This window comes from Brassica napus, chromosome C1 (assembly GCF_020379485.1).
Source record: "Brassica napus cultivar Da-Ae chromosome C1, Da-Ae, whole genome shotgun sequence".
Lineage (NCBI taxonomy): Eukaryota > Viridiplantae > Streptophyta > Magnoliopsida > Brassicales > Brassicaceae > Brassica > Brassica napus.
Window position 1 is genome coordinate 36293254 of NC_063444.1, and position 71613 is coordinate 36364866.

The 71613-nt window shown below is 38.9% G+C and overlaps 6 protein-coding genes, 1 long non-coding RNA gene and 2 other non-coding genes across 9 annotated transcripts; 3 read left to right on the plus strand and 6 right to left on the minus strand.

Moving 5' to 3' along the window:
• Positions 1-10550: 10550 nt before the first annotated feature.
• LOC111211157 (protein OXIDATIVE STRESS 3 LIKE 2-like) lies at positions 10551-11408 on the minus strand. Its single transcript, XM_022712073.2, has 2 exons — positions 11046-11408; positions 10551-10955 (listed from the first exon to the last, which is right to left on the minus strand). Exons 1-2 carry the CDS (start codon positions 11189-11191, stop codon positions 10706-10708), a joined length of 396 nt encoding a protein of 131 aa, XP_022567794.2. The 5' UTR covers positions 11192-11408; the 3' UTR covers positions 10551-10705.
• Positions 11409-18894: 7486 nt separating this feature from the next.
• Positions 18895-20493, minus strand: LOC125579971. Its single transcript, XM_048743894.1, has one exon. The coding sequence runs from the start codon at positions 20491-20493 to the stop codon at positions 18895-18897; it is 1599 nt and encodes a 532-aa protein (XP_048599851.1).
• A 2766-nt stretch (positions 20494-23259) lies between these two features.
• On the minus strand, positions 23260-25385 carry LOC125579972. The gene is made up of 10 exons (XM_048743895.1): positions 25239-25385; positions 24874-25157; positions 24705-24800; positions 24508-24533; positions 24352-24436; positions 24150-24267; positions 23907-24056; positions 23666-23755; positions 23387-23597; positions 23260-23291 (listed from the first exon to the last, which is right to left on the minus strand). Exons 1-10 carry the CDS (start codon positions 25383-25385, stop codon positions 23260-23262), a joined length of 1239 nt encoding a protein of 412 aa, XP_048599852.1.
• A 938-nt stretch (positions 25386-26323) lies between these two features.
• On the plus strand, positions 26324-27473 carry LOC111211159 (putative FBD-associated F-box protein At5g56430). The gene is made up of 3 exons (XM_048743896.1): positions 26324-26341; positions 26568-26864; positions 27084-27473. The coding sequence occupies exons 1-3, from the start codon at positions 26324-26326 to the stop codon at positions 27471-27473; spliced, it is 705 nt and encodes a 234-aa protein (XP_048599853.1).
• A 2220-nt stretch (positions 27474-29693) lies between these two features.
• LOC125581013 lies at positions 29694-29800 on the minus strand. Its single transcript, XR_007318724.1, has one exon. It is a non-coding gene; the product is annotated as a small nucleolar RNA R71 (small nucleolar RNA).
• A 1218-nt stretch (positions 29801-31018) lies between these two features.
• Positions 31019-32830, plus strand: LOC125580969 (the record flags this gene model as incomplete). Its single annotated transcript, XM_048746302.1, has 1 exon — positions 31019-32830. A coding segment is annotated over exon 1 (1797 nt), but the record flags the coding sequence as incomplete, so codon positions are not given.
• Positions 32831-42528: 9698 nt separating this feature from the next.
• On the plus strand, positions 42529-43906 carry LOC106446246 (F-box/kelch-repeat protein At5g51250-like). Its single transcript, XM_013887944.3, has one exon. The coding sequence runs from the start codon at positions 42621-42623 to the stop codon at positions 43776-43778; it is 1158 nt and encodes a 385-aa protein (XP_013743398.2). The 5' UTR covers positions 42529-42620; the 3' UTR covers positions 43779-43906.
• A 13328-nt stretch (positions 43907-57234) lies between these two features.
• LOC106446245 lies at positions 57235-58826 on the minus strand. The gene is made up of 2 exons (XR_001288675.3): positions 57897-58826; positions 57235-57517 (listed from the first exon to the last, which is right to left on the minus strand). It is a non-coding gene; the product is annotated as an uncharacterized LOC106446245 (long non-coding RNA).
• Positions 58827-60526: 1700 nt separating this feature from the next.
• LOC125581026 lies at positions 60527-60633 on the minus strand. Its single transcript, XR_007318737.1, has one exon. It is a non-coding gene; the product is annotated as a small nucleolar RNA R71 (small nucleolar RNA).
• Between the last annotated feature and the right edge of the window lie 10980 nt (positions 60634-71613).

Genomic DNA, 71613 nt, shown 5'->3' on the forward strand with positions numbered 1-71613 from the left:
TTGTAATTTGCCCGCATCTTTACCGAAAAGATCCCGTTTGGCTCCGCCTTCGTGAAAGTCAACTCTTCGAACACCCTCACACTCATCGAGATATCCATCTCCGCAGCCATGACCATCAGCATGACCGCAATACGCAGTGACCCGTTCAGCAACTGAGAAATAGCAATATCCCGACGAAACGCGTACGACGTGATCAGCCGAGGGATTGGGAACCAGAGCTTGGTCTGGTCCTGGAAATAGGATTCATATACACATTGATATCCGACCGGAGGCGACCACGGGCGCTGCTCGGCAGATGGAATAAGAAAAGTGACACCGGCGCCGCCCCTCTCCCTTAATAACCTCTTCACGGTCTCGCTAGAGGAACAAGAACTGAATACGTTCCCCCACGATTGAACCTGCGGGTCGCGTAACACCTCTCGAGGAAGCGGAGGAAGCTCCTCAAAGATTCCACCAGGATGATATACTATGGGGCGGCAGTCTAACTCGTCAAAAGGAACACTCCTCGGCGATGGACAAGAAGCTGACTGATCAAACTGACCTCTCCGCTGAGTCCGCCTCCGAGATCTCGCGACTTGACTAGGTGCTTCTGAGCCACTTGTTTCTCTACCCTCATCCTCAACGTTCTCCTCGGCCTCTTCACGAAATTGCCTATGAGCATCAGCGACTAGAAGGCGTTGAGAGAGGCTCATATTCTCCGTGTCTCTCAGGGCATCGCGATGAATTACGTCAAACTCATCCGGCGGACCGCCGTCCGCGTCCCTAGCGGGGCTTGATGGGGCAGCAGTGCTTTTCCCCTTCTCTTCACGCGACAATCGACCCTTCGAAGCCATCTTTCTACTCGGGGGGAACGACTAAACCGATAAAGTTCTAAGCGTATTCTACGGGAGACTTATCTAGAGAGAGAAAACAAAAGTAGAGAGAAGGGAGAGAAAGTAGGATACCTGAGTCTGCAGAGAAGAATGACGAAAGTGAAGAGGAGAAGCCTATTTATAGCAAAAACGAGGCGCATTCTTCGAAGCATCATCATTAGGTCTACAAAGGCCTAAATGGGCTTCGAAGGCCGCCTAAATGCCCAAAAACTTACTCGCGACGGTTTGGCTTCTCGCTCAAACCGGTTTTCAATCAGGAATTCGAGCTGAAATTAATCTCCGGTTCTGGTCTAAACCGACTCAACAGAACTAACCATCCAAAGACCGCCCGGGCTCTAAAACCGGAGAATTTTACCCCCCGAGTAAAACACAATGCATCATGAAAAGACGCAGCTCGGCGCGACTAGATCCAACAGGCGACTAAAATCATACACAGGCAAAGCGAGTTGTTTACCCCCCGAGTAAAACACAACGCATAATCAAAAGACGCAGCTCGGAGCGACTAGATGCAACAGGCGACTAAAATCATACACTGGCAAAGCGAGTTGTCGCTGGCATTACGTCCTGTTATATGAACGAACCTGACCCACAAATTCACTGAGACCGACAAGCCGCTCACAAGTGAACTGGGGGGGGACTTATTGTAGGAGATGGATTGCATCCCTCCACAAGGCCCATCAAATAATAGGCCGTAGCCCGACAATTTCGGTTGAGTTTAGTCGGCTTAGCGGCTAAAGACGTCGGCTCGACCCTAGAGTACTTTAAGCCAATCGGCTAAGATGATCAGTCGTACTCGGCTTAGACGAAATAATACCAAGGCCCGCATACTCGGCCTTTGGTGACAGGGCCCATAGGATAAGTGCGATTAGGGCATCATGAACAGAGGCGCTATAAGAGTGGAGGAGGAGGCAACGAGCAGTGGACTTTTTGGACAACCTACACACTAAGCGGCTAGATCTAGGGTTTCTAAACGATCATTCTGATCTTGTTGCTCAGACCTCACATCTTGTCTCCTTATTTCCCATCAATCTTGTAACCCTTTGTCGGATTCTAATAAAAACGTCTTTAGTCACCCATCTTGAAGTTCATCATTCCGATCAACTGAATCTCGTACAAACAAATCCCTTCATATCTTTATGCTCTTAGTTTATGTTGACACGAGAATCAACCGTCAATATCTTCTCCGCTAGCTGTATCTGCTAGCTCAAGATTTTTATGAACGCTAAAGTAGACCAAACGCTACCCGTAGGTTCAGCACGCTCTCCGCTTGCGCAAAGATATACGTGGCGGGGATCCATGGAGAGTCGTTGAAGAACGCATCCAAGGTGTTGGACGCAAGAACACGACCCAGAGTGCCCATCCCTTGTTCTTGCGGCGTTTTGAACATGAGAAGCATGTTTATCGACGGGAAGCCGCACGTGGCGACTGAGGATGGTGTGGTTTGTTATAACTATGAGGAAGGTAAGTGGGAACTGGGCGAAGCAAAGATGGGTTCTTTTTGGTTTACGGATTCTTACTGCGAGGTTAAGAATGTTTTTGTAACGACCCGGTTTTTAATCTTAACCTTAACCGGTTTGGTTTGTCGAATTATTTTTATTATCCTCCTATACATTAAAAGAGAAGTCACTTTAGTGATTTTTGCTGAGGTGGCACTCATATAGAGCTTCTCAGGAAAAACGTTATAACTCTATTGGCTGGTTTTTTTTGAATTTTTCTTTTTCATTTATTTTAATCAATCGCTTATGTAGACAAGCCCAAAACTATTGTCAATTTCGTTAAGCTCATATATAGCTAGGGGATAATAATTATCGATTTAGTTTAGCCTTGGGTACCGGTTCGGGTTCGGATCGGGTATTTCAGATTTTCGGGTATTTCAGTATAGAGGTATAGAACCCGTTCGAGTATTTCTATACTTCGGGTCGGGTTCGAGTATTTTTAGTTCGGATTCGGTTATTTCGGATCTGGTTCGGATATTTAGATTTTGAAAAAAAAAATTAAAATTTTCATTTCTCAATTTTCTTATATTTAAAAATATAACTTTCAGTTAACTAATTTTTTTTTTTTAATAGATTGAATAGTTAATAGATTTGGACATAACATTTTAAAACTAAAAAGGCATTAATTTAGTTATTTTTTTTTAAATTTCGGATGTAACTTTTTGTTAATTTTTTAAATAAAAAACTTGACATGCATTTTAAGTGAGTAGCAAATCATTTTTTTCGTAATTGTATGTATATCATATGAACTTAAAGTATGTGTAGTATCAATATAAATATTTTATATAAAATGAGAGATGTAAACTAAAAATATAAGGTTAATTATACATATGTTCGGTTATCTTCGGATATCCATTCGGGTTCGGGTATTATCCGTTCGGGTTTGGGTATCCAATCTCTCCTTATTCAATACCCGTTCTGGGTATTTTGCTACTTCGGTTCGGATTTCAGTTCGGGTTTTTCGGATCGGGTTCGGGTGCCACTTCGGATATCGGGTAAAGTGCCCACCCGTACTAATTAGGTTGTTTGTTTTTAATAACTTACCTTTCTAATATGGATTACTTGCGCAAGTTGAAATCATTAAATATGCAAATAACTTATTGACAAAATTTGTTTTTAATAACTTACCTTTCTAATATAGATTACTTGCGCAAGTTGAAATCATTAAATATGCAAATCATTTATTCACAATATGGATTACTTGCGCAAGTTGAAATCGCTAAATTTTATCGATTTAGTTTACCCTTGGGCAAGATTTAGAATTAAGACAAATATTAAAAACTTTCCTTATTATTCAAACGGTAAACTTGTGCATGTTGATATCATATTTATTATATTGCTTACAAAATATTTTAATGTTTCTAATTAGGTTGTTTGTTTTTAATAACTTACCTTTCTAATATGGATTACTTGCGCAAGTTAAAATCATATCATATGCAAATAATTTTTTGACAATACACATTTAATATCTTTCTTTAAACGATTTTATTATTTATTGTGCAAAATATTAAAATCATTAATATGAGAATAAATCGACTGTATATATATAGGAGATACCCAAGGTCTTAAAATACAAATATTCTCTTTTCATTCTTTAAAGTATTATTCACAAATCTCTCCTCTCATACTATTAAGGTATTACGACAATGCTGCTTGTGTGCTAAGAAAAATATGTTTAGACGCAAAGGCTCCTCATCTTTAGAACCCTGAACTCAACTCTTTGTGTCTTGTCTCCAAAAAGCATGTCTGGTCTATCTTTTCCATGTGTTGAATACTGGTAACGACAATATGGTCTTCCTTTTTTTATATGTAGACCAGGTCGTGAGAGTGATAGTGATCCAGAAAACCTTGATTGAACATGCTGAGAAGCTTCGCGAAGTTAAAGCAGTTCTTGAAGAGGTTCTTTAGTACTTTCTCTCTCTTTGTTGAATATTGTCCGGGAAAATATTACATAGTATCATTTAGTAATACTATCATATATCATATTTTTTTGTTGAATATACTATCTTATAAGTATGCTAGCATTATGCATTTTTTATTTAATTCATGAGATCATTTTCTCGCAGCAGAGAACCTTTTGGAATGGTGCAGGGAGGAAATTTCTCAGGGATATACAGGAAGGTTCAACTGAAGCCGCTGAAGTGGGATGGTGAAGGCGAAGAATAAAGACCTGTAGAGGCTCTTATGATTCTTAAATACAGCGGTGTTCTAACTCACGCTGGTAGAAAACAGGTGTTTACATACTCAACCATTTAACTTGTCATTGTTTATATATATATATATATATATATATATGTTTTCCAAATATGGAAGAATTGTTTAACTTATTGACGTTTAACATCACTTGCCATATAATCTAACGAATATTACAAATAACAATTTATGGAAACTATTCTCGAAATTATTGAAAGACTAATAATGTTTTATTTATTACTTTTAATATTTATAACCTATAAAATAAATTGAACGAAATTTTATATAACATAATTATAATAGTGTTATCCTTTACTTGATGAACTGTGTTCGAATATAATTATATAATAACTATTTTAAATATTACAAAATCCAAAAATGCTTATTAATATTATTTTTAAATTATTTATAGTTGTTTAAAGAATAAATTTATCATAATTTTAAAATAATTTATAAAATGCTTACAAAATGCAAGGCAAAGTTGCACTTTCAAGAGTTAAGTCGAGATCTGGATTAAAAATCCTAATAACTGGTAAAGAAGGGAAGCCGAAGACAAAAACATTGAATGTTGTCTACAAACAAATTTTTCAGAATATTCAGTAGTCACGGTACGTAATTTTAATCTACTTTTTTCAAATACAATATGGATTACTTGCGCAAGTTGAAATCATTAAATATTATCGATTTAGTTTACCCTTGAGCAAGATTTAGAATTAAGATAAATATTAAAAACTTTCCTTATTATTCAAACGGTAAACTTGCGCATGTTGATATCATATTTATTACATTGCTTACAAAATATTTTAATGTTTCTATTTAGGTTGTTTGTTTTTAATAACTTACCCTTCTAATATGGATTACTTGCACAAGTTAAAATCATATCATATGCAAATCATTTTTTGACAATACACATTTAATATCTTTATTTAAACGATTTCATTATTTATTGTGCAAAATATTGTGCGTCATTAATATGAGAAATAAATCGACTGTATATATATATGAGACACCCTAGGTCTTAAAATACAAACATTCTCTTTTCATTCTTTAAAGTATTATTCACAAATCTCTCCTCTCATACTATTAAAGTATTACGACGATGCTGCTTGTGTGCTAAGAAAAATGTGTTTAGACGCAAAGGCTCCTCATCTTTCATCGACTCCGCCACCCACTTTGCTTTGGAAGTATTATATGCTACTTGATGAATTGACTCTGCCACCCACTTTCATCGACTCTGCCACCCACTTTACCTTGGAAGTATTATAGAAAGATTAATAATGTTTTATTTATTACTTTTAATATTTATAAACTATAAAATACAATGAACGAAATTTTATATAAGATAATTATAATAGTTTTATACTCTACTTGATGAATTATGTTCGAATATAATTATATAATAACTATTTTAAATATTACAAAATCCAAAAATGTTTATTAATATTATTTTTAAATTATTTATCGTTGTTTAAAGAATAAATTTATCATAATTTTAAAATAATTTATCAAAAGCTTACAAAATGCAAGGCAAACTTTCACTTTCAAGAGTTAAGTCGAGATCTGGATTAAAAAATCCTAATAACTGGTAAAGAAGGGAAGCCGCAGACAAAAATATTGAATGTTGTCTACAAACAAGTTTTTCAGAATATTTCGTAGTCACGGTACGTAATTTTAATCTACTTTTTTCAAATACAAATTTTAAAATGAATAAACTGTTGCAATTATTTACTTTTTGTATTTGCTAGATGGGTTGTGATGAGTTAGGAGACCGATGACAATATGTCAATTTAATATTATTTCATGTTCAATAAAATTTAAAAATTTAAAAATCTATCAAATAATGTTAACCCGTCAAATTGCTTACAAAATTTATTTAATTTTTTGCAAGTTTCTAATTGAATTTGTTTTCTTTATCAAAAAATGTACTTCATAATTTATATTATTTATGGATAATATTTTGATTTTTATTATATTTTCTTTTAATATGTCTACATAAATGTTTGTTTATTATTTATGGAAAAATAATATTATTCACCTAAAATAAAGAATTACGAAACATATACAATACAATTCTAATTAATGATAATATAAAATCTGTTACTTCTAAAACTATACACTATTTATTCCATTTTTTGAATGAAAGTATCTTCGTAAACACACAAAATATTTTGTGACGTTGCAATTATACATACACACAATATCTGCCTCTTCATACTGACGTTACTGTGTTCCCTCTCGTGAGGTACGGACCGAGAGAGAACACAGGATGCAGACCGATCATGTTCTTATGTCCGCACAGGGTGCGGGCCGGTCACCTAGTTATTATTAAACCAAAGCCCATTTTTCAAGTTGTGCGTGTGTGTATTTAAAATGAATCAAAACCCTATCCTTTTTCATTGGGTTGAGAGTAGATACGCCGTTATCATATGATCATCTCTTCCTTCTTTCTTTGGCATCTTCTTCTCCATGCACCATTTCTCATCCCTCCCCAGCTCTCCTTCCCTGTTAGTCTCTTCTGCTCCTTCCTTGTTTGTTTATTATTATTATTGATTGTTAAACCGGCAATAAGATATTAGAGAATTCAACGGATGAATGAACTGAGTGATTTTTTTTTCGAATTGGTGCTTTTGGACGTTTTTTTTCCAGACTTGCAGTTTTTATACTTTTATTGATATTTTCAGGACTTATGGGTATTTATTGGATTTATGGTGTTTGGAGATGATTTATGAAAAATAATAAATGGAGATTTCAGGATTATTATTTATTATTTTATTTTGGAGAATACGGGCTTTACAGTTTTGTACTCTGTTTGTGATGGAATGTTGAGATGGTACAGACGGTGGGGTGTACATGGGCCAATGAGTTCTTGTCTGATGACACAGTGAAGAATGTGGTACCCGAGATTGATAAAGTTGTCATATTTATAAGAGAGTTTGGAGCTGAAACTCAAACCAGGGCTTCAAGATCTTAAGATCATCTTAGAGATGTATTTGCAGCGAAAGTGTTATGTAAGAAGAAAATAAGGTGAAGTTTGAAGTGTTGTGTGATACTTGCTACGTGTATGGTAGGATTTTCATATATATATATATATATACTTTCATGATATTGGAACACCCGTTTCATCTTGTCTACCGTATTTCTTAATAAATTCTCATATCATCCAAATCCAACACTTCATTAGTCCTTAAATAATGGCTCCAATAACCAAACATTCAATAACCAAAATATAACTGAAATAAAACCATAATAAAGGTCGATAGAATCATAAAACAAAACTCGGAAAATAAAGTGACATACTTATTTATTATCGACGTCTTTTTGTGGAGATTGTAAAGCCACAAAGAAGTTTGTACTTTTGATGTCTTATGTGTCTTATGTGGAGACTGAGGGAATTGAAAGATAATTATTCTATCGAGGATGATATTGGGGGGGGGGGGGGGGGGGGGGGGGGGGGGGGGGGGGGGGGAATGGGTTGCACATAGATGAACTTCTATAATATCAACCCCTAGATGAGTCAGGTGAGTTAGATAAATATATTTTTATGTGAAAAAATATGGGTGTTTGTATAGTCAAATTATTCCTAATGAGCTATTCTGCAAAGTCAAATGTGTAGTAATAGTAAGTGTCAAATCCGCAAAGATTCAAAAACACATATATTCATAACAAAGTCTTACTTTTTAAGTCTTACTTTTTATTATGGTATGTCAAAATTTTATTTATGAAGTTTTACTTTTCTGATAAGATTCTTAAATTATAAAAATAACATACATGTCACCATTAGTGAAAATTTAAACTAATAACATAATTATAAATATATAAAATCTTCACATTAGCTTAGAGATGAACAACGCCTAGAGGCAGGTAAGTTAGATAAATATATTTTATGTGAAAATATGGTGATCGTATGCTCAAATATTCCTAATGAGCTATTCCACAAAGTCAAAGGTGCAGTCATAGTAGGTGTCGAATCCACAAAGATCCAAGAGCACATATATTCATAACAATGTCTTGATTTTTATTATAACATGTCAAAATTTTATTTATGAAGTTTTATTTTTCTGATAAGATTCTTAAAATATAAAAATAACATACATGTCACCATTAATGAAAAATTTAAACTAATAAAATAATTATAAATATATAAAATCTTCACATTAGCTTAGAGATGAACTTCTATAATAGAAACGCCTAGAGTTAGGTAAGTTAGATAAATATATTTTTATGTGAAAATATGGTGCTCGTATGCTCAAATATTCCTAATGAGCTATTCCGCAAAGTCAAAGCTCAAAGGTGTTGTCATAGTAGGTGTCGAATCCACAAAGATTCAAGAGCACATATATTCATAACAATGTCTTGATTTTTATTATGACATGTCAAAATTTTATTTATGAAGTTTTATTTTTCTGATAAGATTCTTAAAATATAAAAATAACATACATGTCACCATTAATGAAAATTTAAACCAATAAAATAATTATAAATATATAAAATCTTCACATAGATGAACTTCTATAATATCAACGCCTAGAGTCAGGTAAGTTAGATAAATATATTTTTATGTGAAAATATGGTGCTTGTATGCTCAAATTATTCCTAATGAGCTATTATGCAAAGTCAAAGGTGCAGTCATAGCAGATGCACAGAGATGAACTTCTATAATATCAACGCTAGAGTCAGGTAAGTTAGATAAATATATTTTATGTGAAAAATAGGGTGCTCGTATTCTCAAATTATTCCTAATGAGCTATTCTGCAAAGTCAAAGGTGTAGTCATAGTAGGTGTCGAATCCGCAAAGATTCAAGAGCACATATATTCATAACAACGTCTTACATTTTATTATGATATGTCAAAAGTCTTACTTTTCTGATAAGATTCTTAAAATATAAAATAAACATACATGTCACCATTAATGAAAATTTAAACTAATAACATAATTATAAATATATAAAATCTTCACATTAGCGTAAATATGAACTTCTATAACATGAACGCCTAGAGTCAGGTAAGTTAGATAAATATATTTTTATGTGAAAATATGGTGATCGTATGCTCAAATTATTCCTAATGAGCTATTCTGCAAAAGTCAAAGGTGCAGTCATAGTAGTTGTCGAATCCATAAAGATTCAAGAGCACATATATATATTCATAACAGTGTCTTGCTTTTTATTATGACATGTCAAATTTTTATTTATGAAGTTTTGTTTTTCTGATAAGATTCTTAAAATATAAAAATAACATACATGTCACCATTAATGAAAATTTAAACTAATAACATAATTATAAATATATAAAATCTTCACATTAGCTTAGAAGTGAAAAAAGAAAAAAATTTATATGTAAAATTTATATTTTCAAAATTTATATTTTCAAATTAAATGTTTGAATTATTTTTTAATTTATTAATCGGTACAAAAATAACTAATCAATCACGAAATTATTATATTAATTTGTGTATAAACTGCCAGTCGAGTCATTAAATTAGTTAATAGGAAAACTTCCTAGTTTGACTATATGCCGCATGTATACCACAACCTCAAATATTAAACTCCATAGTTACTAAATCTTAAATTCAAATATTATAATATTTTTTATTCGTGTAGTTTTGAAAAGTGATAGCCCGATTAAAGTATCTCAAGTAATTTATCTAAATCCTAAACCCAAATGTTAGAGTATTTTGGATTGAGTGTATTTTTTAAAATGATATTCTATTAATGACATTTCAAACAATTTTTCTTTATAATTCTTCATTTATGGACAAAAGAATATCATTTTATAATTTGTTAATAAAATAAACTTCCATACAAAACAGTAGTAGTATGCAGATTGTGTAGCATGCCTTGTAAAAAATCGAAACCGTTAGCACACCGATTCATGAAAGACAGTTTCAACTTTTTCATTACGCAAAGAATAAGGGCGGTACAGCCAGTGCTCATGGGCAGTGTGTTATTAGAATTAAAATAATCAAAAATTAAGAGAAAAGAGAGTGACAAATCTTTAGAATCGTTTATTTGCGAAGAGACTCCAAAAAGAAACTGAGGTATCTCTCAGTGTGTGTCATCTTCTTATTAAAACAGCCATTTTTTTATTTTAAAATTTTAATTCTCAAAAAAACATTTCCGCTAGATACTCTATCAGTGGTATCAGTCAATGCTGATGTTTTAAATGAGAGGCTGAAGACGAATCATCGCCGCAGGAAGAGACCACCGTGAAGTTGCCCTTGAGCGGTTTCTTCGAGATCCCACCTTGACTATAAAGCCGGTGACGGAGAAGATTTCTCCGATGGCGACTGTAAAGGTTATCTGGCCTCCCTAAATCTTTAATCGACAAGGATTCAGTATTGTTTAAGCTGGCGAAAGACTTGGACTTCCCATTGTAGAACTTGGATATCCCTCTCCTGTTTTGTTGTATTCACAAGTTAGAGATATTCAATATCCAGACAACAAGAATCAGACAGAATATTTAATTTAAAAATAAAAAATCAAACCTGATGGGTAAAACTTCTTCGAGAGATTCCATCGTATCAAGGGGACCCTTGTAAGGAGATTCAGCTTCATTTTCTCTTCCTTCGTCATCACTATTCTTGCCGATCGGAGAAGAAGACGAGAAGGACCAACCAAACTTATCCATCATAATCAGTATTTTCTCATAGAAGAGAGAGTGGGATCTTTATATTTGAGTTTCTGTTTCTGTGTGTAACTTTTTTTTTTTGTGGCTCAACTGCTACTTTTCGTTCATTAACCAAACTGGCACAATAGAATATAGTTTAGAGACATGATTCTGTAAAGAAAAAGCCTCCTTTGCTATCTTATCTGCTGTTTTATTACTGTTTCTCGGATAATACTCGAGCCTGTAGCCAGCGTTTCCGTGTGTGTAACTTTGTTCGTTTGTTTTACATTAGGAAATAATACAAAGAAAAATAACTAATCAAATCTTTTTTTTTTTGACATAACAAATCAAATCTTGATTATTATTACAAAGGAGAAGAAGATAAGAATTGAAAGAAAAATGTATTGTTAGCCCTTATCATGAGCCAGCTCACTCCTTCCTTATATGCATTTCCCATTAAATGTTATGCCACCCATTTACGGTGCTATTAAAATAGTGGTAACGTTTTTTTTTTTTTTTGACAACGAACGGCCATTCTATAACTCAAAGAACTTGAGATGGTCTGGGTAACCAGACCGGAATAGAACAACCAATGTAACAAAGCTTCCTATAAAAGGATCTAGCAGATTTAGCGAACGAATCAGATATTCCATTTTGTGCTCGTGGGATGTGAGAGATCTTGAATTCTGGAAAACATAGCTGGAGCGTCTTTATTGCCTCCAATTCAGTCGCGAAACTTGGCCAAGCTTGAGGTTCTCGTATCATTGCTATTAGGTCTTTGCAATCTGTTCCAAAGCTCTGACACGAAGAATGTAGAAGCATGCTCTCCATTGCCCACCTTAGTGCCTCCACTTCCGAATGCAAAGAAGTCTCTCTCCTACTTAAGTTGCGCATTTCCATAAGCTGTGTCTGTCCCAGACTATCCTTCCAGACCCATCCGCAGCCACTAAACTGTGCCATGGAAGTCCATGATCCATCCACCATACATATATTATCCAAGCTTATGGCTTGGAGTTCCTCATTGTGCAGCTCACGTGGGTTATCCGGCATCATCTCATTGGCATTAAACCAAGCCTGGCATTCACTTTCAGCATATCTAACTAGTTCCATAGGGTCTTTGTCTATTCCTCTAAACAGTTTATCATTTCGGGCCTTCCAGATATACCAGATTATCCAAGGATAAGGGTCTCTGTCAAGCTCTGGTGCATCAATGTTGTTCTTCCTCCAGAAGAGATAATCCATGTTGGCGTAAATACTTGTTAGAGGAAAGATGTCAGGAGTAGATGGTGTTGATGCTAGGGACCACACTTGCAGAGCTGGAGGGCATTCAAATATGGCATGAGTTACTGTTTCTTCTGATTCTCCACACCTTGGACAATAGTTATCACATCTCATGTTTTGTCGTACTAGATTCTTTATAACAGCAACTTGTCCAGTTATCAATTGCCACATAAGGTGACACATCTTCTGGGGTGCTTTTACCTTCCAAACAAAGGCTTGGAGTTTGGTGATGCTCGGTTCCAGGATCTCCTTATCTTCATCATTCCTCATTAGGGTCCGTGCTACCCAATATCCCGATTTAACTGTGTATTGGCCATTTTTGGTATAATTCCAGCAGAAATAGTGGTAACGGTAAGAGATAAGATAACACTGTTTTAAATTTATTTATCTGATTGCTAATTTGTTATTCTCTTATGATTAATATTTAACGAAATATGTATCATTTTGTGATAGAAAGTATGTTAACACTGTTTTAAATTTAGTTAACACTGTTTTAAAATAGTGGTAACGTTAAGAGATAAGATAACACTGTTTTAAATTTATTTATCTGATTGCTAATTTGTTATTCTCTTATGATTAATATTTAACGAAATATGTATCATTTTGTGATAGAAAGTATGTTAACGGGTTTTAGGATCCGCGAATAATACCAACTAGAGAGTTACCCGCACGCCAGTGTTAATTTTTAGTTTTTATAAATTAATATTTTATTTTTTCATGAATAGTGATATACATTATATTTGCCATTGTACAATTAATTATGTAAATATTTACATATTTTTAGGTTTAGGTAATAAGGTTACTTTTGGTTATTTGATTATTTTTAGTTTGAATTCAAAATATCCTAACTGAATCGGTTAATATGATTACTTTTGGTACAAATATTCAAACCTGTTCCAGATACATTAGTTTTTAGATATTTTTAGATTTCTATACATCAATACCGAATCCATCGGACTTGGAAGACTCGGCTGGAAACCTAGATGAAATTTTTTGATATCTGAAGCCAAATTTCAAAACCTAAAAAATCTGATACCCGAAAGAAACAACTCTAGCTGAAAAGGTACCCGAAAGTCTATGTCTATCTGATTATACATACAAATAAAAATATATTTATCAACCATTTTAAATTCTTGTCACAAATAGAGAAATTTCAGTCAAATATGTCGAGTTATTACAATTAATATGTAAAATAAATTTTGTCAAAATATTCTAGTAAATATAATTAATAAAGTAGTTAAAAGAGTGAGAAAAAATGTAAAAGATATAATAAAACAATTAAAAATATGTAAGTTCTGTTTTGTACTTTTGTAATATATTAAGTCGATTTATTTAGAAAATATTATCAATGAAATGGTTAGAATTAATTATAAATGAATTGAAAATCTGTAAAAAATCACTTATAATAGGTAATTATTATTTTATACTTAGAATAGGTAATTATTATTTTATACTTAATAGAATATATATACTTTCTTTAAAAGAATTCTAATTTATTTTCCATTTATGTGATAGTATATAGGAAATGAATATTATGATTGTTAATGTAGATTATATGTTAAAGATCAAAATCTTTTTGTTTTATGTGATAGCCAAAAATTAGGGTGTTGTTAAGCTAAGTTAGAGGTGAAGTGTTTAATCTTTGCAATATTTTGTGGATCTGATTAAGATTTCATATATCTTCAATTGAATAAATTACTAACATTCCGCATATATCTATCTAACGATTTATTTTAAGTTAATTTGTTAGTATTTTGTTAGACAAAATGATTTTTTTGTTGAGCTAATTAAGACAGTGTGTATATTTTTTATTTTCCCAAACGATTGTTTGGTTTGGTTAGTATATAACATTTGACTTGGTTTGGTTAATAATTATATGTAAATACTATTACTATACACAAAAACGAATTCAAATTAATTATTTGACATGGTTAGTTCTATAGTACATTAGAATATAATGTAATCACAAATGAATCCGGTGTGGTTTAGATTTCATGTTTTTACATTTCGTTTGATTACATATACACAACTGGTGAAATTAATCATTATTACCTTTTAAATTTTTATGTAGATGAAGAAAATTATGGCCGAATCAGAATGTTAAACCGAGTAAACAAATTTATTATTGAGTCTGTTTAAGGAATATGATGGTTTAAAGATTGACCAAATAATTATTAAGATCATCATATATGGAATGGGCTTTTTATTCTGATGGTAAATTACGGAAAGGACTTTAATGATCGATTGAAAGAGCATTGTTTTTTTTTGTCATTATAGAGTTTTGAAAGAACATAGCACTATGAAAGGATGGGAGGAGGATCAATGTAGCTAATCAAAATAGATAAAACCAAAAAAACAACACTCCAGTAGGAGCAAAGAAAACCAGAGATAAGGAGACCCGAAGAAAGCGTAAGCTCTACGTAAAAGAGCCCTTTATGCTGATGCTTCCTGGCCAATCTGGGTAGCTAACCATGCAGGACCATTCCTAGCGACGTACGATTGATACTTTTGATCTCTTGTCACACTTACTGCAATTAAATTGGCAATGAGGTTACACGAGCTTGTGACATAGCTGATCTTGGCATCTCTGATGGAATAGATCGCCGATAGGACATGAGAGACAGGCTGGAAATGTCCAAAACAGAGAAGTGGATGGTCCATTGCCTTTTTAACCTCAAGAGCTGAGAATTCAAAAACCACTTTCTTAAGTTTCAGATCACTCATGGCTTTAGCTGCCCAATGTAGAGCCATAACGTTGGCTTGATGCAGCGAGCTTACATTAGCAAAGGCTCTTCTACTGTGAAGTAAAACAACTCCTCTTGCATCTCGCACCACCCAAGCAGCTCCCGCTATTGTAGAACCTCCATCCAGTGAGGAGCCCACGTTACATTTCAAGAAAGAGGCTGGCGGCTTCTGCCATTTCTCTGGAACAGAACCCATGAACATTGCCGAATACTCTTCTGTAGGGAGATTATCATGCAGATTAAGCCACACCGCCGTATCCTCCATAGCTCTACGGAGAATGATTGCAGGGTCTGGGGTCACACGTTCATAGCAAAAGCCATTCCTTGCTTTCTACAGGTGCCAAAGGATCCATGGAAAGGAAAGGCGCAGACAAGGTCCAATTGCCGTGTTTTTACTGCACCTAATAAGATAATGCAGGTTGAGGAAGACAGAGTTCTGAGACCAGCCAGCAGGAGGCAGAGGAAACCTTGACTTGTCCCATACTTCTTTCGCAGTTTTACAGTGAAAGAGAACATGACATATAGTTTCAGAACCTTGGCCACACACAGAGCAGACTGGATTCACTTGGATACCACATGTTTGAAGACGAGACTTAACTGCTAGAGCCCCCGAATTCACTCTCCATAAGAAATGCTTTAACTTGGGAGGAGCTTTTGTTTTCCAGAGGTTACTCCATAGTTGTCTCTCCAAAGGGGGCTGAGCATTGATTTGCTGGTTATCAAGTTCAAGCAGAGAATCAATAAGCTTATACCCGCTCTTAACATCATATTTACCGTTCTTAGAAAGACCCCATATTAGCTTATCAGCACGAGAGAGATTGATCTTCGTATTTAACACCAAGTTAACGTCTTCTTCATCAATAAGTTGACGTACTAGGTTATGATCCCAAGTCCCTGTCTGACCATCAATCAAATCCGATACTCGCAAGGTAAGATCAACAATGGCATTCTGATGATAACGGGGAGGACGAGGAACTGAAGGAAGTAACCAATTGTCCAGCCAAACTCTGGATTCTTCACCATTGCCAATCTCTTGAAGCAAACCTTGTTTCATCAGATCTCTCCCATGAAGCATACTACGCCAAGCAAAAGAAGGTCTCACGCCCACGCCACAGTCAAGGAAGGATGAACGACTAAAGTAGTGTTGTCTGAGCAACCGAGACAATAACGAGTTAGGCTCCGACCACACTCTCCATGCCTGTTTGGCTAGTAAGGACTGATTAAACTTCTCAATATCTTTGAAACCCAACCCTCCCAGTTCTTTCTCTTTACATAGCTTCTGCCACGCCACCCAAGGAATCTTTTTTCTGTTATTTCCGCTACTCCACCAAAACTCAATCATTACACTGGTAAGCTTCATACAAACGTCCTTAGGAAGCTTGAAACAGGACATCGCGTACACTGGAAGGGCTAAGCACACTGATTTCAACAAAATCTCCTTTCCACCTTGCGAGAGGGCCTTAGAAAACCAACCTCGAAGACGACCTTGCAGCTTCTCCCGAATGAAACTTAAGAGTCTAATCTTAGAACCACTGAAACACTCTGGAAGACCCAGATAGGAACCTTCTCCACCTTCCTGATCAATCCCAAGAATTCCTTTCACCTCAGCTTTAGTCACATCAGGTACCTTGGCGCCAAAGATAACTGAGGATTTAAGATGATTGACTACTTGACCCGACGCATCACCATAGAGCTTAAGACACGCCAAAATCTCCGCAGCTTCCCCTGAATTCGCTTTACAAAGCAGTAGACTGTCATCCGCAAACAGAAGGTGATGTATCGAAGGACAAGACTCAGTAAGACGAACACCATGAATACGACCAGCTTCTTCTGAGGAATTGAGACAGCTCACCAAAGCTTCTGCGCAAAGAATAAACAGAAAAGGAGATAACGGGTCTCCTTGGCGAAGACCTCGTTCCAGTTTGATGTAGCCATGTGATTCCCCGTTCAGTAAAACCTAGAAAGAGACTGAGCTAATACAAGCCATTACCCAGCGAATCCATATATGATCGAACCCCATTTGCTCTAACAAAGTCTCAACAAAATTCCACTCGACTCTATCATACGCTTTTGACATGTCCATCTTTATAGCCATCCAGCCTTCAGCGACTTTCTCCACTGTACGGAGTCCGTGGACCATCTCGTGGGCAATGATAATATTGTCGGAGATCTGCCGACCAGATACAAAAGCACCCTGGGTTTCCGAAATTATCTCAGGCAGGATCGATTTCAATCTGTTGCAGAGAATTTTTGAGATAATTTTGTACTGGACCGAGCATAAGCTTATTGGCCTCATATCCTGCATCCTGGAAGGATTTAAGATTTTCGGCAGCAAACTGATTTGTGTATGATTCCATCCAGAAGGCATCACTGCAGAACGGAAGAAACCCTGAATCTCTGAAGTAAGATCTAGACCGACAATGTGCCAGAAGCGCTGATAAAATAGCCCTGTTAGCCCATCTTCTCCAGGGGCGCTGCTTCCTTTGACGCTGAAAGCCGCAAGCCTTATTTCCTCTGAAGTGATCTGCCTTGTGAGATGCGAGTTCATAGAGTCAGTAACTCTTCTTTGAAATCCCAAGAACAAAGATTCGAGATCAGCTGGGTTAGAGCTCATAAAGAGCTCTCTAAAAAACTCCACTGCAATGTTTCCTTTCTCCCCTTCAGAGAATTGCTCTTGACCGGCCTCATCTAGCAACATCAAGATCCTGTTCTGGATCCTTCTGCCCCTCACACAGTTATGAAAATACTTAGTGTTCCGATCACCAGCACGTAGCCATTCTTCTCTGCATTTCTGCCTCCAAAAAAGTTCCTCCTCTCTAAGAGCTTCAGCTAGCTCCTGTTTAATCTTCCCCATATTAGCAAAAGATAGATTGACTTTCGAAACTTCTGTTTCCAGGGCTGCCTTGAGATGAACAATCTTGTTCCTGGAATTCAGATCAGCATTCTTCTTCCAACTCATAATTTTCCTCCGACACCGACCAATGCGCTCCATTGTGCTACTACGGTCACCTGACTTCCCTTCCCAACTCCGTCTTACTATATCTTCAAACCCATCTCTGGACAGCATACGTTTGTCAAAGAAGAAACGACCCTTCCTCGAGGTATCATTTTCCAGAGCGAAACTAATTCTGATCGGTCGGTGATCGCTGGCCCACATTTCCAGATACTCCATGTTAACCTTAGGAAATAAGGAGAACCATTCACAATTACCGAAGCTTCTATCCAATCGACATTGCACCCAAACATCCTCACGCTTACCTCCCCATGAGAGACAATTACCAGTGTACCTTATCTCCCACAGCTTACAATCATGAACCATATTTCTGAAATCCCAGAAACTTGAATCACTTCGAATGGCTCCACCACTTTTTTCATCATTCGATAACAATTCATTAAAATCTCCAGCTAGTATCCACGCCTCATCTCTACTTATCCCCAGCGAGACCAGATGATCCCACACCTCACGACACTTAGCTTAGACGGGATCACCGTAAACGCAGGTTAAAAAGAAAGAGATCGAACCCAACTTGACTTTCAGATCGATAATTCTTTTATCACTCGAAATAACATCCACTTGATAGCTATCTTTCCACAACAAAGCTAAACCCCCACTCAATTCCTTTGGCTCTACTGTAATTAAATGATCATAACCCATAGCCTTCTTCAAACCCAACATAAAATCAAACTTCTGCTTAGTCTCCATTAAGAACATAAAATCCGGGAAAAATTTCCTACGAAAAGCCCGGATTTGCTGAACTGTCTCCTTGCTACCAGCACCTTGACAGTTCCAAGAGAAAATGCTGATTGGGGAAGCAGCGGCTTCAATACGGAAGCCACCGTAGAGTATGAAACTTTGTGGGATTTGTTTTCTGGAAGAGCCAGAGAAGAGGGTTTGCGCTTTGCATTGCCATCTTTGGAGATGAGAGCAGGAGGAGAAACAATGGCGGGAACACTGGACTTTGAAAAAGCTTTCCTTTTCCATGAAGAAGGACGTCTCCTTGCCGCCTTGCTCATCCCCTGGATCCCGGAGACTCGCCCTCCCGAAGAAGGGCCAAGCCGAAAACCCGTAGGAAGAACCGGTTCAGAGTTGGCAGAGAAATGCGATGTCGAAGATTCAGTATCATCCTCCTCCTTATCTCGTAGGGAAAGCTTCGGATGAGAAATCTGAGTAGACCCCGAACTATGAAACTTGTCTGGAGTAGGATCTTGGTAAGAGAAGACATGCCCCTTCCCTTTGTCAAGTTCCTTAGTTATTTTTGTCAAGCGGATAGAGGACTCTGTTCTGTTCTCTTCGATGCCTTGCTGCACACGCAGGATCCGAGCTTTTCTTTCTGTCTCGTCTGAATGAGAGATGTAGAGCAAAGCCATCTTCCTGTCCTCCTTAGATAATTCTGGAAATAACTGAGGAAAACCCGGAGGACCTTCGAGGAGTTTTGTGGCCACAGGAGCTTCATTGACGATGCGTGAAGTATGTGGCATAGGATTGCCCTTTTGGGCACCTTTCCGCAACAAAGGGCACCGAAGTTTCTCATGAGTAAGACGGAGACAATGGAAACACCGCTTATGGATCTTTTCATATTCAAATTCAATGGTAACCGTAGCATCCTTAGAGACCTCCAGTCTCCTGAAAGCCTTAGCTGGGTTATCGACATTGAAAAGGATTTTGGCTCTGATGTAATCTTTGGTATGAGACACCTTGGGATCATAAGCTATCTCTTTAACCTTGCCCACCTCTTTAGCCAGCGCATACATAGTGTTGGTAGTAAAGAGATTCACTGGAATATGACGGATACGGATCCACAGCTCCATGTGTTGAAGAAAGTCATCAGGAGGATTGGCCGTCCAACGATCGATGACCATCGCCCAGTGGGTGTAAGACCATGGTCTATCATTCAACACAGTCTGAAGGTCCTCTTCACGCTGAAACACAAACTGAAAACGGTCACGAGACAGAGCGATACCGCGAACCCTATCATAAACCCTCCATGCCGTTGGCATGTACTCGATCATTCTAGCCATCGATTGACACTCAGGGTTCAACAGACGACCAAGCAAACTGCAAGCGTTCTCGTCAAAAACACGGAAACGAGGACTGTCTGGGAGAACCAGTGGAGCTTCCTCTTCCAGCGACATAGATTGAATAGCCTTATGCAACATGTCTGCCATTTGCTGAGAATTCTGGAGCTTCACAACGGTGAGGGAGAGGCTGAGCAGAGACTTTTGTGGCAACAGATCTAGCGTGATTGTTGCGAACTTCCCTATAATAACACAAAATTCTGCTACTCTCTTTTGAGAATCCATCAGAAAAGGAAAGACTTGAGAAAGAAAAAATACGAGTAGGGATAAAAGGAAAGAGGATCTTTGTCGTAAGGAAAGAAACAAAGTGGAAAAGGAAATTCAAAAATTTAGAGAGACAAAATTTAGAAAATTTCCTTAAAAGGAACGAGAGGAACCGTGGCTGACTTGCCGGTAAAAAGAGTCCACTCAACCGAGGGAAGATTTAAAAAAGGAAATAGGAGATTTTCGGTGGAGAGCCCATAAAAGATGAGAGCATTGTTATTGTCGGTGGCATGAGACTGTAAATATTAAGAATGATTAATTTATACTTTTGTTTGTACTTTTGTTTTAGTAGTTTAGATAAACTTCTTGGTGGTGTCGACACCTAAAGATGGTGTCAACACCAAAAGAATGGTCAGCTTTCTCTATATACATGGAAGAGTTCAGACGCAGTAAGATTTTCTTTTCTTATTTCTGAATCAGACATATTCCAAGAGCGCAAAATACTTTAGCGGACAAGCTTGCACGTAGTGTAGAAATTCTCCTTCATCTATGCTTTATGTCGATTCCACACCACCGGATTGGCTCTCTGAACCGGTTAGATTAGTTACTTAGTTTAATTATTGTTGTAAAAAAAACTTCATTATAAGGTAGCTTTGAACATGGACTATATGCCGTGATTTTGAAAATAGCAATAAATGCTGTTAAAGTTATATAGGCGGTGATTTTGAAAATAGCAAATACAAACCCGACAATATACTATTTTCATTAAAAAAATAATAATTAAAAACATAAGGGGGTTAGCTCCTTAAAAATAAACTACACCTTGACCCGCGCGCCCGCGCGGGTGTTCGTTTCGGTTTGATATTTTATGATATTTGTTATCATTTATGTAATCGAGATATTATATATATTATATGGTGATCTAAAATGTTTTAATGATGAATTAGATTAGTTATTTATATCTAAATTATTGGAATAATGTTTGTTAATCATATAGTTTCTAAGTGTTTTTTTGTTAATTTTATATTCAATAAAAAAAATATTTGATATGTTTTTTTCACTCATCCACTGGATTATTTTGTTAAATATGCAGAAGTGAGTAAGTTCATATTAATTATTAACCATATTTAGTTATTGAATGAAATATAGTTGGACAGATTTTATGTATATTAGAAAATTTGAATTATAGTTTTTTAAAATATGCTTTTTTTAATAATATAGAGTAAATAATTTATATATTGAAAGCAATTTATATTGTTGACAAAAAAAAGTAATTTATATTATTTATAAATGGGCTTTGTAAATGCTGGTGATAAATCTTTAAACATAAAATAGATTTCCTAGCCCAAATTCCCCTGGAAAATTAACAAAGGCCCAAAAAACATTATTAAGAACTTTACGCAGGAAAAAAAACTGTTATGCGATGAAAAAAACATACCTCGAGAATTGAAAGAAGAATCTAGGGTCGGATGAGGTATTCGGCGAATTCCAGGGATCACTTCAGACGATTTTCGATTATCATCTGGATTTAGAAGATGTAATGAACGGATTAATAGACACAAGCAAGGTACCAATTACTCTGTATTTTCTGTTTAACATCTTCGTGTATACTCTGTTTGATATTAGCAAAACGTTTTTTTGTTTAGAATAGGTTAACTGTTTGCTTGATTGTCCATTAAATCAATACATAGAAGAAGAAAAAGTAAACATGGATACATAAATGGAAGAAGCGCCTCATGCGTCAGTGGTGATGGGTTGATCATCGTTCAGTTTTAATCGAGTTCAGGAGAGAGATAAGAGCAGATCCATAAAAAGAAAGGGGAAGAAGCTAACATGATAAAAAAGAAGATAAATACTCTTTTCATCATATTTGAAATTCCCTGTGAGTAACTTATACATTGAAATATGTATTATAGAAACTTGTATTGATAATAAGAGTTAGATTGCTTAATGTTATTATAAAAAGGTTAAGATTGGTGAAGTTTGTTTTGTTAACTTTAGTAGATTGCAGTTGTTCAAAACAATTAGTAAAATATACATAGAAGGTGATAATTTTTTATTTACTTAAACATAATATATGGTGTGCATGTAACAGAAATCAGGTTTTTGATTCTCGAACTGAGCAAAGAAGAGGACAACAGATCAGTTCAAACACCACAAGGTTAGTAAATTGCTGATGAAGCTTATTTTCTTAGACACGTTAACATATAGGATGATCATAACATTTAATTAATGTAGGACACATAATATTTTTATTGTGCTAGGTCAATAGTTATGGTTATTTGTTTTCTTTTAACTTGATCTCACGATTCATAAATTGTATGTTGTTTAGATGATTGTGTTATCACCAACTAAATCATAATTATTGAATAATAAAAAACAATTGAAACTGTTTGTTTATTGTTCTGCAAAACCCGAAAATAAGTAGAAAGAGTGCTTAGTTTTGATGATGACTCGAGAAACAGAAAATATGCATGTCTTGTTTGTAAAGCTCTGAAACCTGTATTCGAAAAGAAGTTGACAAAATTACTGATGAATATATATTTAAATCACAAAATAAGTAGATGACAACTCTTTCAGAAAAAAATACCTAGTCACTGATACTATTCCAGGTCAGGAAATAAGTACTTGTTTCTAATGAGTTTTTTCTCATTAGAAGACACATTTCTAATGAGTTTTTTTTCTAATGAGTTATGTACTTATCAATTTCTTAAAGTACACAACCAAGCTGGGAGATCAGCATCTTCCTCTCTGCGTTTTGCAAAAGGTGTTTTGCATTATTCTGAATCATTCTGGCTGTTTTCTTCCAGCATGAGCACCTAATATACAACACTATACAGTTAGCAAAACTATAATATGCGAAACTTTAATTTATTACAATGTATGTATAATCTAGATAACAAACTCAAATCACCAGAAGACAGGGTAGAAGATGATGTGCCAGTCATTGAGGTTGGCTCAGATTGAGATTCCACTTTAAGAATGTGATCTCCAGACCAGACCTCAAGAACTTTAAATGTTCCTGCCCCATCCATCGCATTGTCAGAGTTCACAGAAATGCCAAAACAAAAAGATTTTCCTTCTAAAGCTCTGATAGGTTCTGGTAGGAGCTCTGGATCTTCAATCTGTAAACATGTAAAATTAGGATTTGCGCATATTAAATCAAATGCTTAAGAGCAGAAACCAAACATACCTCATCATAGGAGCCATCCCACAGATCAACAGCTTCATGTCCAACAATGATCTTAGCAACAGTGTTCAGCAACATCAAACTTACATGTTTCTGTGTCATCCCTCACAATCAAATGAAGCTTGAACCTATTAAAGTTCACGAAATTAATTTAGAGTGGTGTGAAAATATATTGAAAAATCGAATAAAGAACTAAAGACTTGAAAATATGCTCTTACACAGGTATCACTTCTGTGATTTTAACTTGGCATTTCTCACAACGCCAAAGTTGGTTGTTGTCATGGTTTGATGCAAGTTTTATGGCACGATGTTTGCAACCTTTATGCCCAAAGTAGAACCATGCCCAATCAGTGTCAACAGCTTCAGTTGAACAAATGATTTTGCAGTTCTCCACCTAGGAATATATGATCACGTTTATATTACAATAAGATTAGTAGCACTTTACTAAATAAAAACTCTTCTATAGGAATATAACCTGATTTTAAACAAAGAGTTCCAAAATCATCTTGATCTCAAGCTTGTTCCAGTCATCTTCTTGTAAAACAATTTCTTTCTTACCATTTTTCTTCTCAATAACAGCAAGAGGAAGCTCGTCTTCCACCAGCCTATACATATATGTAGGAAATATTTACTGTCTAAGGAAATTACCAAGATATAACAAAAAAAAAAATAAGTCTATCAAAACTTACTTCTCCTTGAACTGTAATGCTTCCTCCATAGTTGGATCAAGATAAACAATGGATGCATCAAAAGCATTTGTGATTTTCACCTCACCTATTAACACCCAGATAGAATTAGGCACATAAAAAGAATACAATAATATGAAAATGCATTTAAAAACATACCTTTGTAAAAACTGATTTTGGCGAACCTGATCAAACAGATCAGTGGTTGTTCACATTCAACATAAGCCTCCAATTGCTCTACATATTTTCCCCATAAACAACATGCAAGGTCCTTACCACTAAAAAACCACACTATTAGCACAAGTAAATCAGAAAGTCGTGTACGCTAGCCGGAAAAAAAATATAAAAAAACTTACTTTGCATCAACTAAACGAAATTGAACTTTTTTCCGGTCCTGTCCTTTAACTTGGACGGTTTGAACTGGTTCAAGGCTTACGATTTTCCCATAACATCTGTAAGATGAAAAAACACATTAGTATACAAAAGAACATTCAAAACCAGAAAGTGAAACTAAATATCGGAAACATTGACAAAGAGGTATTACCAATAAGGAAGTTGGTCTTTAAGTTCCCATCAATGATGTCTTCGTATCTGGCAAGAGACAGGAAGATGCTATCTTGAATTAGGTCAGAATTTGTTATCACAGTTTCGTCACTGATCGTTATCTTGTATGGATGGCTTGTTGGCCGATATTGGCCCGATGCTTGCGAAACGGAAAATGTTGTGAGAACACACCATTTTCCCTGGGGTAGTTTTCGCTGGACACTCAAAATGTGATTCCTTTTGCACGTAGCACTAATCTTCTCACCCTACAAAAGAATCACAACATAATGTAAGTTATGCATATTAAGGAACTCTAAAGTAATGATTGATTGCGTTTTGAAACTTACTTGTTCATCGGTCAGAACCATTTGAAGAGTCTCCCCACCAGAACCAGTGTTTTGCAGCCATGAATGTAGCACTTTCACTTGAGATCGCCATTTAGTCTTAAATGGTTTCAAGTCTTTGACAGGCTTGAGACTTGCGTTGTTTGCCATTTTATGTGTTTTGGTTTAGATCGCAAAATGAATGTTGTTATTGAAAGTAGAATGAAGGATATATATAGATATATAGGTGATATATTGATGATAGGTAAATCTAAACTAATTATTATAAAACTTGATGAGCAAGTCGTTCAAGATAAGATATACTTAATATTCAAATATTTTTTCAAAGATTTTTGTGGTTACACTTTTGATCACGTAATCACGTAATTAGGGAGGTTAAAATTTTGATATTTAAAATTGGTTGTAATCAATTGGACCTATATTATCGTGATTAGCAAGTATTTATTTTCATTATTATAAATGTGAGACCTTAAATGTAGAGGATTGTTATGTTAAGCATTTAAGATATTTTAAGATTTAAAGGATAGTTAGTTGATTTGTTAAGATTTTGAATTGATATCTTCGGATATATTGTTTTAATGACATGTGGAAGGAAGATATTCGAAAATCTTGATCTTATTTTTGTAAAAAAAAAGTTCTCAAGTAATATTGATCTATAATGTAATTATTTAATAAATAAGAAAACCGAATACTTTCTACTCTAATGTGAATTTGCCAAACCAACTGGTTTTTCATCGGAATATATTATGTAATAAACAAAGTTCGGTATAGGAATATTTTTAGAAACTACTTGTTACAATGTCCTTTTAAAAATATCTTTAGAAAACAGTTGTTATAAGTTTGTGCTTATGTGAAATATGATTATGAGTCAAATTTTATGGTTAGATATTATAGCTGGTTAAATATGGTTAGATAGAATACCGGAAAATATGATCTGTGGTATGATTATGAGTCAAATTGCTCATGTGAAGTACAAATAAAGAACTTTTTAATGGGATACGTTAAAAACATTAAACAGGACTAATTTTTTTCCATGCAAGTCCGTATATCTACATAACGTAGCCCATTAAAAAGTAGAAAAAAACGAAATGGGCTTGGTTAATGAGGTTTAGCGTGAAATGGTAGATGGATAAATAAGTAAAAGCTCTTTAATTAAAACCAGTGGCAGTCTGTTGTAAATAATGAGAAGAAGTGAGGGTGAATTCCCATTTGTACTTCACTTTTAATAGGATACATTTAGAATTTAGTGTTCTTTTCAAAGGGCGAACTAGTAACCGAGTGTGGACTCTGCTTTTTTGAAGTTGTTAAAGGTATTTCTCTGCTTAATTCTAGCAAGTGAAAGTTGAAAGGGCAAAAGAAACAAGCTTTGAGAGAGTTCTTATGGATAGGTTAAGTCAGTTTCCAGATGATATACTCATCAAGATACTCTCCTTTGTCCGCACCAAAGATGATGTGGCTATGAGCATTTTGTCAAAAGGATGGCTGTCTCTTTGGACATTGGTGCCAAGAGTTATCTTCGATGATTTCTCAGAGGAAGATAACGATGAAGACGAAGAGGGTAATGAAAATCACGCCATAAGATCTCTGTCGCAGTTTGTGTCTGGAACTTTGCTATTACACAAGGCAGCGGTTCTAAAATTCTTTCACCTCAACATCGTCTTGTAATGCAGCCCTTCCCAGATCGGTCTATGGGTTAGAATCGCATTTGATCGCTTCGTGCGCGACTTGAAAATAATTTTTTATCACGATCACGGTCTTGTTATGTTGCCGAGTAGGTTGTTTAGATGCAAAACGCTCGAGACTTTGGAGTTCTATAGGGTGATTCTTTTGGATATTCCTTCTTATTAGTTTAGCTTCCACTCCCTCGTGAAGCTGCACCTTTTATCCGTTGTTTACTCAGATGGCGAATCTTTCTGTAGGCTTATATCGAATTGCCCCGTTCTCCAAGAGTTAGTTGTGGAGATTTGTCACCAACAAAATGTGGTGACTTTCACCGTTGACTTGCCTTCCCTGAAGAATTTTTCCGTTGGGAATACGATCCAAGAGAACCCGCCTGATGATCATTTGTTCGTGATACGTTCCCAGTCTTTGAAGCGGTTGAGGATTGTTGACTATTTTGGCCAACTTGATTTGATTGGTATTCTTCCCAAACTTTTCGACGCGAATTTCAATCTATTTCCTACCATGCCAATGTTCTGCAGTATTTTACCTTCGTCATGCATCTTAAAGTATGCTTAGCTGGTGATGTAAGATCTATATTCATTAGCTAGTTTTTTTAACTATTAATACATTGTTTCCATTTTGCTTATATCGTGTATACAGGTTCGGTATTGATATCTTGCATATTCTCATTGTCTTATCCATTCACCCATGTGCATTTTGATCATATAGACTAGAATTTAGCCATGTTTAGGTTGCATTTTGCATACATGAGTCCTTAAATGGTATTGGAATACCACATGGAGTTCTTGGAGACATTTGGGTGCATTTGGAGCTCAAAAGAGGTGATAAAGGTGATCATTGGACAAGCAGTGCATGGGAGCGACCTCACCGGAGTGACACCGTGAAGTCGCTGTGACACCCTTTCAGAGCGACTTGACCAGAGCGACAAAGCGAGGTCGCTCGCGTCTCCATCACCTGGAGCGACGTGACCGGAGCGACACAGCGAGGTCGCTCGCGTCTCCATCACCCGGAGCGACGTGACCGGAGCGACACAGCGAGGTCGCTCGCGAAGAGCGACCCAAAGCGACGTCTCGCAGCGACCCCTCCAGGTCGCTCCCGAAGCCTGGAGCGACCTCTCGGAGCGACTACTGGAGGTCACTGCGCGCCTTCTGATTGCTCGAATTCATTTCTATTCAAGGGCCTTTTGGTCATTTCATTATGCACGTTTTTACTTCTGAAAACCTATGTTTTAAGTACTTTTTGGCAGCCACCAGACAAATTATCTTTTGTTCTAAGAAAAACCTTTGGAAAGTTCATCTCTTGAATCATCTTTGTTCATCTAGTTATTGCAATTCTGTGTTTTCCAATTCGTTGTGTATCCCTCTGTATGATTAATCTGAAATCCAAAATGGGTTTAAGAGGAATCATGAAGAGTAGTGAGTAATCACCATTTAAATTCATGGGTTAGGAAGATTAAGGGTGATTAGGTTAGAGCTAGGATGTTTTAGAGTAGATCATTCCAAAACCTTGCTAGTAGAGTAATCATAATGCATCTTCAGAGTTAGCTTCTCAAAAGTTGATCTTTAGGCATTTCCCACCCAAAAGGTGTTCGATGAAATGTCTGAAACAACTCTTCTAAGCTTTTAGCATATTTTGCCAAAGACATTTGTTGTTAGAAATGCTAAGATAGCCTTAGACCTGTTAGTAATGATTGCGTCCATATTATTCAACCGAAGACATTTGTTGTTTGAAATGTGTTAGTAAATGAACATTCATCTAGACATAGAGTTTGTTTAGAATCGTGTCTAAGCTTAAGGTTGATAGTTTGATTGTTCGTTTGCCATCCTTAGTTTGAAACTTGAACACCCAAGGTCTAATTCCTATGCCCATGAGTTCTCATTTCCTTAGTTAAGAAAGTCAACTCATTTACCGTTTTTATTATTCTGAAATTGCATTAGTAATAATCATTAGTTTAGAAAACCTTTAAAATCATCGGTTGCACTTAGATTAAGTAAATACTTGCATTCTCAGTGCTTGAAATCCCTTGGAATTGGTTCGACAATCATTTATACTACAACATTTGTCTTAGGAGCCTTGAAAACTCCTAACATCAAATTGGCGCCGTTGCCAAATTCTAAGTAGATTTGAACATTGAGATTAGTCATTTGCTTGAGACTAAGTCATTTTTATTTTCTTTAGTTACTGATTTTCTTTCTTCACCTCCCTTTAATTTACAGGTGTATGAACTTGAGGAGCAGGGGTCCATCAAACCTAGTTCCAAGAGCCGCAGACATCAGAGCTTTAGAGAGAGAATGTGCTAGAAAGAGAAGAGAAGAAGAGCAACAGTCTCACTTGCAGAGATTGGATACTGATATGGGAGACATACCTCGAAATGATGCCAACAACGTTCCACAAAACCAACAGCGAGCAGCTCGACCCATTGGCAGTTATGACCGCTCCAACATTCATGGTCATAGATTGGGAATCCGAGCACCAGCTGTAACAGCCAACAACTTTGAGATCAAATCAGGACTCCTCAACGTGATCGAGAACAACAAGTATCATGGCTTGGCTCTAGAGGACTCATTTGATCACTTGGACAGGTTCGACAGCTACTGTGGGTTGTCAAAAACCAATGGTGTATCTGAGGATGCCTTAAAGCTGAAGTTATTCCCTTTCTCTCTGGGGGATAAGGCACGACAGTGGGAGAAGTCTTTACCAAGTGACTCAATCACCACTTGGGATGACTGCAAGAAAGCTTTCTTGGAGAAGTTCTTCTCTACTTCAAGAACTGCTAAGCTGAGAAATGAGATCTCCAGTTTTCAACAGAAAGGTTTGGAAGGATTCAGTGAAGCCTGGGAGAGATTCAAGGGCTACCAAGCTCAATGCCCACACCATGGTTTCTCTAAGGAGAGCTTGCTGAGCACATTCTACCGTGGTGCTCTTCCTAAGTACAGGGCCAGACTGGATACAGCTAGCAATGGGTTCTTCTTGGGGAGAACTGAGGAAGATGCAGAAGAGCTGGTTGACAACATGGTAAAGAGTGATGCAGTCTACAATGGAGACCACGACAGAGGCAGTCGAACAAATGACAAGCAGACGAGGAGGGAGTTAAAGGCTCTCCAAGATAAGATTGACATTCTCATTGCTGATAAGGCCACCCAGGAGCAGCTGCACTTTGTTGGTAACCCAAACAAAGAAGCTACACCTGTTGTCCAGGAAGTTGATGGTTTGGAAGGGCAAGAAGAGCTGTGCTTCATCAACAACAATGGTAGCTGGTACAAGAAAGAGCCAAACTTTCAATACAACAACTACCAACAGAGATCTTACCCCAACAACCAACAGAGTGGTTATCAGCCTCGGAACAACCAACAAGGCAGCTATCAGCCTCAACAAAACCCTCCTCCCGGTTTCAACAACAAAGGACAACAACCTGCCCAACAACAACCTACTACTTCTACCTCTACTCCTCGAGTCAGCAGCACTGATTCCTTACTAAAACAAATCTTGGAGTCTCAGACAAGAAGTGAGAAGCATGTTGGTTATGAGTTGAAAAACCTACACGCAAAGATTGATGGAAGCTGTAATGAGCTCAACAACAAGTTCAGAACCTTGGAGAACCAGTTTGCTGCCATGAACACTCAACAAAATCGCCAACAAGGTTCTTTACCTGGAAAATCTGAGCAAAACCCCAAGGAGACCATGAAAGCTATCACCCCCAGGAGTGGTAAGGAGTTACCTCAGAAAGCTCTCACCAAGGATGCTAAGAAACAAGGTGAGAGGGTTTCCATCAACATAGATGATGAAGTGGTGATTGTTGATGAGAAAATCAATGATGAAATCTTGGAGAAGATTGTTGAAGCAAAAGGTAAAGGAAAGGTTGGGGAAGAGAAGAAAACAGTGAAAGATGGTGAAGTTGTTGCTCCAGCAAGTGAGAATTATTTTGTTCCTCCTCCCTATGAACCCAAACTACCATTCCATGGTAGATTCAAGAGGCAGCTGCTAGAGAAGTACAAAGCTCTATTTGAGAAGCAAATAAGTGAAGTTCAAGTCACAATGCCATCATTGATGCTTTCATGCTAATTCCTCAATATAGCAAGTTCCTGAAAGATGTTGTAGCTGCAAAGAAGAAGGAGATGGAGGGCATGATGATTCTCACTCATGAGTGCAGTGCCATCATCCAGAGGCTTGTTGTTCCAAAGAAGCTAGAAGATCCAGGATGCTTCACATTACCTTGTGCTCTTGGACCTATGGTATTTGATAGATGTCTCTGCGATTTGGGAGCTAGTGTCAGCTTGATGCCTTTATCTGTTGCTAAGAAGCTCGGTTTCACTCAGTATAAGAAGTGTAGACTGTCTCTGGTATTGGCTGATCGTTCAGTGAAGTACCCGGTGGGTATCTTGGAGGACCTCCCCGTTATGGTTGGAAAATATGAGATCCCTACAGACTTTGTGGTGCTTGAGATGGGTGAGGAAGCTGCAGATCCTTTAATCCTTGGAAGGCCTTTCTTAGCTACAGCAGGAGCAATTGTTAATGTGAAAGAGGGCAAGATTGATCTCCACTTGGGTAAAGGGCATGTTCTTCACTTTGACATCAAGGAGGTAATGAAGAAACCAACAGTTCAAGGGCAAGTTTTCTACATTGAAGAGATGGATGCCCTTGCTGATGAGCTCCTTGAAGAATTGTCAATAGAAGACCCTCTACAGCATGCTTTGACGATAGAGAGGCCAGCTGAAGTGATTCAGAACCTGGAGAGTGCTGCCTATGGGATGATGTTGGATTCACACAGAGGATTTGGTAGTAAGGATCAGTATGAGGAGCTGCCTCAAATTGTCCATCAGGAAGCCTCGGTCATTCAACAAGGGGACACCCAGCAAAACGACTGGAGCGAGCTTAAGGCGCCTAAGGTGGAGCTTAAACCTCTCCCCAATGGTGTAAGGTATGCATTTCTTGGTCCTAATGGAACTTATCCAGTCATTGTGAGTAGTGAACTTACTGAAACTGAGCTATCTGAACTTTTGAAAACACTTAAAAGATTTAGAAAAGCAATAGGTTACTCACTTGATGACATCAAGGGAATATCACCCTCTTTGTGTATGCATAGGATACATCTTGAGGATGAATCAATGACTTCTATCGAGCATCAAAGAAGGTTAAATCCTAACCTGAAGGATGTTGTAAAGAAAGAGATTCTTAAACTCTTAGATGCTGGTGTTATCTACCCTATCTCAGATTCTAAATGGGTATCTCCTGTGCATGTTGTGCCAAAAAAGGGTGGTATAACTGTGATTAAAAATGACAAGGATGAATTGATACCAACAAGAACAGTCACTGGGCATAGGATGTGTATTGATTACCGCAAACTGAACTCTGCATCTAGAAAGGATCATTTTCCACTTCCATTTATTGATCAGATGCTTGAGAGACTTGCAAATCATCCATTCTATTGTTTTCTTGATGGATATTCAGGATTCTTCCAGATCCCCATACATCCCAATGATCAGGAGAAAACAACATTCACATGTCCTTATGGTACCTTCGCATATCGAAGAATGCCATTTGGTCTATGTAATGCTCCAGCCACCTTTCAAAGGTGCATGATGTCGATCTTTTCTGATCTGATTGAGGATGTTGTGGAGGTGTTCATGGATGATTTCTCTGTCTATGGATCTTCGTTTTCTGCTTGTTTGTCAAATTTGTGCAGGGTCCTACAGAGATGTGAAGACACCAACCTTGTGCTGAACTGGGAGAAGTGTCACTTCATGGTCAAAGAAGGGATTGTGCTGGGGCACAAGATTTCAGAGAAGGGGATTGAGGTGGATAAGGCCAAAATCGATGTTATGGTTGGTTTGCCCCCACCAAAGACAGTGAAAGACATCCGAAGTTTTCTTGGTCATGCTGGGTTTTACAGGAGATTCATAAAGGACTTCTCCATGATCACTAGACCATTGACCAGGCTGCTGTGCAAAGAAGCCACCTTCAGCTTTGATGTGGAGTGTCTAGAAGCCTTCAAGAAGCTGAAAGGTGAACTCATCAGTGCTCCAATTGTCCAGCCACCTAATTGGGATCTCCCCTTTGAGATCATGTGTGATGCTAGTGATTATGCTGTGGGAGCTGTTTTGGGGCAGAAGAAAGATGGCAAGACCCATGTGATCTACTACGCGAGCCAAACCCTGAATGATGCTCAGATGAGATATGCCACAACAGAGAAGGAGATGCTAGCCATTGTCTTTGCCTTTGAGAAGTTCAGAAGCTACTTGGTGGGATCTAAAGTCATTGTCTACACAGATCATGCTGCGTTGAGACACCTTTTGGCGAAGAAGGATGCAAAGCCCAGGCTCTTGAGATGGATTCTTTTGCTGCAAGAGTTTGATTTAGAGATCAAGGACAAGCCAGGAGTTGAGAATGGTGTAGCTGATCACTTGTCCAGGCTGAGAGTGGAGTGTGGCATTCCCATTGATGAAGGACTCCCTGAGGAACAGATCATGGCTATTGGAGCAGTGATAGCAGTTTGTGAGACTGGAAGGAAGCTTGAAGAAGTCAAGGCAACAGAAGAGAAAGAACCTTGGTATGCTGATTTGGTGAATTACCTAGCCACAGGAAAAGAGCCTTTGAATCTTGTGGGTTATGCCAAGAAGAAGTTCTACAAGGATGTGAAGAGATACTACTGGGATGAGCCCTACCTCTACATTCTCTGCAAAGATCAACTTTATAGGAGAGTGGTTGCTAATGAGGAGATTGATGGGATCCTTACACAGTGTCATGGATCATCTTATGGAGGCCACTTTGCTACCTTCAAGACTGTTGCTAAGGTGTTACAAGCTGGATTCTGGTGGCCACACATGTTCAAGGACACACAAGACTTTGTTTCAAGGTGTGATTCATGCCAAAGGAGGGGAAACATCACCAAGAGGAATGAGATGCCTCAGAATCCAATCCTTGAAGTTGAAGTGTTTGATGTGTGGGGTATTGACTTCATGGGGCCATTTCCATCATCACATGGCAACAAGTACATCCTGGTAGCTGTTGATTATGTCTCAAAATGGGTGGAAGCTATTGCAAGTCCCACCAATGATGCAAGAGTGGTAATCAAGATGTTCAAGAGCACCATCTTTCCAAGGTTCGGAGTTCCAAGAGTTGTAATCAGTGATGGAGGGTCTCATTTCATCAACAAACTGCTTGAGGGACTTCTCAGGAAGAACGGTGTTAAGCACAAGGTTGCAACTCCTTACCATCCTCAAACAAGTGGTCAAGTTGAGATTTCTAACAGAGAGATCAAGTCCATTCTGGAGAAGATTGTGGGGATTACAAGGAAGGATTGGTCAGTTAAGCTTGATGATGCGCTTTGGGCTTACAGGACAGCTTACAAGACACCTCTGGGGACCACACCTTTCAACCTATTGTACGGGAAAGCTTGCCATCTACCAGTGGAGCTTGAGTACAAGGCACTTTGGGCAGTAAAGTTGCTGAACTTTGACATCAAGAGTGCCAAGGAGAAAAGGCTTTTTCAGCTACATGAGCTTGATGAGATAAGAATGGATGCCTTCGAAAACTCAAGGATCTACAAGGAGAAGACTAAATCTTTCCATGACAAGAATATCCTAAAGAGAGAGTTTAAAGAAGGAGATCAAGTTCTTCTCTACAACTCAAGACTGAAGTTGTTTCCAGGAAAGCTTAAGTCAAGGTGGTCCGGCCCTTTCAAGGTCAAAGAGGTTAAGCCATATGGAGCAATAGTTTTGTGGAGTACTGATGGAAGAGACTTCACAGTCAATGGGCAAAGGGTTAAGCTCTACATGGCTGATGCACCTGAGGAAGATGGAGTTTCAACTCCACTGTCTGATCCTACCCCAGCCTAGTCCAAAAGGAGGCAAAGTCAAGCTAGAGACTTAAAACAAGCTCACTTGGGAGGAAGTCCCATGCGTATTCTTGTACATATTGCATTGGTATTTTTATTTTCATCATATTTCATGAAAAAAAAGGGAAAATGTTGAAGTATTGTTCAGGTGGTTCATCGATCCGGTCAAGGCAAGGACTCGAGCGTGGGAGTGAGGTTCCGCAGCGACGCCACGAGGTCGCTCCAGCTGGGAGCGACGTGATCAGAGCAACTGGTCCAAGTCGCTCGCATATTTGGTGTCCGGAGCTCGAGAGTCGCTCTGGGAGTGACGTCTCGCAGCGACCACGTGAGGTCGCTCGTGTTTTCTATCTCTGAGGCTCGAGAATCGCTCTCAGAGCAACGTCTCGCAGCGACCACGTGAGGTCGCTCGAGTTTTCTGTCGCTGGGAGCAACGTGATGCAGCGACCACGTGAGGTCGCTCGCGTTTACTGCGACACGGAGCAACCTATCAGAGCGACCACTCAAGGTCGCTCCCGAGCCGGTCCAGGTAAGTCCCTCTTCGATTTTTGTCCGGTTTAATTCGAGTTAACTAGCCCCAAACCTAACCGGACGACCCTAGACCTACCCATACCCATGACTTTCATCTCTTTCACTCTCCCTTCCTCTCAAAAACACTCATACTCTCTCAAACAAACCCACACCAAAAATCTCCTAACTTTCTCAATTCTCACCCAAATCTCCTAGTTCTTGTTTCTCAATCTAAGCTTTCGCCCCAACAGTCTATTCCTCACCACCCATTCCCCATTTCCTTCCATCCAAAGCAAGGTATTGTGTTTTTAAATTCAAATTCGTAGGTCCATGAACCCTAGAATTTGAAAATCGAAATTTGGTCATTTTCTTGCTTGATTGTGGTAAAATAGACTAGGAAAAGCTTATATATCAAGTTGGGTTGTTGAATTGAAGGTGGAACTGAGCTTAATTTGAACTTTGGCAAAATTAGGGTTCATGGATTTGGGGCTTTTCGAAATTGATCCTAATTGAGTGTGTTAGTGGGTGAGTTAGTATGTTAAGGTGTTGAAAGGTTTGATTAGAGAACCCTCTCATTCTAGAATTACTTTGATTATTGAATTTTACTTGTCTTGTAATTTTCACATGATGAAAAGATTGAGAATTGTGGTTCTTTACGTTCCTTCTTGAAGTTTACATTTGCAAAGTCAATCGACTTATCCCTTTCCAAGTTTTGTATTTCTCAGGTACAATGGTTAAGAAAACTAAGGGAAAGTCGGATGCTGAGAGGCAAGAACCTGAAAGTCAAGAGTCTTCGTTGAGAGGAAAGGCTTTAGCCTCGGAACGAGCTGGTTCTGGGACACAAAAGACTTCTCGACAGAAAACCGTGGCTGCAAAGAAGGCAAAGGAGCAAGAGAAGAGGGCAGGAAAGAGTATAGCAGTTGCCACAGATGAGGAGAGTGGCGATGAAAGTGCAGATGAGCAGGCTCCTACAAAGAGGGCCAAGATGTCCAAAGGGAAAGAGGTTGCTGAGGATAGAGACAGGGCGAAAACTCCATCTGAGGAAGAGCTGTATCACCATTTGTTGAATGGGGTAACTTGGACTCCGACCAGATTCGCTGACCTTGATTTGCTGAAGGAGGTGGGTCTCGATTCTGATATTGAGGCAATGCTGGGGCACCTGAAGATGCCCAAACTCCTCACCATGGCCTACCCCACCTACCGGGATGTCTCCTGTCAGTTCTTGTCTTCCCTTGAGGTCACTTACCATGACGATCCGCACGTGAGGCAAGGATGGGGCAAAATAAAGTTCAAGGTCAATGGGAGAGAGTACAACATGAACTTCAAAGACATTGGGAGAGTCATGGGTTTCCAAGACTTGGCAGACTACTCCCTTCCCAAGTGTGAAAACCTCCCCACTCAGCTTTGGAAGTTAATCACTGGAAACAAACACTCTACCGGGGCTGACAAGAACTCACATATCCGGCACCCGTCTGTACGCTACCTCCATAGGATGCTCGTCCATGCATTCTACCCACGAAAGCAAGCTGGTAGTGTCACCGAGGAAGACATGCGACTGCTCTGCCCGGCTATCCGCCCCTATGCCCCACCTGGAACGTTGCCTCTTCCAAGCAACGACATCTATGCTTCCTTCGGGATGGTCAGTTTCTTCGTGAATCGTCTCGAGCACTACAGAGACTGGGCATGGTACACAACTGATTCGCAACCAAAGGTTGGGATAGGCGGGATGATCACGCCACTGCTCCAATTTCTGAATGTTCCGTTGGGAAAGGACGCAGCAGGGCCTAAGTTCATCGATGGCACTTACTTGAGGATCGCCACCTATTTCAGTGGGATGTATGGGAAGGACTACGTCTACCACTACTACTTGCAGGGCAAGCCGGTCGAAGTGGTTCTTCCAAACCAGAGACTGACGAGCTTAGAGAGACCTGGAGCTATCAGCTTCAACTTATCCCAAGAAGACTTTCTTGGAGAACACGGGTCTCTCGGTCCCATTGCTGCACCAAGGAAAAGGAGTGTTCCGACGAGACACGACTTCACAGAACCTCCTAGGGAAGAATCTGTACCCATCTATGGACCTCCACGCTACTACTTCAAGCCACATGATGGAGTCCTTCCCCCTGGTGCGCTTCGTGATGCTCATGACCACATTAGCAAACTTCAGCGATGGAACAAGGCACAAGACAAAACAATCAAAAAGCTGAAGGACAAGTGCAAGGCGCTGAGCAAGACAGTGAAGAAGCAAGCAAAGACTTCAGCTAAGTTCATGAAGAAGGTGGCCGATGTTTTGACCAGAGGAGGAATAGCTGGATGTAGCTCAGCGGAATTCGCCTTCGCGAACACATCCGTTCCCCAGCCCCCGCCTCACCCCACTGATCTTGGTTTCCCACTCACTGATAGACAGCTCCAGCGACAATGGAGGAACCCACCCACTCAGCCTTCCGCCTCTGGAAACAAGTCTCCATCCCTAGCCTCTTCAGAAAGTGAAGCTGAGATTGAAGAAGTTCAGAGCCAACAATGATATGGAGACTACAGCTCAGGACATGGAGGTTACTACACCACGTTTCCACCTAACGACGATGATGCTGGGGCATCTACCCCCACTTACTATCCTTGAAGGTACTTCTCTACTTTTCCCTGTATATACCATTTCGTTTTTCCATATTAGTCTTCTCTTTTTGGGTATCTCCCTCTCCTTGACAACACAGAGACTGTGTCATTTAAGTGTGGGGGAGGTACCAAGTATTTGATCATGTTCGCTTTGATGTTGTTTCATTGAGTCATGCATTGCATATCTATTTGCATATAAAAAAAATCATTTAGTTTGCATCATTTGCATTTCTAGGAGAGTCTAGAGCATATAGGTTACATTCACTTGCATTGGGAGCAATGATTTTAAATGCCTTGTAAAGAACACTACTTTGCACCTGAGTAGCTTATGCACCTCTCAAAAGGACTTTTATGCTTCGAGCCTTGAAAACTCTTCCTGAAACTTGTTGATTGCTGAAACTCAGTCTTTGAAGCCAACTACAACCTTATTTGAACTGAACGAACTTAATGCATCTTGCTCATGGTCCCTTGTGTACTGAATCATGGATATACACACTTGAGTTGTCACATCCTTTATGCCAATCTTTTTGACAACCTCTAGTGGTAGACCTCTCCCCAAAATCCCTTCCTCTGTTTAAGCCTTCATTGATTGATGAGTGAGGCCTTTTTCAAAAAATCTTACATGCACATAATGTTGAGAGTATCGGGAACGACAATGCTTGATCTTCATTCTTGCTAGATCAGACACATTATTGTCTAGCCATAAGATGGGGGTGAGTGTTGTGAAGTTTGATTTGGGAGTATGAGAAAGTTGAAGGAAAAGAGTGAACTCTTGTGTTTAATTGACTAGTCTTTATGGGATAAGTAGAGAAACTTCTAGCTCGATTTGTGAAAAGTCTGTGCCCCCAAACAAAACAAAAAAAAAAAAAAAGGAAGAAAAGAATTAAAAAAAAAAAAAAAATGGGGCTAGCAAAGTTGTTTAGAGCTAAAATTTGTTTAGAAGTTAAGAAAATCCTTTATAGATTTCAAAGAAAAAGAGTTTTATGTGCAAAGTGTTCTTGGGGTCTTTTGGTGAGAGAAGGGAGTTGGGCTTGACATTATGAAGTGATTGTGTAACTTGTATATTTGGGAAAATGGTAGAACAATGGATATTGAGCATTGTATGCATAAGTTGGTCCCTTTCTTAGATATATTATGTGCAATGTCAAGGCTACTCGTTTTCAGAGTAAACCACTTTAAAAGATCATGGATTTCGAACCTCTTGACCCACTTGAATAAAAGCCTTCCCTTACTCAACCAAATGATTTGGACCAATTGACCATTTGCAAGAATTCACTTGATGTTTTATGCTTAATGAATGTGAGAGTTGGTTGATTTGAACGTGTGGATGCTTGATGATGAGTATAAGAGCAAAAAGAGTTGAGATAGGCCTAGAGAAGGTAGAGTGTAATAAGAGAGTGTGCTCATGTTAGATTAGATGTTGAATCGAGTGCTAGTTGTGTTTCTTTTGGCTATGAGCTCCCACCTTCAAACCTCTCCCCCTATGAGTTCTAGAAAGTTCACTTGTGGACAAGTAAAAGAACAAGTTTGGGGGAGTTGATATCTTGCATATTTCCATTGTCTTATCCATTCATCCATGTGCATTTTGATCATATAGACTAGGATTTAGCCATGTTTAGGTTGCATTTTGCATACATGAGTCCTTATCAGGTATTGGAATACCACATGGAGTTCTTGGAGACATTTGGGTGCATTTGGAGCTCAAAAGAGGTGATAAAGGTGATCATTGGACGAGCAGTGCATGGGAGCGACCTCACCGGAGCGACACCGTGAAGTCGCTGTGACACCCTTTCAGAGCGACTTGACCGGAGCGACACAGCGAGGTCGCTCGCGTCTCCATCACCCGGAGCGACGTGACCGGAGCGACACAGCGAGGTCGCTCACGTCTCCATCACCCAGAGCGACGTGACCGGAGCGACACAGCGAGGTCGCTCGCAAAGAGCGACCCAGAGCGACGTCTCGCAGCGACCCCTCCAGGTCGCTCCCGAAGCCTGGAGCGACCTCTCGGAGCGACTACTGGAGGTCGCTGCGCGCCTTCTGATTGCTCGAATTCATTTCTACTCAAGGGCCTTTTGGTCATTTCATTATGCACGTTTTTACTTCTGAAAACCTATGTTTTAAGTACTTTTTGGTAGCCACCAGACAGATTATCTTTTGTTCTAAGAAAAACCTTTGGAAAGTTCATCTCTTGAATCATCTTTGTTCATCCAGTTATTGCAATTCTGTGTTTTCCAATTGTTGTGTATCCCTCTGTATGATTAATCTGAAATCCAAAATGGGTTTAAGAGGAATCATGAAGAGTAGTGAATAATCACCATTTGAATTCATGGGTTAGGAAGATTAAGGGTGATTAGGTTAGAGCTAGGATGTTTTAGAGTAAATCATTCCAAAACCTTGCTAGTAGAGTAATCATAATGCATCTTCTGAGTTAGCTTCTCAAAAGTTGATCTTTAGACATTTCCCACCCAAAAGATGTTCGATGAAATGCCTGAAACAACTCTTCTAAGCTTTTAGCATATTTTGCCAAAGACATTTGTTGTTAGAAATGCTGAGATAGCCTTAGACCTGTTAGTAATGATTGCTTCCATATTATTCAACCGAAGACATTTGTTGTTTGAAATGTGTTAGTAAATGAACATTCATCTAGACATAGAGTTTTTTTAGAATCGTGTCTAAGCTTAAAGTTGATAGTTTGATTGTTCGTTTGCCATCCTTAGTTCGAATCTTGATCACCCAAGGTCTAATTCCTATGCCCATGAGTTCTCATTTCCTTAGTTAAGAAAGTCAACTCATTTACCGTTTTTATTATTCTGAAACTGCATTAGTAATAATCATTAGTTTAGAAAACCTTTAAAATCATCGGTTGCACTTAGATTAAGTAAGTACTTGCATTCTCAGTGCTTGAAATCCCTTGAAATTGGTTCGACAATCATTTATACTACAACATTTATCTTAGGAGCCTTGAAAACTCCTAACATCAGGTATCCTCGTGGTACACTTTTGTTTCAATTTTTGCGTTTGGAGCTATGTTCATGTGATGATAGCTGGACGAATATGCTTGTGAGTTTTCTCCAACATTTTTTTAAACTACAACGTCTCAAGCATGTCCTGGCACATTTTCTCTGAAACCCAAATTTCTCAATCATGTTTGGTTTCTGGTTTAATTAACAGTGAAATGTATTGATTTGCAGGACCATGAGATGCTTGCTGATCGTAAGGTTCGTTGGATCCAACTGAGGCGTGTTCCTGAATATTAGTTCTTACATCCATCACACTTGGAAGTGTAGAACTGAAACTGGACAAAGATTCGATTTGACAACGACTTTGACATGTACAATCTTTCAAGCAAAGACCACACTGATGCAGGAATAGTACAATGCTTAATCTTCCGCAATACCTGATTGCTGATGTTCAAGATTATCATATCCTTTGCTCGTTCATCTTTCTCTAGTGTGATCGGATCCAAGATCGTATTTGTTTGTGATCCTCAAGATTCATCTTCATCACAGTCTGCTCCCTTCTTTCCTTCTTCTTTCCTTAAAGGAACCTCGATCTCAAAGTTATCACTGAGGACCACGTCCTTCAAGACAGAAACTCCGAAATGAGCCATCATACGGATCGTACAAAGCGAGAAATCACCTTCTCCGTTGAATTGCTCCACCTCCGTTCGAAAGGCCGAGCTCACCATCTGATCCCCCACGGTAATCGGAAACAACTATCGCTCTGATACCACTTGTTGCGTGGAAACATGATCAAGAACGTTTGAATCAATCGAATTCTATCGCTCTCTTAATCTCTCGTGTGTTCAAGAATAAAAACAGAAAACGACACATGAGATTTTTTTTACCCAGTGTTACTCTACGATGTGTAGAAGTTACTCACTGGAGCTAGACTCAGTCCAGCAAATCTACTAGGTCACGATTCAAGCTCTCTCCACCAAGAAACCCCAACGACAACGATGATGACGACTCACACACATGTGCTTTTATCGTTCTGTTTCTTCTGTTACAACCCATGTTCGAAAACCCGGCGGCCTAGCCACCTAGGTGGCCGCCTAAGCTTTGTTCGGAAGTTGACCGCGGCGAATATGACCAAATCGGTGAAGCAAGGCGTTGATCCGCGTTGACCGCCTAATTCCCACCTAATTTCCGTGTTGACCACCTAAGTTTTTTTCGTCCATGTAAAGTTGAAACACGGTTGATTATATTTTACTCATTATTGACAGATTTTGTGTAATTATTCATTACTAAATAATTACAATTAGCTATCAAACCAAAACAAACACATAACTTTAGAGATTTTTTCGTACCAAACATATCTTAATCTAAATGTTTGATGAATCAAGAAGAGACCGTTTAAAATTGTATATAAAAAGTTATATAATTATGTCTAAGAATTTTTGTCATCATGTTTAAAATTAGCTAAACACATTATAAATATAGTAAATTGTATTTAAAACTAGATTTCGCGTATTCTCCGAATACTCCCCAATATTTTGATAACTCGCTAGGCTCCGAATTGCCGCCCGACTAACACCTAACGTAGTTCCGAACATAGGTAACCCAAATGACTTTTGATATCCCGGAGAGTTTCATACAAGGAAATTGCTTCAGTATAAACTATAAAGCTATCAATACTTAACAAAAATAAACCTAAACCGAATGAACCAAAATAAAAGTAAACCTGAGTAACCCAAATGACTTTTGGTTATATAATCCAAATCAGCGATTTCGTCTCCCTTAAATCAATCAATGTCGTCGTCTCCGGAAAAGAAGAAGAAGAAGCTGGCGGAGGAGCTCCCGTCGACACGGCAAACGAACCCAACTCCATCACTTCCCGATGAATTGCTCACAAGCTGCATCGCACGCCTCTCGAGACTATACTACCCGACTCTCTCCCTCGTCTCCAAGAGCTTCAGATCTCTTCTCTCCTCGCCGGAGCTATACAAAGCCCGATCACTCTCATCCCGCACCGAGACCTGTATCTATCTCTGCCTAGAGTCATCTTCTGACTCTCGCTGGTTCACCCTCTGCCGAAAACCTGATAAAACCGTAACCAAAGATGACGTCAGCAAGAACAAGAAGAACAATGATGACGTCAGCAAGAAGAAGTCAACTAGTTATGTTTTGTCTAAACTCCCAGCTCTCCACTCTCCTCCCGCCGTGTTTTCCGGTCTCGTCTCCGTCGGTTCTGACATCTACAACATCAGATCCTCCTCTAACGTCTCGGTTCTCGACTGTCGGTTTCACACGTGGCGCAAAGCTCCGAGCTTGCCTGTGGAGCTGATGGCGCTCTCCGCTTGCGCCGTTGACGAGAAGATATACGTGGCGGGGATCCACGGCGAGTCGCTGAAGAATGCGTCCAAGGTGTTGGACGCAAGGACGCAAACATGGGATCACGTGGTCTCCATCCCTTGCAGCCTGACGAGACGCGGCGCTTTGAACATGAGGAGCGTGTGTATCGACGGGAAGCCGCACGTGGCGACTGACGATGGTGTGGTTTGTTATAACTCCCAGGAAGGTAAGTGGGAACTGGGGGAAGCAAAGATGGGTTCTTTTAGGTTTTCGGATTCTTACTGCGAGGTTGAGAATGTTTTGTACTCTGTTTGCAATGGAACGTTGAGATGGTACGACGGTGAGGTGAACGTGTGGAGAAGTTTGGAGGGTTTGGTTGGACTGCCTAAGTTCTTGCCTGGTGTTTCTGTTAGATTGTGTGATTATGGTGGTAACATGGTTGTCGTGTGGGACAAGAACATGCTCTCTAGTGGCCAGAAGAAGATTTTGTGTGCTGAGATTGCGCTTGAAAGGCGTGGAGTTTGTGAAATTTGGGGAGGAGTTGAGTGGATTGATCATGTGCTTACAGTTCCTATAGGTTATTATATCGTCAAGGCTCTTTCTGCTACCGTTTGACGAATGCGTATCAATGTATATCTGCAGTGTGTGTCATCTTTTGGTATTTGCTGACTTATGTATAAATGTACTCGTCTATTGTTTCACTTTTTGTATACTCTCCCAATATATACATCAGTAATTCAGTATAACCCCCTTCATCATCCACATACTCAGAAGATAAAACTAAACCTTTTGAACAATAAGATATCAATCAACCAAATGATATATCACCCCCTATATGGAAACTGTTCTGTTTGAACAATCCTTATGTGTGTGTGTATCTAGAAGTCTGGTTTTAGGCTCGTGTCATCCGGATGATGAGCTCGATTTGCGCTCTTCCTCTGGAACTTCTGTATCTGCGGTGGCAAGTGTTTCAAGAAGCTTCCTTGGTAACTTGTGGTGCCACCCGCTGATTCATCCTCTGCCAAATGTGTTCTTTTTTAAACAATCAGGTTAGAGCTAAAACACTAAGCAACTCCGAGACGATGAATTTTCGATGGGAAATGCTTTTTACCAAAGAGGGATTTAATTGATGGCCGCTTGGGCTTCGTGCTCTTCTTCTTCTTCTTCTTCTTCTTCTTCTTCTTCTTCTTCTTCTTCTTCAGCTCAGCTGCAACAGTAACACAACAAGTTACAACAGAGAGCAAACCACGCAAAAGTTATGTGTGAATTTACCTATCCCTGATAATTGATCTTCATTTACGATTTCAACGTTCTTGTAAGTAAAACCCACAAAGTTGATGTCTTTAGATGAGAGCATCTGTAGAGAAGAAAACCAAGAAAAACAAAGACAGTTTCATAATGCTAATGACAATATAATGTATATATGCAGTTCTTATTTCAGTTTGTATCTTTCTCCATGGACCTGACTTTGTCACCTTGGAACTTGCTTGTCAGTCTGCTACACAGGAATTAAAGATGAATATCTACTATTTATCAACATCAACACCTTGTACGCATCTATTTGTTTAGTTAAATGTAAGGATAGGAAACGATATTCTAAAATAGACTTTCTTATTGAACAAGTTTGACAATACATCGTATATATACAACTCCAAAGAAAAGATATTCCTTAACGGAATTGGAATTATCTACAATATAATGGAAGTTATCCTAATCTCAAGAATGGGAATATTCTATTCCCTAATACTCCCCCTCAAGTTGGAGAGTGAAGATCTTGAACTCCCAACTTGGACAGCAAAAAATCAAACTGAGGTCGACCGAGGGCCTTTGTAAGAATGTCCGCCAGTTGATCCTTTGTACGAACATGACGCATTGAGATTAGACCAGCACGAGCAGCATCACGAACACAGTGACAATCCCTCTCAATATGTTTTGTTCTTTCATGAAAAACAGGATTCGAAGCAATGTGGATAGCCGCTTGGCTATCACAATAAAAAAAGACAGGTGTAGAAGCTATAACTCCAAGATCTTTGACAAGAGGTACGATCCACTTCATTTCTTTAACCGCACATGCCATCGCCTTATATTCCGCTTCAGCTGAGGAGTGAGACACAGTATCTTGTTTCTTTGTTTTCCAAGCAATGGGAGACCCTCCCATCATCACTACAAACGAGCTGAGAGAGCGACGAGTGAGAGGACATAATTGCCAATCTGCGTCACAGTATATAGACAACTCTAGATTGGTATCGGAACGCAAGAGGATCCTCTGACCAGGTGACCCCTTTAGATAACGAACGACTCGCAAGGCAGCATCCCAGTGAGCTTGGCGAGGAGTCTGCATGAACTGAAACAAGAGATGAATGGAGTATGACAACTCAGGACGAGAGATAGCGAGGTAGACTAGTCGGCCTATCAGACGTCGATACTGACCGGGATCCGAGAACAGAGGACCATCATCAGATGCGAGTTTATGGTTTTGTTCCATAGGTGTGCCTGCAGGTTTTGATCCAAGTAAACCGGTTTCACCAACAATGTCAAGAACATACTTCCGTTGAGATAAAAAAATACCCTCATCTGATCTAGCAACTTCAATGCCTAAGAAGTATTTCAATCGTCCCAAATCTTTCATATGAAAACAAGTACCCAAGTATGTTTTAAACTTCTCAAGCCGCTCCAAACAATTGCTCGCAATGACTAAATCATCAACGTAGATAAGAACCCTTATCTCAACTTCACCTTTGATGTAAATAAACAACGAGGCATCCTCATAGGACTGCTCAAAACCAAACTTTGTAAGAGCCTGAGAGAGTTTGGCAAACCAGCAACGCGGTGCTTGGCGTAACCCATATAACGACTTGCGTAACCTACACACTTTTGTAGGATCGGAATGTGAAAAACCTGGAGGAAACCTCATATAAACTTCTTCTTCGAGATCGCCGTGAAGAAAGGCGTTATGAACGTCCATTTGATGAACCTCCCACTTTTTAGCAGCCGCAATGCGAAGGAGCGCACGAACCGTGGTCATCTTAACCACTGGCGCAAAAGTTTCATTGAAATCTTCCCCCTCGATTTGGTGATTTCTCCGGACGACAAGACGTGCTTTGTGACGCCGAATGGTCCCATCAGAGTTATATTTGATCGTAAAGACCCAATGACAACCAAGAGCTACCTTGCCTGGTGGAAGCGAAGTCACATCCCATGTGCCCTAGTCTTCAAGTGCAACTACCTCATCTTTAACAGCAACTCGCCACACTTTCTCTTTTACAGCCTCAGAATAGCTTTTCGGTATTATACCTGCAGTTATTGCTGCGAGAAACACTTGATGCGCAGGTGAGAAGGAAACATCAGAAAGGTATTCAACCAGGGGATACGGTGTCTTACCAGGAACCGACTCGGAGGACAGTGATTGAGCGGAAAGAGGAGCGAGAGGGGTATTCTTTATGGTGACTGTGTTGTAAGCAATATAATCTTGAAACTTAGCTGGAGGCACACGAACCCGCTGTCCACGTCCTAGCTGTTCTACTGGAGTGGAAGACTCTGAACTTGTATTAAGAGTATCAGATACTATAGGTGAAGAAACCTGAAGTTCCTCAATGTGTTCTGTTGCGGTGGGGAGATGAGCTGGATCAGACATCTCTGTTTCTTGTTCAATCAGAGGGGTTATAGCACTGCTCCCCCTTTCGTCTAAATTTGTTTCTGCTTGTAGCAACCAATCCTCATCAGAAGCGAACGTCGAAGATGGAACAGGCGCAGGTGGGGAAACTTGAACATATGCCATTGGGAACTCATTCTCATAGAAAACCACATCCCGACTGATAAGAAATTCCTTCTTATCCAAGTCATAAACCTTCCAACCTTTCTGACCAAACGGATAACCAAGGAAGATACATCGCCTGCTCCTTGGCCCAAACTTATCTCTGTCACGAGACCGGCGATGTGTATAACACAAGCTTCCAAAGACACGAAGGTGATCATACTGCGGTTTGATCCCATACAGTATTTCATAAGGAGAACGTCCTTTGAGAACTTCAGTGGGCGTTCTGTTAATCAAGTGGGATGCTGTCATCACGGCTTCACCCCAAAACTTAACTGGTAGCTTGCTTTGAAACAGCAATGCCCGAGACACATTCAAAATGTGTCGGTGTTTCCTCTCAACACACCCATTCTGCTGAGGCGTTGCAACACACGACGTATGATGTAACACACCTTGTTCTCGAAAATATCGTGTAAGACAAGTAAATTCAGTCCCATTATCTGAACGAACGATCTTCACTGGTTTTCCAAACTGTCTAGACGTCATTGCACATAAGTTTTGGAGTACGGTTTTAACCTCTGATTTTTCAAGAAGGAGATATGTCCATACAGCCCTTGAGTGATCATCAACAATAGTTAAAAAATAGACTGCTCCACTGGAGGAACGAGTACGATATGGTCCCCATACGTCACAATGAATCATATCAAAACACTCTTTAGATTTATTTGAACTGTTAAAGAAAACTTCTCGTGTTTGCTTTGCCCTAAAACAAGTGTCACATGGACTAGGGGAAGCTGTTTTATTGGTAGAAAACATAGGTAAAGATGATAACACTGAAAACGACGGATGCCCTAGCCGTTGGTGCCACATGAACTGATCGGCAGAGCTAACCACTGGACTAGTCACACGATGAACCCTTGCAGCCATGACATCCTGAAAGTAGTATACCCCATCTCGCTCTTTACCGGCTCCAATCAGCGTCCTCGTAAAACGGTCCTGCAAGACACACACTGTATCAGTAAGAAGAGCAAAGCAATTTGTCTGTCTCAAAAATTTCGAAACAGAAATCAAGGAACAATTTAGGTTCGGCACAAATAGTGCTTTCTCCAATGTGACTTGATCTGTTAATGGAAAACTGCCAACGTGAGTTGCAAACGTTCTGTTCCCATCCGCAAACCCAACAGGACACGGTGGTATGACAGACACATTAATCAGTAGAGAGAAATCGCCCGTCATATGATGGGACACACCCGTGTCCAATATAAGGTCACCATGTCTCTTCTTACCAGAAAGCTTATCAGAAGAAGATGGACGTGTTCGTTCGTTGATCATCTGGGTAAGAGCTGTCCATTGTTCTTCTGTGAAACCTGGGAAGGATGAGGAATTTGAGGTAGTGGCATGGGCATTGTTGACACGAGCTCCTGTGTTACGCAAAGAACTTGATGAGCCACGCCCACGACCACCTCTATTTCCTCTATTACCACCTCTGGTGGCCGACGAACGTTCTTCCCACCAGTCAGGAAAGCCAACCAACTGCCAACAGTTTGTTTTATCGTGACCAGTTCTCCCGCAGTGAGCACACTGTGATCGTTTTCCTGAACTGGTGGAGTTAACACTAGGGGTAGTTTGCTCCGCTTCGGTTTTAGCCAAGAACCCAATAGCATTCTGCTGAGACTCCCGTTCTTTAGCTGAATTAAGACGTTGTTCTTCTCTGACAACTTTAGCATATATCTCTCCAATATCCAAATCTGAATCTGACGAGATGATCGACTGACAAATTCCTCCAAAACGAACCTCATCTAAGCCCATTACGAACTGATGCATCTTCTCAGCTTCTCTAGCTTTCTCAATCTCCAAAGCTGCTGCACAAGTGCAACTTGGAAGCGGTGAATACATGTCCAACTCCTCCCATAGCTTGGACAAACGCCCAAAGAACTCAATCACAGGCTGACCGTCTTGTCGACACGAAGCCAGCTGCTCCTTCAGATGATGCACTCGCACCTTATTTCCCACAGAGAACCGTTTGCGCAAATTTTCCCACAGTTTATGAGAATCTTGAACAAACGTAACCGTAGACCGCACACGCGGTTCTATAGACGTTCGAATCCAACCCACAATCATCGAGTTAACCGAAAGCCAAAGCTCCAAGTTAGAATCGGTTGCGGATGGTTTCGTAATAGATCCATCGATGAACCCAAGCTTCCGTTTGGCACCAAGAGCATTGGTCATCTCACTAGACCACTCATTATAATTCTCTCCTGTCAACGTCACAGACGTGATCATAGCACCCGGATTATCGGACGCATGGAGAGAGTAAGGCGTCGCAATCTTGTTGCCAACGTCACCGACGTTATCCGATGTTCCACTCTTGATAGCCGATGATTCATCACCTTCAACCATCTTTGCTGAATCTCACAGAGAACCAGTAACAACGACACAAGCCTCCGAACTTCGAAGAACTTTAAATAGAAGAAAAAAAATTTTAAGTCACAGAAAATTTCTGCTCTGATACCATGTAAGGATAGGAAACGATATTCTAAAATAGACTTTCTTATTGAACAAGTTTGACAATACATCGTATATATACAACTCCAAAGAAAAGATATTCCTTAACGGAATTGGAATTATCTACAATATAATGGAAGTTATCCTAATGGGAATATTCTATTCCCTAATATTAAATCATCTTTCTGTTATGACTTCACTTATAGTTTACCTCATCAAATTTTTCAAAGTTTTGGGTGTCCAACTCGTCATTGACTTGTGGAATAAAACCAGCCTTCATTTGATATAACTTTCCCCATTCCACACCTACAAACCAAGGATGATCCTAGAAACAAAAAGAGTTTATTAGACTCTCCAATATACATAGTCTATAGACAAGAGACATTTCAGTTCTTTAAGTTGTTTAAACCAAAACTGAACCTTGATTTCATATGCTCGTTTTGTTCCAAGCCTTTGTTCTACATTGCATAAAAGTCTACAAATAAGATCCTTGGCTTCTTCTGGTGATAATCTAACCTCTTCCGGGAATTTCAAATAGTTTCTCCAAGTCACTATCTGCATTAAAAAATTAAAAAGAAGACAATCAGTTATGAAAAGGTTACTAATATCACCAAAGAGAGAGAAACTTCATAAGATAAACAGACTAGAGACTGGAACTCACAAGCATCCTTCTATTTCTCTGCCAGTTTTGAAGCTGTTCCATTTGGGAGAGGGTGCGTCTCGATGCCACAGAGCGACCATCGCTCTAACGCTGCGCTAACGTTCTGCGCATATGTGAAATCCTTTTCCTCGAGAACACTACAGTCTAATGGCTTACATAATCCAAAATCTGAAAGTTTCATGTGACCACTTCTATCAAGCAGCAGATTATCAGGCTTGATATCTCTGGACACAAATATGAATTGATACTTAGAACATGGGCACAACAGATCATACAAGTTTTGTTGTTGTTTCACTAGACCTGTGGATATAGTTGTGCTTATGAATGGACTCGACAGCTAAGACAGTCTCCCCAACATAAAACTTTGCCTCTGTTGGGTTTTCCCTCATTAGCCCAAGAATAATAACTAATCAAGTTATAACCCAAGAGCCCAAGAAGAAGAGATATGTAGAGAAAAATGTAGAAGGATGAAGAAGTGTGTAGAAGAAGAATTGTGTAGAAGAAGAGAGAAAGTTATGGAGTTAGATATTTTGAAATAAATAATAATTTAGAGAAATCTAGAACTTGTTGGAGTGTGCTCCTCCACTTGTATAAATAGGGGTGCTTAGCACCATTTGTAATCATCCACATCCAAGAAGAGAGAAAACAAAGAGATAAAATATTTGTAAGAGAGAGTTTCAAAAATAAAATCTTTGTAGTAAACCCTTTCCTAAATATTAAGAGTCTTCTTCTTAAATCTTTTAGTTGTCTAATCTCATCTTCATCTCATCGATATTGGGTAATTTTCCCAACAAGTGGTATCAGAGCTAGGCTCAAACATAACATCAAGACCCGTGAGAATCAAGATGGAGGCTACCGTTACCGTTGAAGGTGACATGTTCAAACTCACGACGGACAACTACTCTTATTGGAAACCGATGATGAAAGATCACCTTTATTGTAAGGATTTACATGAACCCATCATCATGAAGGAGAAGCCGGAAGGAAAGGATGACAAAACATGGGAAATACTAAACCGAAAGGCGGTTGCTGTAATCCGTAAGTACATTGACCGATCTCTCTTTGAACATGTTTCTACCTACACAAATGCTTTTGAATTATGGACAAAACTTGAATCCATGATTCAAAAGAAAACACCTCGAAACAAAGCTCTTCTTGTTCGACGGTTGGTAAAGTTGGAGTACAAGGATGGCCAGAGCATGATGGAGCACTTGAACAATTTCAAGGGGATTGTAAATCAGCTTAACAAAGTTGATATGAAGGTTGAAGACGAAATGCAAGCCCTTTTACTCCTCAGTTCACTGCCGGAGAGTTGGGACACACTAGTTGTCACTCTAAGCAATTCAGCACCGGAGGGAAAGCTTACCATGGACACCGTCACTGATAGCCTTCTAAACGAAGAAGTTCGCAGGAAGGAACGAGGTTCGAGTTCATATTCAGAAGCTAACATTGTTGATAGACGAGGTAGAGAAGAGACTCGTGGTCAAAACCGAAGCAGAGGACGAGACCAATCTCGAGGAAGATCCAAGTCACGTCCAAGAGTTACATGCTATTATTGTGGTAAGTCGGGTCACATGAAGTCAGAATGTCGGTTTCTCAAGAAAGATAAACAAGCTGGTAATATCAAACCAGACCGGTTCAATCCTACAAAGAAGCATGAAGACAAGACTACCACCATTGTGGAAGACCAGAGCGAAGAATTATATCTCGTTGGAGAATGTAATCTTAGCTCTGATGATAGCTCATGGATCGTTGATTCTGGTGCTTCTTTTCACGTCACCCCTCATGGAAGCTTCTTCACAACCTATCAAAGTGGTGACTTTGGTAATGTTCAAATGGGAAATCAAGGAAGAAGCAAGATCATTGGAAAGGGGGATGTTATTCTTACATCAAACACTGGATGTAAGATAGTTCTCAAGGATGTGAGACATGTTCCCGACATGCGACTCAATCTCATATCAACCGGAAAGCTCGATGATGTCGGCTTGGAGAGTCATTTTCGTGGTGGCAAATGGAAGTTAACCAAAGGAAGTTTGATCATGGCTCAAGGAAGAAAAGAAGGCTCATTATACGTGACTCAAGCCAAGCTTTGCAAGGAAGAAGTAAACGTTGCAAGTGATGACATCGATATATGGCACCAAAGACTCGGGCATATGAGTGAGAAAGGTTTAAATATACTTTCTCGCAAGAAACTTCTTCCTGATATGAAAGGTATTTCTCTCTCACCATGTCATGATTGCTTAGCCGGAAAACAACATAGGGTCGCTTTCCGAAGATTGTCTACGCCTATGAGAAGAAATCATATTCTTGATCTTGTGCATACTGACGTATGCTCCATGTCCGAGAAATCCAAGGGAGGGGCATCATATTTCGTCACCTTTATTGATGACCATTCAAGGAAAGTATGGGTATACCTTTTGAAGTCAAAAGATCAAGTTCTTGATGCTTTCAAGGAGTTTGTAGCCCAAGCAGAGCGAAGTACGGGTCAAAAACTCAAGTGTGTTCGATCTGACAATGGTGGAGAGTACCGAGGTCCCTTTGAAGCGTTTTGCAAAGCTCATGGAATCAGGATGGAGAAGACACCACCAAAGACGCCACAACTGAACGGGCTAGCTGAAAGAATGAATCGAACGATCACAGAAAGAGTTCGATGCATGCTCTCTCAAGCTAAACTACCCAAGCCATTTTGGGGAGAAGCCATAAAGACTGCAGTGGACGTCATAAATCTTACACCATCAGTTCCTTTGGAAGGCGATGTCCCGGAGGAAGTTTGGTCGGGTAAGAAGGTCTCTTACAACCATTTGAAGGTGTTCGGTTGCAGAACATTTGTCCATATACCTAAGGATGAACGAGCCAAGCTAGACTCCAAGATTAAAGAGTGCATCTATCTTGGGTCACCAAGAGATGATTTCGGCTATCGGCTTTGGGATCCGGTTAACAGAAAAATTATCCGAAGCAGAGATGTTGTTTTCTTCGAAGATCAAACAATCGAAGACATCAACAAATCAAAGAAACCAAAGCTAAGGGTTGTAAGGAATGAAGATTCTCATAAGCCTCAAGATCATGAACAAGTGATTGGAGATGAGGGCGAAGGGGATCCTATCATGGATCCGAATGGTGATGAAGAAGTTCAAGTGGAGCCAGAGGAAGAACATGAGCCAAGAAGGTCTGGAAGAGAGACAAGACCATCTGTAAGATATTATCGAGATGAGTACGTTAATCTTACAGATGAGGGGGAGCCTCAAAGCTATGAGGAGGCCATAGGAGACACTCATAGAGATGAGTGGGTTGAAGCTATGCAAGAAGAAATGCAATCCTTGCATGATAATCACACTTATGAGCTGATGAAGCTACCAAAAGGAAAGAGAGCCTTGAAGAACAAATGGGTGTACAGGTTGAAGTATGAAGAGAAAAGCTCAAATCCAAGATACAAAGCTCGATTGGTTGTGAAAGGATTCAACCAAAAGAAAGGCATAGATTTTGAAGAAATATTCTCTCCAGTGGTGAAGATGTCCTCTATCCGAGTGGTTCTTGGTCTAGCAGCGGTTCTAGACTTGGAGATTGAACAACTCGATGTCAAGACGGCCTTTCTACATGGTGAACTCGAGGAGGAGATCTATATGGAGCAACCTGAAGGATTCAAGGTTCCAGGAAAAGAAGACTTGGTGTGCCGATTAAAGAAGAGTCTTTACGGTCTCAAGCAAGCTCCAAGACAATGGTACAAGAAGTTTGACTCCTTCATGGTGGATCATAACTTCAAGAAAACCAAGAATGATCATTGCGTTTTCATAAAGAGGTACGAAAGCGGCGACTTTCTCATATTATTGCTCTATGTTGATGATATGTTAATTGTGGGCCAAGATCGCAACAAGATAGCCGCATTGAAGAAAGATTTGGGAAGATGTTTTGCGATGAAAGATCTGGGGCAAGCGAGACAGATTCTTGGAATGAAGATCACTCGGGATAGGCCAAAGAAGCTTTTATGGTTGTCCCAAGAACGATATGTTGAAAGGGTGTTGGAGAGATTCAACATGCACAAAGCAAAGCCGGTGAGCACTCCACTTGGTGGACATTTCAAGCTAAGTTCGAAGCAAAGTCCAACAAGTGAGAAGGAGAAAGAGGAAATGAAGACTACCCCATATGCATCAGCAGTGGGCAGTCTCATGTATGCTATGGTGTGCACCAGACCCGACATTGCCTATGCTGTAGGAGTTGTGAGTCGCTTTCTAGCGAATCCAGGAAAGGAGCATTGGAAAGCAGTTAAGTGGATCCTACGCTATCTACGAGGCACAACGAAGAAGTGTCTATGTTTTGGCAATGAAAAATTGGAGCTGAACGGTTACACCGATGCAGATTGGGCTGGTGATAAAGATTCAAGGAAATCAACATCAGGCTTTGTTACTACCTTTGCAGGGGGAGCTGTTTCCTGGCAATCGAAACTACAAAAGTGTGTTGCCTTATCCACCACGGAAGCAGAATACATCGCATCAACGGAAGCATGCAAGGAGATGCTATGGATGAAGAATTTCTTGCTTGAGTTAGGAGTAAAACAAGAAAAGTACAACATGCTATGTGACAACCAAAGTGCTATTCACCTAGCAAAGAATCCAACATTTCACTCTCGCTCGAAGCACATCGACATTCGGCATCATTGGATTCGAGAAGTTCTTGAAGAGAAGCTTCTACATCTCAACAAGGTACACACCGATGAAAACTGGTCAGACTTTATGACCAAGGTATTACCGATCAAGAAGTTTGAAGATTGCTGCAAAGGCACGGGGATGGCAACGGTTTCGGGCTAAACCGGGAAGGGGGAGATTTGTTGGGTTTTCCCTCATTAGCCCAAGAATAATAACTAATCAAGTTATAACCCAAGAGCCCAAGAAGAAGAGATATGTAGAGAAAAATGTAGAAGGATGAAGAAGTGTGAAGAAGAAGAATTGTGTAGAAGAAGAATTGTGTAGAAGAAGAGAGAAAGTTATGGAGTTAGATATTTTGAAATAAATAATAATTTAGAGAAATCTAGAACTTGTTGGAGTGTACTCCTCCACTTGTATAAATAGGGGTGCTTAGCACCATTTGTAATCATCCACATCCAAGAAGAGAGAAAACAAAGAGATAAAATATTTGTAAGAGAGAGTTTCAAAAATAAAATCTTTGTAGTAAACCCTTTCCTAAATATTAAGAGTCTTCTTCTTAAATCTTTTAGTTGTCTAATTCCATCTTCATCTCATCGATATTGGGTAATTTTCCCAACAGCCTCATCTTCATGAGCAACGTCATCATATCCCCACCAGGGAGATACTCCATGATAAGATACATATACTCTTCGTCTTGGAAAGAACAATACAGCTTCACAATGCAGTTGCTGTCAACCTCCGCGAGTAAATTTCTCTCTGCTTTCACATGTTCCACCTGGCCTCTACGAAGCATCTCAGATTTCTTAAGCTTTTTCATTGCGTAGACATGCCCTGTCCCTTCTCCCTACATATCCTAACCTGCATCAAGTCAAGAGATAAATATAACATGTTACCTTTCAATCTACAGCACCTAAAGGTGAAAAAAGTTTACAGTAAGAGTAATGCTAACCTCTCCAAAAGCGCCCTTTCCTATCATTGTCAAAGGCTCGAAGTCATCAGTTCCCATTTTTATGCCTCTGACGCCGCATGTACTCAGTTTCCTTCTTCTCTAAATCATTCAGCAAATTCTTTTGCTGCTCCTCAGAGACTTCTGCAGCAGCTAACTTATTTCCCAGCATATTACGTCTGCAGCAAACGCAATCCCCCCCCCCCCAAAAAAAAAGCAAAAAATATGAATAAAAGTTCACATATAAATAGCTGAAAATGATCTCATATACCAACATTATGCTTTAACCTTATAAAGATACCATACTCTATCTAAAAGACTCCTTGGAAAGCTCAATAACAAACATGCATGACACTCAAAAACTTTGATATGTATCTTGAAAAACATGTACACGAATCATTACCGCTCGTGTCTTTGCTGCTGACTTTGCAATTGTTTTTTGTAATGATTTTCAATAAACTGTTTGGCAGCTGCAGCCTTCTGCTTTGTTGCATTTGACACAGCTTCTTCAGCTGTTTTGGATCCCTCCTTCTTTACATTAATTCTAGTAGTAGCTTTCTTCTTTTTCGAGGATTTCTCCTTCCCTTTAGACTTTATCTTATTCAGCCAAGCTTTGGCTATATCCATAGCTTCCCCTTAAGCCAAATATCTTAGTGATATGCTCCTACTCTTACCTCTGTACAACAATATTCATATGTCACACAATAGGACAGATTTCTCTAGCGACTTGCACCTAATATAAATATGAGGTAACAGTACAGTGTTTGACCAAATGTGCTAAACACAAAAAGTAGGAGCTTGAACTCTGACAAAACTCAGTCAATTCTATCCATTCAATTGGTTAATCAAGTGCATAGTGCCTAGTAAATAGCCAAGTTAGTACCTTAAAACGAGCACAAAGTTGGAACCTTTTTTACTCATTCACTAGCCAACCCTAATAGTGTATGTTCTCAAACCCAAGTTTCGAGAATTACAAACTCTTTAAGATGATATCATGGTAAAGCCATTTGAAAGAGCGAACACAGAATGTGCAAACAAGAGAACATACTCTCAATAGCCCTGTTCGTTTGGTTGCCGCAGCCTTCTGCGGCTGCGTCGGCGTCGGCGGCAGCGACTACGTCATGTTCGTTTGGTTGTTGTTCGTTTTGCAGACGCCGACGTAGATTGTTGTTCGTTCGGAAGACGCTGGAAGTTGACGCTGACGCTGACGTAAGAAACATATTTGTGGTGTTCGTTTGGCGGACGCTGCAGATATTTTCATATTTTATTTTTATAAAATTATAAAATTATATTAAAAATAAATAAAATATAGTTTAAATATATTTACATCCATAAAAATATTTTATTTAATTGGTAATAAATTTTTGGTCAAATATAAAAATATAACAATATTTTTTGTCATATTAAAATATTTATCTCAAAATAAAAATAAAAAACCATTGATGACCTATTTGTAATATGAGGAGAATATCCACTTATAACTTGATATATTATTTATGTTTTATTATGTAATGATGTTTTCCATAAAAGAATTTTGACTGCAGCTCTTTTTTTTGTACTGTAACTTTGGTCAACAGATTTCATTAGATGTGTCAGTTTGAGATTATGTTTACATGTTTATGGTACAAAAGATTATCGACTGAAAAATATATCAGTTTCACAATGTTGGCTGGCCTCTTCAAAATCAAAAGACAAACAAATAAACTCTTTTTTTTTAACACTGACAAACAAATAAACTCATAAAGAATTTTCTTGATGTCAACAAGGAAGGATGCGTGAAGGCCAGACCAAACATTTCCTTCATGGCTTTGCTTTGTTCAGTAAACTTCACAAGCTTGGATACAACATCTGCACTTTCCACAACAAGACTACAATATGCACAAGCTTTGGATCGTTGATTTAAAGCAAGATTACATAACAAGACAAGCAACCAACCAACCAAGAAAACCAAACAAGTACTAGGAAGCTCGAAGAAGATAAAATTATGTGACAAAGCATATTAAAACCACAAGAAAAAAAAAAACCGAGTCTAGAAACTAGGAAACAAGGCAGATTAATCCACAATCAAGTAAAGTTCCAACAAACTAAACCATCAATAAAGACACAAAGACCACTACGACAAAGTGAACCTAAAACAAGGAAGTAGGGCAAACAAGTTAATCACTAAGGAGCAAACAAATAGATTACTGTACAACTAATCTGCTCTGATTCCTAGTTTAAATTGTACCTTCAACAACAAAGTCTGTCTCCTTTATACCTCTCTTTTCCATTTAACTCAGTAGCAAGTAGCCACCTCTTCAGCTATAACAAAACAAAAGCTTAGAACCTTCAACTTCAGATTCTATACGAGGAATACCAAGTATTCTGGATTCAGAACTTCAATTATCATTAATATTCAGTCCCAATAAACTTCAAAAACAGTAGCAAGACACTGATAACAGAATCAAAATCAACAGAGAAAATGAATAAAGACATGCTTAATCTAGAGAATCAGCTTAATTGTACACAGACAACACAAATCCTATCAGTCTATCACAAGACACAAAAGATTACATCAGAACAAACCCACTCTCTTTCGCCATCAGATCCAAAACCCATTCTCAAAAACTCATGAAACACAAAAACAGCTTCTTCTTGTCTTAGTTACCTCAGCAATGCTTGAAACCCAAATCGGTGGAGATGAGAGAGCTCATGGTCAGCGTCAGAGATGAGATGAGAGAGCTGATATCTTGCATATTTCCATTGTTTTATCCATTCACCCATGTGCATTTTGATCATATAGACTAGAATTTAGCCATGTTTAGGTTGCATTTTGCATACATAAGTCTTTATTAGGTATTGGAGTACCGCATGGAGTTCTCGGAGACATTTGGGTGTATTTGAAGCTCGAAAGAGGTGTAAAGGTGATCATTGGACAAGCAGAGCGTTGGGAGCGACTTCCCGGAGCGACACCGTCAAGTCGCTCTGACCTGCCTTATCAGAGCGACCTTACCAGAGCGATGCGGAGAAGTCACTCGCCATTTCATCTCGGTGGAAGCCGAAAACTGACCCGGAGCGACCTATCAGAGCGACCACTCTAAGTCGCTCCCGAAGCCCAGAGCGACTTGGCCAGAGTGACACCCCGAGGTCGCTCGCGTTTCTATCGCGTGACGACAACACAATGGAGTCGGAGCGACCTCTCAGAGCGACCCACTGAGGTCGCTCCCGAAGCCCGGAGCGACTTGTCGGAGCGACGTGCCGAGGTCACTCCGCGTCTATTTGTTTTGCCGAATTCATGTTTTCTCAAAGGCCTTTTGGTCATTTCATTATGCACGTTTTTACTTTTCAAAACCTATGTTTTAAGTACCCTTTTGTAGCCAGGCATTTTTATCTTTTGTTCTGAAGAAAACCACCAAAAACCTTTGGAAAGGGGATCTCTTTGATTCATTGATCACATGTTCTACTGTTGATTTCTATTCTATTATCTGTAATTTCTCTACATGATTAATCTGAAATCCAGTATGGGTTTAAGAGGAATCATGAAGAGTAGTGAGTAATCCACTCTTGAATTCATGGGTTAGAGAGATTAAGGGTGATTAGGCGAGATCTAGGATGTTATAGTGTAGATCCTTCTTATTCCTTACTAGTAGAGTATTCATAATGCATCTTCTGAGTTGGCCTCTCAAAACTTGATCTTTAGGCATTTCCCACACACAAGGTGTTTGATGAAATGCCTAAGACAACTCTCCTAAGCTTTTAACATACTTTACCAAAGACATTTGTTGTTAAAGGTATTAAGATAGCCAATAGACTTGTTAGTAATGATTGCTTTCATATTATTCAACCAAAGACATTTGATGTTTGAAATATGTTAGCAAATGAACATTCATCTAGACGTAGAGTTTGTTTAAGATTGTGTCTAAGCTTAAGGTTGATAGTTTGATTGATCGTTTGCCATCCTTAGTTCGAAACTTGATCACCCAAGGTCTAATCCCTATACCCATGAGTTCTCTTTTCCCTTAGTCAAGAAAGTATCATTCTGTAATTGCTTTCTAGTATTAGTAGTAGTTTAAAACCCATCTAAATCATTGGTTGCACTTAGATTAAGTGAGTACTTGCATTCTCGATGCTTTAATATCCCTCAGAACTGGTTCGACAATCATTTATACTACATCGTTTGTCTTAGGATCCTTGAAAACTCCTAACATCAAATTGGCGCCGTTGCCAAATTCTGAGTAGATTGAAACATTGAGATTTAGTCACTTGCTTGAGACTAAGTCATTTTAAATTTGTTTTGTTACTGATTCTTCTTCTTCAGCTACCTTTAACTTTCAGGTGTATGAACTTGAGGAGCATGGGTCCATCAAACCTAGTTCCAATAGTAGCAGACATCAGAGCTTTAGAGAGAGAGTGTGCTATAGCTAGAAGAGAAGAAGAGCAACAAGCCCACTTGCAGGAATTGGACGTTGATATGCCAGATCCACAACAAGGGGCAGAACACCAACCGCGGGTAGCTCGACCCATTGGTACTTATGACCGCCCAAACATTCATGGTCACAGATTGGGAATCCGAGCACCAGCTGTACCAGCCAACAACTTTGAGATCAAATCAGGACTCCTCAACGTGATCGAGAACAACAAATATCATGCTTGGCTCTAAAGGACCCATTTGATCACTTGGACAGGTTTGACAGCTACTGTGGGTTGTCAAAGACCAATGGTGTGTCCGAAGATGCCTTAAAGCTCAAGCTATTCCCTTTCTCTTTGGGGGATAAGGCACGTCAATGGGATAAGTCTTTATCCAGCGACTCTATAACCACCTGGGATGACTGCAAGAGAGCAATTTTGGAGAAGTTCTTCTCTACTTCAAGAACTGCTAAGCTGAGAAATGAGATTTCCAGCTTTCAACAGAAGAACTTGGAAGGATTCAGTGAAGCCTGGGAGAGATTCAAGGGCTACCAAGCTCAATGCCCACACCATGGTTTCTCTAAGGAGAGCTTGCTGAGCACATTCTACCGTGGTGCTCTTCCTAAGTACATGGCCAGACTGGATACAGCTAGCAATGGGTTCTTCTTGGGGAGAACTGAGGAAGATGCAGAGGAGCTGGTTGACAACATGGTAAAGAGTGATGCAGTCTACAGTGGAGACCACGATAGAGGCAGTCAAACAGATGATAAGCAGACGAGGAAGGAGTTGAAAGCTCTACAGGATAAGATAGATATCCTCATTGCTGATAAAGCCACCCAAGAGCAGCTGCACTTTGTTGGTAACCCAACACCACCTGTTGTCCATGAGGTTGAGGGTTTGGAAGGTCAGGAAGAGCTGTGTTTCATCAACAACAATGGTAGCTGGTACAAAAAAGAGCCCAACTTTCAGTACAACAACTACCAACAGAAATCCTATCCCAACAACCAACAGAGTGGTTATCCGCCTAGAAACAACCAGCAAGGCAGCTATCAGCCTCAGCAAAACCCCTCGTCTGGTTCCTCTGCTCCTCAAGAGAGCAGCACTGATACCTTACTGAAACAAATCTTGGAGTCTCAGAGTAGAAGTGAGAAGCATGTTGGTTATGAGTTGAAGAACCTTCTTTCCAAGATTGATGGGAGCTACAATGAGCTCAACAACAAATTCTCACATCTTGCTTCTACAATCAAGAATTTAGATAATCAGTTTGCTTCCATGAACACTCACCAGAATCGCCAGCAAGGATCTCTACCTGGAAAATCTGACCAAAATCCCAAGGAGGCCAAAGCTATCACCCTTAGGAGTGGTAAGCAGTTACCTCCTACAATCCTCACCAGGGATGCTGATAAACTAGGTGAGGAGGTGGCCATCAACTTAGATGATGATGTGGTAATTGTTGATGAGAAGACCAATGATGAGATTTTTGAGAAGATTATGGAAGCTAAAGGTAAAGGAAAGGTTGGAGAAGAGAAGAAAACAATACAAGATGGTGAAGCTGCTGTTCCAGCAAGTGAGAATTCTTCTGTTCCTCCCCCCTATGAACCCAAACTTCCATTCCCTGGTAGATTCAAAAAGCAGCTGCTAGAGAAGTACAAGGCTCTGTTTGAGAAGCAAATGAGTGAAGCTCAGGTTGCAATGCCCATCATCGATGCTTTCATGTTGATTCCTCAATACAACAAGTTCCTGAAAGATGTTGTAGCTGCAAAGAAGAAGGAGATGGAAGGCATGATGATTCTTACCCATGAGTGCAGTGCCATCATCCAGAGGCTTGATGTTCCAGAGAAGTTAGAGGATCCAGGATGCTTCACATTATCTTGTGCTCTTGGACCTATGGTATTTGATAGATGTCTCTGCGATTTGGGAGCTAGTGTCAGCTTGATGCCTTTATCTGTTGCTAAGAAGCTTGGTTTCACTCAGTACAAGAAGTGTAGACTGTCTCTGGTATTGGCTGATCGTTCAGTGAAGTACCCTGTGCGTATCTTGGAGGACCTCCCCGTTATGGTTGGAAAATATGAAAATCCTACAGACTTTGTGGTGCTTGAGATGGGTGAGGAAGCTGCAGATCCTTTAATCCTTGGAAGGCCTTTCTTAGCTACAGCAGGAGCAATTGTTAATGTGAAAGAGGGCAAGATTGATCTCCACTTGGGTAAAGGGCATGTTCTTCACTTTGACATCAAAGAGGTAATGAAGAAACCAACAGTTCAAGGGCAAGTTTTCTACATTGAAGAGATGGACGAGGTTCAGAGCCAACAATGGTATGGAGACTACAGCTCAGCACATGGGAGCTACTACACCACGTTCCCACCGGACGACGACGATGCTGGGGCCTCTGCCCCTACTCACTTTCCTTGAAGGTACTTCCCTATTTCTCCTTGTATATACCATCTCATTTTTGCATATTATCTTTTTCTTGTGGGTATCTTCCTCTACTTGACAACCCAGAGACTGTGTAACTTAAGTTTGGGGGAGGTACCAAGTATTTGATCATGTTTGCTTTGATGAATTTGCATTGAGTCTTGCACACATACCTTTTTGCATAAAAAAAAAAGAAAAAAAAAGAGAACATATAGATTGCATCACTTGCATTTGTAGGAGAGTCTAGAGCATATAGATTGCATTCACTTGCATTGGGAGCAATGATTTTAAATGCCTTGTAAAGAACACTACTTTGCACCTGAGTAGCTTATGCACCTCTCAAAAAGACTTGTATGCTTCGAGCCTTGAAAACTCTTCCTGAATCTCATTAGTTGTTGAAACTCAATCTTTGAAGCCAACTACAACCTTGTTTGAACTGAACGAACTTAATGTTTCTTGCTTATGGTCCCTTGTGTACTGAGTCATGGATATACAAACTTGAGTTGTCACATCCTTTACGCCAATCTTTTTGACAAACTCGAGTGGTACACCATTCTCAAAACCATTCCCTCCTTTTGAGCTTTCATTATTTGATGAGTGAGGCCTTTTTCGGAAAGCCTTACATGTGCATAATGTTGAGAGTATCGGAAACGACAATGCTTGATCTTCATTCTTGCTAAATTAGGCACTCTATTGTCTAGCTATAGGTGGGGGTGAGTGTTGTGACTATGATTTGGAAGCATGAAAAGTTCGAAGGAAAAGAATAGACTCTTTGTGTTTAAATGGATAATCTTATTGGAATTAGTAGATAAGCGTCTAGCTCGAGTTTATGAAAAGTCTTGGCCCCCGAAAAAAAAAAAGAATATAAAAGAGAGAAAAAAAAAAAAAAAAGGGGGCTAGCAAAGTTGTTTAGAGCTAAGATTTGTTTTGAAGTTGAGAAAATCCTTTATAGATTTCAAAGAAAAAGAGTTTTATGTGCAAAGTGTTCTTGGGATCTTTTGGTGAGAGATGGGAGTTGGGTTTGACATTATGAAGTGATTGTGTAACTTGTATGTTTGGGAAAATGGTAGAACAATGGAGATTGAGCATTGTATGCATGAGTTGGTCCCTTTCTTAGATATATTATGTGCAATGTCAAGGCTACTTTTCTTGAGAGTAAAACACCTTTAAAGATCATGTGTTTTGAACCTCTTGACTCACTTGACTAAAAGCTTTCCCTTTACTCAACCAAATGATTTGGACCAATTGACCATTTGCAAGAATTCACTTGATGCTATGCTTAATGAACTTGAGAGTTGGCTGATTTGCATGTGTGAATGCATGATGATGAGTGTAGGGATGAAAAGAGTTGATATAGGCCTAGAGAAGCTAGAGTATAATAAGAGAGGGTGTACTAATGCTGAATTTAGATGTTGATTTGAGTGCTTTGTGTGTTTCTTTTGGCTATGAACTCCCACCTTTAAACCTCTCTCCCTATGAGTTCTAGAAAGTTCACTTGTGGACAAGTAAAAGAACAAGTTTGGGGGAGTTGATATCTTGCATATTTCCATTGTTTTATCCATTCACCCATGTGCATTTTGATCATATGGACTAGGATTTAGCCATGTTTAGGTTGCATTTTGCATACATAAGTCTGTATTAGGTATTGGAGTACCGCATGGAGTTCTCGGAGACATTTGGGTGTATTTGGAGCTCGAAAGAGGTGTAAAGGTGACCATTGGACGAGCAGAGCGTTGGGAACGACTTCCCGGAGCGACACCGTCAAGTCGCTCTGGCCTGCCTTATCAGAGCGACCTTACCAGAGCAATGCGGAGAAGTCGCTCGCCATTTCATCTCGCTGGAAGCCAAAAACTGACCCAGAGCGACCTATCAGAGCGACCACTCCAGGTCGCTCCCGAAGCCCAAAGCGACTTGGCCAGAGTGACACCCCGAGGTCGCTAGTGTTTCTATCGCGTGACGACAACACAATGGAGCCGGAGCGACCTCTCAGAGCGACCCACTGAGGTCGCTCCCGAAGCCCGGAGCGACTTGTCGGAGCGATGTGCCGAGGTCGCTCTGCGTCTATTTGTTTGGCCGAATTTATGTTTTCTCAAGGGCCTTTTGGTCATTTCATTATGCACGTTTTTACTTTTCAAAACATATGTTTTAAGTACCCTTTTGTAGCCACCAGGCATTTTTATCTTTTGTTCTGAAGAAAACCACCAAAAACCTTTGGAAAGGGGATCTCTTTGATTCATTGATCACATGTTCTACTGTTGATTTCTATTCTATTATCTGTAATTTCTCTACATGATTAATCTGAAATCCAGTATGGGTTTAAGAGGAATCATGAAGAGTAGTGAGTAATCCACTCTTGAATTCATGGGTTAGGGAGATTAAGGGTGATTAGGCTAGATCTAAGATGTTATAGTGTAGATCCTTCTTATTCCTTGCTAGTAGAGTATTCATAATGCATCTTCTGAGTTGGCCTCTCAAAAGTTGATCTTTAGGCATTTCCCACCCACAAGGTGTTTGATGAAATGCCTGAGACAACTCTCCTAAGCTTTTAACATACTTTACCAAAGACATTTGTTGTTAAAGGTGTTAAGATAGCCAATAGACTTGTTAGTAATGATTTCTTTCATATTATTCAACCAAAGACATTTGATGTTTGAAATATGTTAGCAAATGAACATTCATCTAGACATAGAGTTTGTTTAAGATTGTGTCTAAGCTTAAGGTTGATAGTTTGATTGATCGTTTGCCATCCTTAGTTCGAAACTTGATCACCCAAGGTCTAATCCCTATACCCATGAGTTCTCTTTTCCCTTAGTCAAGAAAGTATCATTCTATAATTGCTTTCTCCTATTAGTAGTAGTTTAAAACCCATCTAAATCATTGGTTGCACTTAGATTAAGTGAGTACTTGCATTCTCGGTGCTTTGATATCCCTCAGAACTGGTTCGACAATCATTTATACTACATCATTTGTCTTAGGAGCCTTGAAAAATCCTAACATCAAGAGCTCGAGCCGGAGAAGAGAGCTCGAGCTGAGGTCTGCGTCAGAGAGAGAGAGCACTGGGTTTGCGTCGGAGATCGAGAGAGAGAGAGAGAGAGAGAGAGAGAGAGAGAGAGAGAGAGATGTGTAGATCGAGAAAGAGAGAGCTCGTAGATGTCAGAGATCAAGAGAGAGAGCTCGGATATGTAGGAGCTCGAAGATGCGTCATGGAGTTCGTCGGAGCTTGAGATGCGTCAATGGAGTTCTAGATGCGTCTATCGAAGAAAGAGCCGCTGCCTCAATGGAGTTATATTTTTTTTTTCAAATAATTAGTTAGGTCAAGGGTAAAATCGTAAATACAGTAGGTAAAAGCAACTTTTTTTACTCAGCCGCAGATAATTCCGGTGTCCAGATTTTGCAGACATGCAGTAACGGCGTCAACGAAACGGACAAGAATTGAAAAAACAATTGACGCAGCTGCAGGCGCAGATGGCTATGGCAACCAAACAAATAGAATGTACCCTCAAGAGCAAAGCGTGTGAACTAGACGCGTTTTGTGGTGAACGACCGGGTTAACAATTCTTTTGTGTTCAATAGGTAGATCGATCTTTGCTTGTGTTGGTTGTTGATTGATTGATCAGGTTAGACTCGCAGAGAAGAGATTAAGTTCTCGCACTTATTATCAAATGTTCTCGTTTTCTATATGATTAATCATCATATATTTATAAAAGAGATTGGTCCACGACAAATCTACAATAATTATGTTGCTATTTCACCCATTTGAGAACTACTCTATGCGGTAGTCAGGCGGTAACTCCAGATCTAACGAGTTATCGGAAAATCGGAGAGTACTTGGAGATTACGCAGAATCTAGTTTTAAATACAATTTAATATATTAAAAATATATTTAGCTAATTTTAAACATGATGACACAAGTTTTTAGAAATAATTATATAATTTTTTATATATAATTTTAGAAAACCTCTTTTTGATTCGTAAATGGTGTGTTTGGTACGAAAAAATCCCTAAATGCAATATGTATGTGTTTGTTGTGGGTTTGATAGCTAATTATAATTATTTAGTAATGAATAATTACACAAAATATGTCAATAATGATTAAAAAATAGTCAACCGTGTTTCAACTTTACACAGACGAAAAAAAAAACTTAGGCGGTTAATACGGGAATTAGGTGATCTTATGCGGGTCAACGCGGATCAACGTCTTGCTATACCGATTTGGACATATTTACCGTGGTCAACCTCCGAACAATGCCTAGGCAGCCACTTTTCGATGAGGGTATTTCGTAAAAACATTAAGGCTCTGAATGGTAACTGCGGTTTAAGCGGGGCGGGACAAGCGGTTCAACTGCGGTGCGGTTTTAACAGTTATAAAAACGTATAGATATATAGTATATGCAGAGATTTTTGTTACTGTTAACTTCGGTGCGGTGCGGGACGATTTCAAACATTCGAAGCCTAAGGATCGTACCAAGTAAAATGAGTTGAAAATCGTTTTGGAAATTTTATCCATATACAAGTATTTTAATGTTAACAAAAAGAAAAAAAAAGTTGACAAAAAAAACAAGTTTTTAATATTTGACGTCAAATCATTTTATCTAGATGTAATTTTCTCTCTACGACATGATTTCGTTGGCTATGGATATTTGAAAATAAAATGATTTCTATATCCTGCGACAATTATTTTAGATTCCATACAAACATTCAACATCTCAATCATTAGTATACCTCATATTCAATAAAAATTCTATACATTAATAATATTAAAACCACGATGTTTTATTAATTTATAAAATTAATAATTTTATAAATTATTAATTTATAAATGTTTTCTTTTTAGATTTTTCTATTTTAAATATATTTCTAAAATAAAAAAAACATATTTGATTTTACCGTATATACATTAATTAAAGTTTTGAAATTTAACTCATATTATTTTTATTATATTATTTGGTTATATAATATATATTTCATACAGTTTAAATGTGGTTTAAGATATAATTTTATTATTTTTTAATCTTTTATTTTTGTTATGCAATTAATATGCTGAATGGAGAAAATATACGTAACAAACAGCATAGCTAGTTGACTGCATATCTCATGCATCTCCATTCAAACTAAGGTATATGAAAAACGCGTTGGAAGTTACTTGCAAATTAACTAAACCCGAGCTTATCCTTGCTGACGACAAACTTTAGGTCTGACATATGATGGAGCACGACAAATCTTGTATGCGACATGCAATTATGAAGCCAAGATAGTCACCTATGAACTCAAGAACTATCTTTATCGGAAAGAACTCGGTTATTTTGAAAAATTGATCCTCTTTATTTTCAGATCCGACCCTTCCACTTTCTAGCTATACGAAAGAGTCTAAGAAAATCGTAACACATTGAAGATGGTTTCTTCTCGTATTGTCAGCTTACTGAGCAAGCAAAACCGGAAACTCACACTCCGATACCAGACATGATGTTTGCTCCTAGAGAAGAACCCATCGTAGTCAGATTTCTGTCATACCAATTCTCTAGGACAATCAATGTTATCTTCAACTCACTCAATGGCCTCTTCATTTGGCAAGATTCTGGAAATAACCGATACACCGGCTTTATCGGAAGATTCGCAAAGTACTTAATTTCAAGACACCTGAAAGTCAACAAAAAATACGAAGCTTGGTTTAGATTTGCTGGTAAGCCTATTAGATTCTCACTCCGAGAATTTGCGATTGTGATTGTTCTACCATGCGGCAAATTTCCTACTAAATCGAAGTCGAAGATGAAAAAAAACATCACCAATAAACCCTATTGGCCTACTCTCTTTGGAAAAGTAGAACTTCTCAAGGTTTATCCGGCTGTAAAAAATGTTGCGGCGAAAGATGGTTAAAGATGTAGACATCCGGATTAAATTTACATGCCACCCGTCTGAAAATGAAGATTGTAAAGGAACACACCAAAGCTATAGAAGATTTTGTCGAGTTCTTCTCTTTTCTGTGGGGTAGGTTAGGATTCAGTACGCATATCAGTACTATTAAAGAGAGGGACGAGATTACATTATCACAAAACACTATAATTGTGAAGGGTTTTGCCTTAACCATCCAATTGGTGATGGTTGAAGCTAGGCCTGCGATTTTAGTTTTCCTAGACAAAACCAAATTGAACCTCGGTTTTCGGTTAACCAAAATTTTGAAAAACCAATTCCAAAATTAATCGAATTAAGTTTCGGTTCGGTTAGGTTATCGGTTAATTTTGGTTTTTAATTTTATTTCCGAAAATAACCGATTTTTGGGTTCCGGTTAATTCTGGTATAATTTTCTAAAAAATCACATATTTTCGGTTAAATTTGATTATTTTTCGTTTTTCGGTTAAATTCGGTTCGGTTTTTCGGTTATTTTTGGTTTTTTTAATTTTTTAGTTTTCTTTGAAAATCGAAAACCAAACCGAACCAAAAACCAAATTATTTTTAAAATCCTACCGAACTAAACCAAACTCAAAACCGTAACCGAACCGAACCAAAAATCTGTTCGGTTCGGACAAAAATCGCAGTACTAGTTGAAGCTGTCCCATGGTTGATTGAAGTGGTTTAGGAGACATGCTCTTCGTCTGAACTTGACAGTGTTGCCACTCAATGATGGGCATGCGAGAAACATAGGCAAAAAAGCAGAGGTGTATAGATAAATTTATTTACTAATTATAACTCACCTCATTTGTAAAGGTATGTGGAATCTAATTGTCTAATGGTCTGCCCCTGTGAATGCTATTCTATCATCATGTTGTGATGTAAAGAATGTTATCAACTTAGATCCTACTCGACCTATTGTTGAGTCCACGCTGGTTTGGTCCGATGAGTTAGCAAATAAAAAATTTGACAATCTATTAGCTTTGATATATCAAAACCCTGTGTATTCGAATGAAATGTTCAAGGGTGGTGTGACCAAGATTGATGTGGAACGTATGCGTGAAGAAGCCAAATTCCATGCCAGAGAGAAGAAAACAAAGAAACCCTACTTAGCAAAAAAAAAGAAAACAAAGAAACCCCAAACATCAAACCCTCCTCCAAATGTTGATGCGTCCTATATTACCCCAATGGTTCTCGACAAGCTAAAGCTTTTGCCGTAATGGGCGTTAGTATTAATGAATTTAGGTGAACAAAAATCATTTTTAATGAAAAACTTAGTTTAAAAAAATCTCAATAACTATGTACTCCATATAGAACAAGATGAACAAACCTATCAACACTTTCTATCGAAACACTAGTTGTCTAGTTCGTTTGCCTTTTGTTAAAGTGTCCATATAGTTATAATCTCATTTTCCTAGTGTCTCTAAAAAAAAAAAGTATCGTGTTTTTTATATTAAAAAGGCATCTAATGCTAAACGCAACCAAGGCTACGAATGGCAAGCAGATCAGAAAAACGCAGATCAAATATACAATGAAGATCAAGCAGAACAAATGCAGATCAAACTCGTTTAACTAATTTATCGAATTAGCTTATTTAACTGAAAGCTAAACAACAAATTTATTAAATTAAATATTTAAAATTACAAATTATTATATAAAAACTAATTATTATTTTTATTAAATAACAATAAAATTAAAACATTAAAAATTACAATTACAACAAACAAATCAACATGGAGCATTTTTATTTGCCCATAATGTATTTGCAATCATTTCTCTAACGTTTGCCATGAAATTTCCTTGTGCTGTCTCCGCTTCTTCCATATCATTTTGTTCAGCCGTAGATGTAGCATTCGGAATCTCTGTATGTGTCATTGTATCAGCAAAATCTTCATCAGAAAAATTTGAAATTCTAATAAAATTATGTAATCCCATTGTTGCTGTTACCACTCTTTTCTGAACATGCATATCATATCTCGGAAATTCACAAAGAATCCTTCATTTCTTCTTCCAAACTCCAAATGTCCTCTCAATAACAGAACGCAAAGATGCATGATATCGATTAAATAACTCTTGTTTGTTTCTCGGAGGTGGACCACTTTCGAACTGTGACATATGATACCTCACAACCCCATTTTGTGACCTATAGGGAGCCAAAAAGCCTTGTTTGTTTGGATAGCCAGAGTCAACGAGATAGTACTTATCGACTGGAGGTAAAGGAAAACTAGAATCATTGTCTTGCGCCATTGTGAGAACTGTTGTATCATGACATGAACCTGGTGCTCCATTCCAAACATATGTGAATAACATATTCAAATCACATATCGCCTTTATGTTAAACGATGTAATATTGTGTCGATTCCAATACATTCCTTGAACTTCAGGCTTCACTTTAACGCAAACATGAACTCCATCCATAGCTCCAACAAAACCATTAAAATAAGGCCAATATCTCTCATCCATTAGTAGTCGTTCTGGAACCCGTCTTAGTTCTTGTGTTGTTGGAGTCTTGATATAGTCACAAGCAAACAATTCAGTCGCTCGAAGCACTTCAAAAAAATTTCGCTTCACTGTCTCTTGCGTTCGTCCAAATCGTAATCCAACATTTCTTTGAACTTCGTTATGCCCACATATCGTTAGAAACATGACCACACTCTCTTCAATGCTTACATTTAATGTTGATTGTAAGCCATAAGCCGTCTGCAATTTCTCACACAATGTGCAAAACGCGCCAAGGGACATTCGTAATAGCTGAAGACAAGCAGCATTATCTTCTTGTAATCGATCCCAAATATTTCTCCATCCCAAACCACCATCAGTTTGAGCTGGTCTTCTTTCAAAATATCGATTGTAATAACTTAATGATGGTTGAATGATTAACTCTTCAAACTGCTCATTTTCCAAATTCCACAACTCAATTCGCTCTTCATAATTTAGATTTTGAACACCATGTGCTCGTAACTGACATATACGAAATGCCTGCAATTTTAAAAACATGAGGTAAGATTTAAATAAGAGTTTTAAAAACTCATTAAATATTAAATAAACTTTTAAGCACAAAAAATAACTAAAATCAAATTGAGAAGTTCTTTATAATACTTAATAGATATGACGAAAACATAAAATGAAACATAACATAATTATTAATAGCAAACAATACGAAACTAATCTTCATCCTCAGATTCACTTTGATGACTTTCATTTAAATTTGGTCCTTGTTTCTTTCCCCAGATATTGAATAATCTTCCTCTTCTGCGGGA

What these genes read in the sequence shown, in the direction of transcription:
- LOC111211157 (XM_022712073.2), bottom strand. Translation starts at nt 11,191, where the DNA reads ATGATGGATAAGTTTGGTTGGTCCTTCTCGTCTTCTTCTCCGATCGGC. An exon ending in GAAGAAGTTTTACCCATCAG is followed by an intron (nt 10,956 to 11,045) that starts GTTTGATTTTTT and finishes ACAACAAAACAG; the next exon opens with GAGAGGGATATCCAAGTTCT.
- LOC125579971 (XM_048743894.1), bottom strand. Translation starts at nt 20,493, where the DNA reads ATGGATTCTCAAAAGAGAGTAGCAGAATTTTGTGTTATTATAGGGAAG.
- LOC125579972 (XM_048743895.1), bottom strand. Translation starts at nt 25,385, where the DNA reads ATGGCAAACAACGCAAGTCTCAAGCCTGTCAAAGACTTGAAACCATTT. An exon ending in TTTCGTTTAGTTGATGCAAA is followed by an intron (nt 24,534 to 24,704) that starts GTAAGTTTTTTT and finishes CTGTTTGATCAG; the next exon opens with GTTCGCCAAAATCAGTTTTT. An exon ending in GGGATGGCTCCTATGATGAG is followed by an intron (nt 23,598 to 23,665) that starts GTATGTTTGGTT and finishes ACATGTTTACAG; the next exon opens with ATTGAAGATCCAGAGCTCCT.
- LOC111211159 (XM_048743896.1), top strand. An exon ending in TGCTATTACACAAGGCAGCG is followed by an intron (nt 26,865 to 27,083) that starts GTTCTAAAATTC and finishes CCTTCTTATTAG; the next exon opens with TTTAGCTTCCACTCCCTCGT.
- LOC106446246 (XM_013887944.3), top strand. Translation starts at nt 42,621, where the DNA reads ATGTCGTCGTCTCCGGAAAAGAAGAAGAAGAAGCTGGCGGAGGAGCTC.